The following is a 60,948-nucleotide window of genomic DNA, read 5'->3' as shown; positions in this document are numbered from 1 at the left end:
TAGTACACTGTTTAGGCAGTTGCTCTGGGACCCTCACTATTCATTTATGTCATTAATATAAAGAAAATGACCTACCCTAGGGTTTGTGGGGTTTTTTTTTTTGACACTTTCAAAATATAATGTAACCTGTAAGAGAGGACAGGCAAAAATTATAGTCACCTCTTTAGAAATTCACTGGGGCCCTTGATGAAGTAAGAATAATTTTGCTGAAAAATAAAACAAAATTTGTAGATGTATTCATAGAAACAATTTTGTTGTATCTAACATGAATGAACAATTTAATGAGAATTTCTAGTGATGAGGAAAAATTTCAGAAGTAGCCAGGCTGTTCTCTTGAGCCCCAGAATGATAGGTTCTTGAAGTTGAGAAATAGGGACAGAAAGACAAGCACTATAGTTCAGAGGGGTCATGCATTCAGCCTGTGTGCCAGGGCTTCTGCCTCTTCTGATTTTTTTCTAAGTTAGATAGCTGACTTCAATGATTTGCCAGAAAGACTATTTCTCCAACCATTCTTCATTTGAGTTACCTTCCTAAAGCACAATATGAATCAGTTTACTTCCCTTCTCAAAAACTTGCAAATGCCCCTTTGTCGATAGATTTCTTTTTTTTTTTTTAAGATTTATTTATTTTTTTACACAAGCACTGGGTACAGTCAGAAGCGCGGGAGGGTGAGAGAATTCACCAGAGCCAAAGCGGGAAACAGAACAGGCAGACTGATGAAATACACTGCTGAGGGGAGCAGCGGGCGGCAGGAGAGGTCTGCACGCCATGTAGGACCCTCACCGGCAGCCAGGATTAAACCGGCGCTGCAGAGGCTGCGGGCAGCTTCTCAGCCCAGCGCTCAACCGCTGTGCCACCAGGGAGGCCCTGTCTATAGATTTTTTTAAGCCTAAACCCTTCAATATACTTTGGTCATAAACAGCTTTATCAGGTTTATAATAACAATGTTAACACCTAATGGGATACCACTGCCACAGCGACCAAGAGCCTCAGATACACTGCTCTGCCACTACCCAGCTATGAGATCTAGGGCAGTTATGTAGCCTTTAAGCTCTGGTGTCCTTTGTAAAATGGCAATAGTAACAGTACCTCATTCACCTGGCTCTTGTAAAGGGTTAATGACAGCAAGTGAGTTACAGTTCCCACGACTCCACCTAATGTCATTCTAGCATATGGTCTGTTTTTTATATCGCCTATTCATTGATAGAATGTTGCCTGCATTTTTTCAGCTACACATTTCTTTTCCACACCCAGATCTTCCACTATATTCCATTTCAGAACATTGCTCTGAACTCCGCATCTGGCTTGATGCCACCTCCTCTAAACGTGTATCCACTGGCCTTTCCCCCATCTCATCATATTCCTCTCCATCGTCCTCATGTAGCTCTACAACCTTTCATTCCACCTCACATTACCACTGGTACTTCACATATTCCAGTCTCTTTTCTCCTGCATTATGTATTATCTGAGGTTAACTTTTATTTAACTTTTCTTCCATTCCTAGGAGCCACTGGATACATTTATACATGATAAATACTCCATTTGATTATAGTTATTAAAATCGACTTGTTTTATATTTCAATCCTTTTAATTTAGTCACTTTTTCCTTTGATTAATTTTATAATACAGTGTGCAAACTCTAGATGTTAATTTTTATCTCAAAATAATTTTTCCCTAAATACCTGTAGCATAATATAAAAATCCCACTGACAATTTTGTTTCTATTACATTACATTACAGAAAAATTAATCCTTGATACTTAGGAATTCTTAGCTGGGATTCTTAATGTAAATTGTTTTAACTGTAAGAATGATGTTAAAATATTATAAAAACCTTGGGAAAGAGAGCAAAAAGGCAATACTTATTCCTTCATATGAAAAATGAGTCTTTTTTCCAAGGCTTAGAAACATGTGATCTGAATCAGCAGCAGCATTTAAGACCAAAAACTTGTTAGAAATGCAGAATCTTGGGTCCATCTCAGACCAACTCAATCAGAGGATGATTGATTTGTACATTAAAAAGCACTGCCCGGAGGTACTACTGAAAATCCAACACAGCATGTTTTAGAAAGCATCTACATTCTCTGAACAAATATTTATTGAGCACCTGTTAGAAGCCAAGTATTGTGTTTTCATGTGCAAGATTTCCTCCAGGGAGGAAGAAGGAGGAGGGGGCTGTTGCCTCCTTTTAACTTTGTTTTTTTCCTTTCAAAATCACATAGTGATTGGGAAAACTTGCTGATTTCAGAGGTGCAAAACATCTCATTCTGAAGTGCTTCCACTTCTCTTGTTTTTGAGTTCTCAAACAGTGACGTCTCTCAGACTAGAGTTTTCATAGTGTGCTCACGCCTTCCATTAAAGAGATGAAAAAAATAAGGGGAAAAGAAACACTGAAATTTACATTCCACAGTTCAGAGTAAAGAACACATTTTGTTCACCTTAGGCAGGTTCCAAAATGTTTTGTGCTTGGGAATTAAAAAAAAAATCAAGTTCAAGAGAAGTCCAGAAAGGTGACATTTCAAAAGTAAACCATGAAATATTTCTTCACAGTGATTTTTCTAGCGGAAAAAAAAAAATAATGTTGTTGACTCAAGCGGCTAGGTGGCATATTCCCAATTTCTTGCAGGGTACTTGAAGCACAGAACACTATATTGAAGTGCCCTTTAAGCATCAGAAGATACATGATAAATGGTGTATATTTTATTAATCAAGGGATATTCTTGGGGAGGGGGAGGGTAATATGCAGCTCAAAAGGCTGAAAATCAGTCTTAAGTGAATATTAAGATTGGCCTGGAAGAGAACATTTTAATAAGCTGTCAAGAAAGCAATAACAGCAAGAGTTATAGATACTGAAATATGGGTGAGGTGCAGGCATAGTTGTTGAGAGTTACCTGGGAGATGGGGAGAGGCTGTTGCTGATTAAACGCCAGCTGACCTCCAGATCTGCACAGGAGCCTTCAGCAAGCTGCTGTTTACTTTCCCCACCAGCTGGAGTTACGAAGGGATTGGCGCCTCAAGCCCTCCAGGGGCCACTGTTTAGCTTGGTTTGTCTGTTGGCCAGGCCGTTCCTGTGATTATCGGTGTGCAAAGGTTTCGTCTCATCAGAGACCCTATAGTTTACCACCATGGAAAAGTACCATGAAGAGGTAGGCAACATTGGGCCTCCCCTGGTGGCGCAGCGGTTGAGCGCTGGGCTGCGAAGCTGCCCACAGTCTCTGTAGCTCCGTTTCGATCCCCAGCCGGGGAGGGTCCCGCATGGCAGACCTCTCCTGCAGCGTCTGGTGCTCCCCTCAGCAGTGTATTTCGTCAGCCTGCTCTGTTCCCTGCTCTGGCTCTGGTGAATTCTCTCACCCTCCCGCGCTTCTGACTGTACCCAGTGCTTGTATAAATAAATAAATATATCTTAAAAAAAAAAAAAGGCAACTTTGCAGAAAATAGGGGAGTGGGTATGTGTGCTGACAAGCCTAGTGGTTTGAGGGTCTCCGGCTAAAATAGGATTTCCAATTAGCGCCATCACATGAACTGTTGTGTAAATGCTCCAGAACTTGCTTTTCACTTATGATAGAGGGGTCATGCCAGCAATCCCCCTGCTTGGAGTGGGGGGGGTGTACTGTGAAGAGCAAATGGGACAAAGAATCTGGAAGGACATTCTAAACAATATGGCAATACAAATTTACAGTATCACAGTATCATGATTTCCTCTTCCAAAAAATGAGAATAGTATCACAGAACTGCCGAGAGTTGGTATGTAGGTAAACTGTAATCACGTAAGGACTGAAATGCAAACCAGCCTTGATGTTGTCATCCCAATATGAGCTATAGTTATGAGATATAGAGCCTTTCTTTTTATTTATTTATGCATACAAGAACTGGGGTGTAGACTAGAGGTGCGGGTTGGGGGGGGTGTGTGTATGTGAGAGGGTTCACCAGAGACAGCGTGGGGCGCAGAACAGGTGGATCTACCGAACTACAGGGCTAAGGGGAGCAGCGGGCAAGGCAGGAGAGGTCTGCCGCGCCATGTGGGTAGCCCCCTGGCGAGGATGGGGGGATCGAACTCGTGCTGCAGTGACGGGTGATAGCTTCATAGCACTGAGTCTAAAAACCCCTGAGCCACCGCGGAGGCCCGATATAGTGCCTTTCTCTGTCTCTTTCTCTCTGATATTCCTACTGCCTTGGCAGTTTGAAAATGTAACTCATTCTCTCTCGCCTCCCTTCCCCGCCTTTCCCCTCCCCTCCTTCCCTCCCTCTCTCCGAAGGGAAAGAAGGAAGGGAAGGAACTTCTGCGGTCACGCTTAACTCCGGGGAGCCGACCGCCCGACAAGGCAAAGGGTAAAGGCCGAGTCAGGTCCAGCGCCCAAGCCGCAAGTCCCCCCGCCCACAGCGCGGCGGCCGCGGAGCCCAGCGGCGGGCGAGGGCGGGGGTCGCTACGGGGCAGCCCGACGGGCGCCGGCCAATCCGCGCGCGCCCCGCCGGCGGCCAATCAGCGGCCGCCTCTCCCGGCAAATCTGCCCGGCAGTGCGGGGCGGGGCCGCCGGAGTCGGGCGCCGCTGGTTACTCCTCCGAGCGCCTCCAGGTAGCCGCGGGGCGGCCGGTCCGTGCGGGCGCCGGGGAGGGCGGCCGGCAGGCCCGGCGTAGGTGCAGCCAGGTGACACACACGGGAGCACCCATGCGGCTGGCGGGGATGCGGGCGGGCGCTCACGTGTGCGCAGACCCACCGGCTCGTCTCGGCGCTGGGTGGGCACCTGTCGTGAGTGGCTCCGGGCGTGGCTGCTCGTCGGACGTTCAGTTTCTGTAAGATTTACCTAAGGGGCCTACCTTCCCCCGCTCCCGAGGGGCTCGTAGGAAGTTTAACGGAGCCAGGGCTGAGCAGATTAAAGGAGCGGAACAGCAACTGGGCCAGAGGGGGTGGGGTGTGGGGGTGCTGGTGGGTAGGGAGCCAGCTTTTGCCCCGTCTCCCTGGCAGGAAAGGCGTTTGGCAAGACTGGCGTGACAAAGGTGGCCCTGAGGTGTCTGGAGAGCCGGGACAATGATGATCACTGAGTGAGTGGCACTGGGCTGAACCCGGGCCATCTGTTGACTGACAGAAAGGGATGCTAGCAGTTAGAAAGGTGAGGAGGAAACTCAGGATGGGGACCATCTGCTCTCCCAACCCCAGCGGGACAAAGGCATCATCGGAGGTCTGCAATGCCGACTGGATGGCCTCGCTCCCCCCTCACCTCCACAACGTTCCCCTTTCTCATCTGGCAATCCCAGGTATTCTTCTCTTCCTGCTTGTTCCCACTGTGCTGAATTCTGCCATTTTAGTGTTGGTCGTGGGTTGTGTTGCTTTTCTGTTATTGTGTTGAGAAAAATAATTGTTGGTGGCCGTAACTAAACCGCTTTTTATTTCCAAACCAGAAACTTAACACTGAAGCAGCTGCAGTAAAGAGATTTAAGCACACTGCATCACTGGCAAAAAAAAAAAAAAAAAAAAAAAGGAAGGGGGGGGGACTCTAGAGAATAGAAGTGCAGTTTTTTGTTTGTTTGTGTCTTTTTGTTTGTTTTCATTTTAGTCTTATTCTGTCTGCCCCCTTAGTGTTGGGGAGGGCATGCACATGAGGGGTGCATTTACTTGAATCATTTGGAAAAGGAAAGATGAAGCATAATGAAAAAAGTCATTAACAATTTTGGATCTGGATCAAAATTTTAACTATTTCTGTCCTCCTTTATCTCATTGTTCATACTGGAGAAAGAAACAAATAACCAGATTAGCATTAGAGAATAGGTTCAAAATCAAGACTGAATATAAAGATACATTTTTGTTGTTGGAAAGCCAGAAATAGAGAATGCAAGTTCTTGTCACAGGCAGTCATTAGGTGTGATAAGGTGGTGGTGTTGGAAGATTTGTCTATATATACACAGGTGTCTGTCTAACTGATCTAGAACGGCAGCCTTGAAAAGCAGGTCAGGTCTAACCACAGAGTCTTTGCTAAGAGTTTTATACTTTATCGTCACTCTATTATTTGTTCAGTGTGTCCTTTTCTTCCATTCAAAAGCTGATTTAAAGCAAGTTTTCTAGGGAAGGATTTTAAACTGCAGTGATCTTGGCCTAGGGTTCTGGACATAGTCCTCGATGCTGGTTGTTGGAAGGCACTCCTATGACAGGGATGGACCACTCACTGCCAATCCTCTCTCTCACCTGAAGGCATAACAATTTATTTTCACCCCGTGAGCACCAGACAAACCCCCAACCATCCCTGGGAGCAGTCTGCCTTTTTGGTGGCCTACAAAGATGACCTTATGCAACCCCAGATCTCTGCTTTCTCTGCATGAAGAAGAACAGTGCTGGCTTCAGATACAGTTTTTTTCCTTGCTTGCCTCCTCTATTGGACTTCTTCCAGGTTCATTGTCCTCATGGACTCTTTCTGCTTTTGAGCAAGGAGAGGACTGCTAAGTCCCTTTATAGTTGTGATCACTTGTGTTTTATCAGCCATTTTTTACAGCTCCTTGGGAAATGCCAGATGGTCATGTTTCAGAACAGGTCTTTTCCATGTTTAATTGATGCCTGTGGAGTCATCTCCAAAATAATGCACGGGCCTCCTTTAACATTAGTCATTTGTCTTCAGGCTTTCCAATGGAATTGTTTTGTTGTGTCATATGGCAAGTAGTATATGTTTGTAAGCAGAATGGCATCTTAGGCAGGTTCTAAATGACTCTATCATTTAGAGGTAGGTTGGGGCTTCCTCCTTCCTACTTTACTTTGAATATCTCAAACCACAGCAGCAGCTTTGCTCCTGACTTGCCTGTGCACTGTGACTCCAGGGCTCTAGGAAGCAGCTGGTCATTTGTTCTACAATCTATAGGGTATCTCACAATAGGAGCAAACAGCCAAGTGTGCTGCTGTAACTGGAAATTGTATGATTAGCCACTGTGGGGGACACAGGAATTTGTTCACACTGCTTTGTGGAGTCTAGTCCTTCTAAGCAAAAACATAAGCCTTGATTCCGCAAAAGAATTCACCACTGCAAATGCCCCTTTCCCAGAAGTAGAAGGGACATGTGCATATGTATATATAATCTGGAGACAGGAAAATCTCATACTAAGTGCTAGCCATTCAAGGACCCTCCCTTCCACCCAACCCACCACCCCTGCTAGTTGTCTTTCCTGTACCTAAAGCTAGTACTCCCCAGCTAAAAGATCTACCAAGCCTTGCTGAGAAATTCTGAAATACAAAAGGCATTCAAGAAGTAGAGACCACCATCTTCCTCCCCCTCTCTATCACCTTCTTCATGGCAATATTCTTGCCTGAGCATTACCATGCATCATTAGCATATGTTGCATCAAATCCTTACCTCCATGATACATCTTCATTTTGGAAATAAGGAAATTATTGGCCCGAGAGGTTATGTCATTTTCTCGAGATCACACAAATAATAAATAGAAGAACTAATATTTAAGCCCCTGTGTAACTGGTTCCAAAGCCCACGCATTATCCCTTGGAAGTGCAGAGCAGTGTTGATGGGGGTGGTGAAGGTAGTCTCTAACTGAAAGTCAGTTTTCACAGATCATCCTCTGTACCAGCAAATGAAAGAATTTTTAAACTAGGTGGTCTTTATTGATTATATATCACTGTGAGGAGCTATATACATATATGTGTTTGTATATATATTTATTTGTGTGTATGTGTATGTATATGTATCCTTGCTTATAATTATGTAATCATCTGTGTTTAGAATTAGAACCTGGTAAGTTTTAAGTTCAAAATTCGCTTAGAACTCTGTGTGTGTGTGTGTGTGTGTGTGTGTGTGTGTGTCTGCGAGCATGTGTGCACAAGTACTTTTTGCATATGCTAATCTAGAGTATCTATAAGATTGGGTAAGACCTGTCAGGATGGGGATCTTGCAGCAATGCCATGGGAAAAGGCAAGGGTTCTTGCAATAATAGCAGAACTGAAATGGAGTAAAACTATGTCACATTTGAGCACATGTGCTACATTTGCCTAATCGTGATAGCAGGGAACATGTGTGAATGAATGCTCACCTCTCAGAAAAGCCTTGATTTATTATTCTCCTTCCACAACTGTTAAGAACACCTGTAAAAGACCAGTGTCACCCAAACACATTGAAATATCTTGGAGAAGAACCACACAACAGTTTTCATTGCCAACTGTACAGAATTATTAGAAACCCTTAAGCTAAAAAATCTGGAAATTACAAAATTCAGATTTTTTAATTAAAGCTTTGAGCTCTACAAACACCTTCACTGATGAAAAAGCATATTCTTTATGGACAAATGTACTGATTGGGGAAACATTTTTTAATAATTGTACAACTTTTGAATGAATTCTTTTTCTGTATACTTTGGTGCTATTATTTTTTTTTAAACCATGCTCGTTCCTTTTTTTTTTTTTATTATTAAAGGGAAACTATTTGGTCTATTGGAAAGTACGTTGAATTTGATATTGTTGATTCTGGCTGTGAGATACTGAAGAAGTATCTAAATTTCTTGGGACTTAGTTTCCTCATTTGTAATTAAGATGCTGAATTAAATCAATATAGAGGCCTTTTCAGATTAAAAATTCCGTGATTAATTTGAGGGTTTGTTGGTTTACTTTTGTTTTTGCCTGTTCTTTGTCCAAATGTATGAAGAGATGAGAATGAGTCGTTTTAGATATAAAAGCCATTTCTTTATGTCTCTTGAAAATTATTTTTGTCATTTGTGAACAGGGACTCACAATTGCCAGAATGAAGCAAAGTTCACTTACTCTAGCATCCTAAAAGGGAGTAGATTAGTCTTCTAAATGAACAAACCCTGAGTACATCTTAAGAAACCTCTTTGCTGAGTCCTGTGGGAGCTCCAACCATCAGCTGTGTGGTGTGTATGTTTACCTTCACCAACCATAATTTTCAGAAAAACTAGTTGAGGTAAATACTGAAACAGAGATATAAAGAAAGTGTCGTCGAAGCATACAGATTGGAAAGATTAATTCCAGTTTTTAAGATTAGTGACTACTTTGTTGAAAAATGACATTTAACCTGGAATTTGAAGAATGGTATAAATTTCAAAGGGTGTGAGTTGGGGTCAGGATTGGAAATGAGATTTTCCAGGTGGAATAAATGAATCAATGGAGCTAAGGGACTAAAGGATATATTTGGAAAATGCCTCAAAGAATCCCTCAATTTTACTTTGTTGTGTTTATCATAGCACTTCTCAATACATTGTTGTTTTTAGTTGTATGTCCCATGGTCTGTGAACAATTTGCTTACAGATAATGACTTATTTCCCTTTATTATCCAAGATCCTAGTACAGAGTAGCAGCTTTACCTTTGGTGACTGTTGAGTGAATAATTGAACACATGGAAATGAAGAGTGAAAATGCCAGAAAAGTGACTTGCAGCCACTATCATTTCCAATTGTGATCAGTGCTAAACTGATAGATTGGGTAGGTTCACCTTTTGTAAATAACTGTATGAAGCAATTCATTCTCCAATCAAATATTGTCATTTTTATATTATACTCTTGTAGTTCTAGCTAAGGCTCATCACTGAGCCACATTAGAAATGAAAATTCTAACACCGAGTAGAATAAAGCATCAGAAGCAATACTCTGGTATAACTTCTGACGTAGGAACAGTTCATTTTCCCTGCATTCTTTCTGCCTTCCTTCTTTCCCTGTCAAATTCCAGCTTCTCGTGTTTCCTGTCTGGTTATGCCTCAGCCTGGTCTCATTTCGTGTTCCCCTCTTAACCTGTCTCCAGTGACCCGGCTTGCACCCTGATCTCTCCTGCCTGTCTCACTTTCTCCAGTTCCCAGATGATTCTCTGTTCTCAACTTGCTTCAGATTACTCCCTTTTCATCCTCACCTTTCTGGAATCCTGTCCTTTGCTTATATAGTGCTGCCTTTCACCACTGGAGATTTGTAGAGCTCTTCTCCTGTGACCCACACTCACTTCCCACTTGTATGACGTGGAGGCAAACTCAAGTCTGGTGTACCTAAAAGAGATTGATGGGGTGACCACCCAGGAAAGGTACAAAGTACATTGTAGAGCAAGATGACTAGGTTGGTTCACTTCAGGAGCCATGAGTTCACTCTAGAGCAGTTCCATCTTCCTCTGGAAGTTGGGGCTGTGTAAAACCAAGAATCAAGTGAATCTACTAGGCAGATCCAGTAAAGAAAAAAAAAATCATCTGGGACCAAAATGGTCTCTTAAGTGGCAACAGTGTTTTTCAGTGGTTGTTTTTCATTTTTTCTCTGGGTAGTCATGGTATAGAATAAAAAGAACCTATGACTTTGGTGTCCTCATAAGTAGGTTCATCAATCACAGAAAGCCCTTAATCACAGAAAAGCCACAAAGAATTCAGGACCCATACATGTCTGTAATGAAGCAAAATCATGGATTGGTTATAAGTTTTAGTGCTGGAGTCACATTGTTTGGATTTGAACCCCAACTCTACCCTTAAGATTCTGTGACTTTGGGCAATTTACTTAATTTCTCTGTGCATGCCTCAGTGTCTTCTGTAAACAAAGATAATAATGGCACTACCTCATTTGGTCAGTGCAAGAATTAAATCAAGTCATATAACATGCTTAGGACAGTTTATGTCACAAAATAAGCACTATATAATCATCATAAGAGTTGTTATTATGATGATGTGTCTTTTTTTATATTAATCACAACCTCCAATTATTGAAAGGCTGTGCCTGGAATTGACCACACAAAAAAGGTGTAAGATACAGTCCATACCATCAGGATATTTGCAATCTCGTTAAAGAGCTGACCTCTAGTTAAGGAGCTGACCTTCTAATTAAGACACGTGGCTCAGTGTTCTCTGTCTGATCAGAGCAGGATAACTTGCATGGCTGCCCCTAAGGGGGCTTGAGAGTTTAGGGAAGGGTACCTGGAGGTTTGCCCAGAAAGTGAGTACCACGGGAGCTTAAATGCAACATGAGGACAGTAGATCAAAAAAGCCAGGAAATTCTCTTCAGTCATTTACTCTGTCCTCCCTCACCAAGTTCAGCTGTCAAACTTTATCATCCAAAACCTTTGGGAAAAAAATAAACTTGGGGGCCTCCCCGGTGGCGCAGCGGTTGAGCGCTGGGTTGCGAAGCTGCCTGCAGCCTCTGCAGCTCCGGTTCAATCCCCGGCCGCTGGGCGAGGGTCCCACATGGCGCACAGACCTCTCTTACCACCCACTGCTCCCCTCAGCAGTGTACTTTGGTCCTTCTGCCTGTTCTGCTCCCTGCTCTGGCTCTGGTGAATTCTCTCACCCTCCCGCACTTATGACTGTACCCAGTGCTTGTATAAATAAGTAAATCTCTTAAAAAAAAAATCAACTTGTTCTGACAGGACCATATTGTTAACTTTGTTTCTATTCTTCTCATTTCCCATCACTTGTCTTCCTAACCCCCGTCCCAGTTGAAGAGTAGAAATAGCACAGAATGCTTCACTTTGAACAAATCTTTTTTTTCTTTTTTTAAAAAGATTTATTTATTTATTAATTTATACAAGCACTGGGTACAGTCAGAAGCTCGGGAGGGTGAGAGAATTCACCAGAGCAAGAGGGGAGAGCAGAGCAGGCAGACTGACGAAGTACACTGCTGAGGGGAGCAGTGGGAGGCAGGAAAGGTCTGTGCGCCATGTGGGACCCTCACCCGTCGGCCGGGGATCGAACCGGCGCTGCAGAGGTTGCAGGCAGCTTCACAACCCAGCGCTCAACTGCTGCACGACCTGGGAGGCCCTGAACAAATCTTTATGCATGCTTTATAACTCCTTCCCCAACCATCAGAATAGCTTCATGATCCCTCTAAACATATACTTCACCCCCCACACACACACATGCACACAAACATATACATATCACCCAATGCACACACCTGCACACACACTGAGCTATGACCTTAGCCTTGCTCTCAAGAGAGTCTCAATTCTAATGCCTGTTACTATTTACCCTTTACAAAGATCCTCAAACATACCCGCTGACATTTCAAGTCCTAGGAGTTTGCTGCTTTTACCTGCATGCTGCAGTTTTAGATGTGCTTCTGAAGTCAGGGGACTTGTTTTTCTAGAGCATGTGATCTGACCTAACCTCTACTCCATACTCCAGGTTGACCCATGCCTCTCCCCAGTCTATAATAGCTTACAAGTATAGACACACTAGAGGTAATAATATTAGTGAGATGCTTTTGCTTCCTGTGCCTTTGGGAAAAGCACAAACCATTTTTCAAATGCTGACTAACCCTAATTAGAGTTTCAAATCAGACCTGCAGAGGAGGTATTATTTATAGACATTATAATAAGTGGGTGTGTTTGTGTGTGTGAAAAGAATTCAAACACACGTCGAAAACCAAATGTAAGTGGAGAACTGTGTCTAAATCTGTTTGCGTATTTACATGAGGAGTCCTTCCACTTTCTCACATCTATAATATTGATGAACACCCATGAGAACCAAACTATACCTGTGAGCATAACAATGGTAGATTTCTGGGTCGTTCCAAGATAAAGTGGATCTACCCATGAGGCCTGCACTGCCTGAAGAGGATGTCTGGGTGGTGTTATCTATGAAACATAGGCAGTCTTTCTTGGATTCATTGTCTACCAAAGAGTTGAAATTTCCTAAGAGAGTAACAAGGTTGATTTTTGTGTTTTTTTTTTAATTTTAATTTTCAATTATTCTAGAACTATTGGCTATAAAGTACTCTTTGTTCTCAGAGAATAGTCAGCTTTTTTGCCCTCTGCACAGCTCTGACAATATCAAAATAAAGAGGGAAAATAGCAAGCATGTATGCCCTATAATGCTAGCATCTTTGGAGTACAACAGCAATCTGCAGTAGTGGCAAACTGAAAAACTCTTAGATTATCAGACTGAAATGAATATTTTATGAACATATATGACTTAAAGTCTTATATGTTGAAAGCAATATTTTTAATGTATAATTTAAACAAGATGAAAAAAAGCCAAACAGATAAAGAAAACAACATCCCTCCCTTCCCTGAATTTAATTTTTGGTCATGATCCAGGTAGGAGGTGCCCATATGGATCTTTAAGAGAATTAAATGAGCACACTGTGTCAATTTGACTAAAAAAATTATTGGTGCTTGTTTGTTCCTTTTGCTTATTTTGTCTCTCATTGCCTATATTTTTAAATGCATTGATTTAAAGGAAAAAATATGTTTTCAGAGAATATTTATTGAGTGCCTTTTGTGCCAGGTATACTGTGTTAGATGAGGTGAATGTAGATGTGAGTAAGAGTCTTCTCCTCTGCACTTCATGAAGTTATGATCTGAGAATAAATCCAAAATTCAGACACCAAGAGAAGAACTCATAGGTATTATAACACTCAGAAAACCAATAGCCATTTCCACTACTGGTGGGAAGAAGAAAACATGGAAGACCGGACTTGCGAGACTCTTGGGTTGAATCAGAAGGAGCAAATAGCAAATACCCAGGAGTGACAGGCAGAGGGAAGCAAGCACAAGTACAAGGCGCTGCAGGTGAGGGTGACCTATTGAAACCCAAGCAGTTTAGGTTTCATTTAAAGAAAGGAATGGAATGGAGACTGGGAAAGTAGGCTAATGAACCTTGTGTGTCATTCCAAGGTTAAATTTTAGAAATTATCCTGAGGGCAAAAATAGTCATTGATAGACTTAGTCAGGAATGGATGAAAAACCTGCCAATAACTGCTGTGGATGAAGAGAAATGATGATGCAATTATTAGAATGCTGAGGGGTAAAAGAAGAGACTTCTCGTTTCCTTCATATAATATGATGCTCTTCCATATGGCATTCCCTTTGCTAGGCTCTGATGACTCAGTGATGATCAATACAAAGAGTGTCCCTGCCTTCAAAAAGCTGACAGTTTAGTAGGAGAAATGGACTTCTAATCAAGCAGTTGTAACAGTTTGCTATATTGAATGATTGGGGAAGTAGAGGTTACTGCCAGAAGAAATATGCTTGTATCAGGCACATCTTAAGACTAGAGAGTCTGGATGAAAGGGAGGCCTCCTGGAGCAAGTGATAGATAAACTGCAGTCTGAAGGAAATAGGAATAAGCTCCCAGGATAAGAAGGAAAAAGAGCATTCTAGGAGTAGAAATAATATGGGTGAAGACCTTGAAGAAGGGGTCACTGAAGTTGTACCAGAGGTTGCCAGGAGAAGAGGGGTAAAGAGTAAAGTGGCAAGATTCTGAGCAGTCTAATAAGCCTTGTTAACATGATTTAGTTTTACTTTAACAGGAGTGGGAAGGGTTTGAAGCAGGTGAATGACAAGGTCAACTTTCTGTTTTTGAAAGATCATTTTGGTGTAGTCACAAAATGTATTGAGACTGCAATACAGTGCAGTTGGGATTGCACTTTAGCCAGGAGACCGCTGAATGGCTGTTGAAGTCATCCAGTGGTATGTGAGGCTGACCATAAAGTAACAGTGAGAGAGCAGACAAAGGGAAAACAGGCACAGAAGTTTTTAGGAGGAAATATCAATAGGACTTAACAATTAATTGGAGGGTGAAAGAGAAGGCATGAGTGACTTGGGTAACTGGGAAGAGGGTGATGGCATTCCCAGAAATAGGGATACAGGACAAGAAATAGGGATACAGGAATAGGGGTGGTAGAGGGAAGCAGATATGCTTCATTTACAGCATGCAGAGTTTGAGGTACACATGGGACATTTCAGAACTAGCAGAAGGGTAAGGCAGCACCTAATGGGAGGGCTAAATTTGACATTTAGCCAGAGCTAAATCTGACATTTCACAGTTTATCCCACCACTCCCCTTACCCACAGCTACTATTGTATCTGACATACAGTGACTTGACTTTGAAGTTGGTATCTTTATTTTTTAATAATTTGCAAAGATTTCATCTAAAATTTTACTTCTTTCATGAAATCTGTCCAGAAGTTCTAGTCTCAGGTAAGCGAGCCTCTCAAGCTCATCTAGTGTTCTACTAGTTCTGCATGAATTTTGTCATTTCTTATTTAACTATTTTCCCTACTCATTTTGAGAATAAGGGGCAGGGGCCAGCTATGTGCACTATACACCACAATCCCACTGTGAAACAGAAACTTTTGGTCACTTCACTACCTCATCAAATACCATTTACTTCACAGACTGACACCCAGAGTTACACCAAGAGATAAAGCAGGAGATAAAGCAGGAGAATTTTGTAGGAGAATATTTAATGTAATATAGCTTTCCTCCTATCCTAATCTTTTCCCTGTTTTTCTCTAAACTTTCATATTACTCTTCCTTTTGTTGTAAAAGCTGAGACATTGTTAGAGATAATATGATTATCTCTGAGCTGAGAAGGCTCATAGGGATGATCAAGTGCCCCTTGTGAGGTGTTATTTTACCAAAGATAATGTCATCTCTTCAGAGACAACAGGGCGATATTTACCTAATAGAGGAACAATTTCTTATTCATAAGTTGTTGATACAGTATCTTATTTGGGTGTGTGTATTGAAATCTATTGGACATTTGAAAAAGAGAAAGCCTTTCAAAAGAAAATAGATACCCATCCATATGTAGAGGATTTTCAACTCCCTCCCATACAGGAATTTCAAGCCTTTTAATACACATGGGTCATAGGTAGTTGGGCTTACTTAGAGACAATCTGTGGCAACAGAATTCCTAGGATGCCCTGCAGAGTTCTGTGGAAGTGTGGCAACTCTGGTGACCCACGAGGACACCTCTAGACCAAGAGTAGAGACTGACTGTTGGGACAGGCCTTTAACCAGAGAGCTCTACTTGTATTTGCTTTTCCATAAAAATACTTTGACATCATTCTAAATTTGAAAAGCGCTCTGAAAACTTCTGATTTACTCCAATCTCAGCCAGTTGAGGGTAGACTCAGACCAACTCTTGGATCCCAGGCCAATGTCTATCCTCACACAGTGGGATGCCCCTTGGTTTCTCAGCGTATAGAAAATTATGTCGATCAACATCCTCCACTTCAAAGTGATATGCTGCATATAGCTATTTTGTTGCATTGTGGGTAATGACAAATTCAGTAGGCATCTGATTAAAAATTAAATTGGCCACATGGCCCTCTCAGATTTTGCCGACGGTTTAATAGTTATTATTAACACTCACTTATGTACCCTCGAAAATAATTAAGTTAGGGAAGTGAAGTTTATCCCTTTGGAAGTTGGCAAAACATAACGTTTGGGAAACTGCTAATTATCTACTTATCTTGAACCTTGGACTTGTGTCACTATGTTATATATCATTAAGATGCCTCCACATTTGTACACTTGTCAGAAGGAAGTTAAACCTGCATTTTCCCCAAGGACCTAATTCAGGTTTGTGAAATGGGAGATCCCAAGGTGATATTATTAAAAGATAATTTCCACAGGTGTAAAGGACAGAGTTCCTTTTAAATTGTTCAGTGAGATCTTTTATTACAGCTGCTCCTTTAATCATCCTTTCTGGTTTATTTTTGTCCTCTGTGTTTTCTGACACATTCCATTTTATTGACCCATATAACTCAAGCTAGGAGAACAGAGGCAGATAAATGGAGTTGGGGATATACGGGTGTTGAGGGTAAAAAGGTACAGAGTGAACTCTGCTTAAAGAAGATGGATTGACTAAAGAGGAGTTCAGAAAAGATCAGGAGACCTAGGCTTATCTGCCCCAGGCATCTCTAAACAACTGCTCATTTCAGTCTTCATGCTTGCACATGTTCTATATACGTATGCTCAGTATCTTCCATATGCCGGAAGCTTACTCAGTGTGGATACTAGGCATAGATTAGACATGACATGATCTCACACTTAAATATTCACGGTCAGGTGTCAGTGACAGATAAGGAGATAATTACCAAGTTCATGTCATGGAGATGTCCCAAGTTCATCGTGTATGAACAAAATGATGTAGATGCATGAGACAGAGCAATTAAATCTGATCAGATGAACTCACAAATGATTATGGCCTGAGTCACATTTCAGTATTTAAAATGGAAAGGTAAGGACCTCCCCAGTGGTTCAGCGGTTGAGCGTAGTGTTGTGAAGCTGTCTGCAGCCTCTGCAGCGTGGGTTCAATTCCCGGCCAGCCAGAGAGATACCCGCATGGTGCGGCAGACCTCTCCTGTCTCGCCCACTGCTCCCCTCAGCAGTGCTTTCCATCCATCTGCCTGCTCTGCTCCCTGCTCTGTCTCTGGTGAATCCTCTCACCCTCCCGTACCTCTGGCCTGTACCCCAGCTCTTATATAAATAAATAAATATTTTTTAAAAAATTAAAAATAAATAAAATGGAAAGGTAAGTAGCAAAGACATTGTGCCCATGAACTAGATTTTTTTTTTATTATAAACAGGTCATTTGCTATATTCAATAACCACAAGGCCCACTTGTCATATGTAACAGTTAGATGAGTATATATATATATATAAAATATATATAAAATATATATAAAAATATATTTGTATATATTTTAAGATTTATTTTATGCATACAAGAGCTGGGGTACAGGCCAGAGGTGCGGGAGGGTGAGAAGATTCACCAGAGACAGAGCAGGGAGCAGAACAGGCAGACGGACTGAAAGCACTGCCGAGGGGAGCAGCGGGCAAGATAGGAGAGGTCTGTCGTGCCATGTGGGTATCTCCCTGGCCAGCCGGGAATCGAACCCGTGCTGCATAGGCACCACTGGGGAGGCCTAAGTTAGTATATTGTTGGCTCAAACATGTGTGTTCATAGCTCAGCTCACAGAAATGTTTTAATATGCAAAACTATAATCTGTTCATGTCAAATTTGCTGCAATATTCATAGATGTCAAATACCAAAATTATAATATGAGTTGTTTTCCTACAAAAGCTTCTAAACATCATCAGTATTTGAGGCTACATGTTTACTCTTGTGTCTGTAATTATTATCTTAAACCTTATCTCTGCCTTTAATTTTTGTACACATGGAAGGCAGCGTAGAGTAGTTCAGAGTGTAGGTTCTGTTTTAGCATACCTAAGACCAATCCTAATTATTAGTTATGTGACCTTGAAGAAAAAGTTTAATCTTTCTGTCCTTTAGTTTTCTTAACTGTAAAGTGATAATCATCATAGTATCTATTTAATAAGTGTAAGGTTAAAGGAAGCATAGTCTCCAAAACTGCCCTCACTCTGACACCAATTACAGGTTTGGGGGTTCTATAGATCACCTATAGGTTCTATAATTTGCTAGAAGGATATGCAGAACATATAAAGTGTTATAGTTACAATTACTGTTTATTCCAGCTAATTGCTACAGATTAAATCAGACAAATGAAGAAGTATATAGGACAGTCTAGGAATGTTTCAAAGAGGAACCTCTCGCAGTTCTTTCCCTGTGAAGACATGGACAGTACTACTTCCCTGCTTTTGATGTGTGAACAACATGTACGAAGTATTGCTAACACAGAAAGCTCACCAGAGCCTTCATGTCCAGATTCTTTACTGAGTCTATACAAGTCTGCGTCCAGTATCCAGCCCCTGTAGAGGGAAGCATATATATGTATATACCGCGTCATCAAAGTGATCACTGTAAGTCTCATCCTTAGACTTTTTGAGGTGGTCCTAAAGTCCCAGGTAAGCAAAGAAACTCTGATTAGCCAGGATTTTATAAGGATTTAAGAGGTTGTTTCCCAGGGGCCAAGGATAAGCACAGACCTATCTCTGGGCAAGGGTAAATTCATTACTATACAGCAAAGTTATTTAAGAATTAGGTAAGATAGTATGTGCTGTGTGTTGAGAATATTGCCTAACACAAAACCAGTATAAATTTCGGATATAGAGCCATTATAATGACAGTTCTTTCTGAGTGCCTAACAGTACCTAGCATCATACTATGTACTACAGGTGATCCTTAAAAAGTTAGCAAGGTGTCGATCATTATCTTTTTGAAGAAGTACTAAGGTTCAAATAAAGCCAATGAAAGCAGAATGAGGTGAGTTCCACAGTGAAGAGACAAGTTAACTATTGCAAGAGCCTAGGAACAGGAGAGCTTACCTCCCTCTGGGGCTGAGAAACAGCTACACTGAGAAGAGCACCTGGGCATTGGGCTGTGCGGGATGAGAATGTCTACTTGGGGGGTAAAGGCAGTCCAATCAGAGGGAACCAATTGGATATAATTAGGGATGGGAAAGCAGGGGCACCTTCAGGAAACAAAGGCTGCCATGACTTACTGTAGAAATGACAGGAGAAAGAAATGGAGGCGGACTGGAAAGATAGACAAATCAGATTGAAAGCGATTTTCAATGAGGTGCTGAGCGCTTTGTACTTCATCTCTAGACTACAGGAAGCCAGTGATAATGTAGAGGCCAAAGAACAGCCTTAAAGAAAATGTGCTATCCTGTTTTCTGTATTTCAGCTCTCTGTATTTCAGCCGCTCTTGCCCTCCAGTGCCCACACTTCACTTGGTCAATTATAATTCATCCTGTAAGAAGCAGCTTAGATACCAGTGCTAGACACAACTTCATCCAGGCCATATCATGTGCCATTGGTTGCTTACCTGTCTTTCTGCTGTATACAGCTGTGTTTTGTCATCTCTGTATACTCAGTTTCTGGTTCAGAATAAATACATATATATCCTATAGAAAAAAGGGAGGGAGCCAGTGAGAGAGCTATGGAATCTTTAAAACTCCACACAAAATTTAAGCATAAAATAGACATATTTCAAGTTAATTTAAGAAGAAACTAAATTACAGAGAAAGTGGCAGTGCCTAGGGTAGAACAGAATCTTATAACTGCATTTCAGAGTTCTTCTCAAGAAGTCCCAAGGCTTCAAAAGCACAATAATAATAATTGACAGAAAAAACAACTTCTGTTTGATTCTATATACCTTATAATCTTCACAGCCTAATTATATAAGTGTCATTATTTCGACCTCCATTTTGCAGATGAAGAAATTGAGATACAGAGAAGCTAACTAAATGGCAACCAAAGTCCTTATTACAACACTAGACTTTTGAAAACTCGGGCTTTTCAAATTCACTTAATTACATTTGAATAAAAGACATTTATAGAGTCGGAGATTGACCCCATTGTTGGGCTATGACTGCAATTCCTTTTGTTGGTTGTACTGAAGAGTAGTTTTCCTTTCATCCCAGCGCTTGTTTCCGTGCCAGGATCTGCTTCCTGAGCACCCATGAGCATGGTTCTGTTTGAAGGACTGCCTGCTAACCTGTTCAGGCTGAACAAGTCACATTTTCTTTTTTCAAGACCAGACATCTAGGAAATTTTTTATTGACTCAGAACAAAAGCAGCCTAGTAGTTTAAGTGTTCTGTGTAGTAATCACCCAGCAAGGTTCCAACAGAAGAAAAAATCTTTCTGCTTCCACATGGAAAGATCCTCAGAGGCTTTCAGCAGGTGTGTAAGCTTGTGAGAATACTCATCTTCCAGAATGGGTTGTGTTTTCATTCACTTTCCCCGCTGTGTGTAGTGTACACATTCCTTTAGCCTATCATTTTGTGTAATTTAGACTGCTACTTGTTGGATTTTCCCTCCTCCTTTTTTTCCTTTTCATCTGTCGGAACACCTGGCTTAGTCTTTCATTTATGGGAAAGGAAAAACCTTTCTGTTCTTGAGGAGATTTATAATAGCTGACAAGCTTCCATGGAGCTTGGCTCTTGTGCATTATGTCAGATGAATCTTAAAATAACTCTTCAGCCACCCAAAGTGACTATGAAAGGGTTTTTTTTTTTTCCCAAAGTCCCCAAGATAAATTTCATAAAAAACTAGCCTTTGGAATGAAGCACGAAGCAAGAAGTGAGCCACTGGCTACTGGATTCAGTCAATGTGCAGATCGAATGCTGGTGAATAGCAGGGTGACAGTGAGAACCTGAATCTGTGTGAAGGGAAAGAATTTCTCCAGAAATTTGATGAAATTCTCAAATGAACCAAAAACAAATACATACCACTGTCAGGCTTTGGACTGATTTCCTTTATTGAAAATATGTGTTAAATCTGTAGTACTTTTTGTGCTGTGTAGTCAGTACACAAGAAATATTTCTTATTCCTTTGCAGTGATTAATAATCCTTGTTAAAATGGCTCATACATTCTTAAAATAGGGTCATAAATTATCTGTTAATAAGTTGGAATCATTTGATTCTTAAGATAGAAGAGACCCTAAGGCTTATTTCATCTACCTTCTTCAATTTGAAAATGGAGAAACAGAGCGCCAGTATGAATTATAAGCTAAAGTTCTTGCAAGTAATCAGAGCAGAACCAGCACTGGGATTGAAGGCTCTGAGCTATGGAACTGCGAAGGAAGTGTTTTCACTGAGAGAAGGTTAGAGTGCCCTCATGTGTCCAAAATAGAAATTCTTCATGTGTTTACAAAATTTAAAATCATTTTAATCTTTCCATCAATTTTCCTGCACTAGAATGAGGTTCAGGCGTTTGCTCTGAACGCAAACCCTGTGATCATGATGTTACCAGAAGTAAATATGTAGTGCATTTGACTTCATCATTCAGTAAGGACATGGAAATAATCTCTCTAGAGTAGCTCTCTGTGGTTTCAAGTCTGACCTGGGTTTCTGTCCAAGTCAGCCACTTGGAACTTTTGTAACCCTGAACTAATTGCAAAAAGAGTGTGAATCTCAGTTTTCTCATCTTAAAATGCATGTAATCACTACCCTATAGGATTCGTAGAAATCAAATGAGATCATGTAAGTAAAGTGTCCAACTTGGCATTGGGTATGTAATAAGTATTCAATAAACTGAGTTGTTATTAGTTATTTTCAGGTTTGAGTCCTCAGTGGGTACCACTATGGAGTTCACTGTGAAGGAGCTGAGGTTTAAAGGCTGGAAAGGCTGATTGTCTTTGGGATACTTTTAGCTCTTGGATGAGATTTACGCAAGCTCTTGGGGCAGAGGAAAAGGAGAGATAATTTATAAAGTAATACGTACTGAATATTTGATTCCTTCAAATTGTGCTGTGTAGTCAGTATGAAAGAAATATTTCTTGTTTCTTTGCAGTGATTAATAAATCCTTCCTTCATCTGGGCAAATTTCAGTGAAACTAGGGCAAACGGCATTCCCAGGGATAGACTCTATTTCAGGAGTAATACTTGGTCTCTAGCACTAAGGTTCCAGAAGTCAAGGATAAAGTCTTTACTAGATAATGTTTGAAAATTAGATTCTATTTATGGGGTTTGATCCATTTCTTTTAGAAGTCTGTATTTTTTGAGAGGTAACTGTATTAAAATCAATAAAGAATAGAGGTGGAAAAAGTAGCTGAATGAATGCTCCTTTTGATTTTAGTTTTAACCATTTTATGAAACGAGCTATCTCAGCTTCAGTGTTCAGCAGTTGTCCTAAATCAAGTCTTTTTGCCCCAAAGAACTTGAAATAACTGCTTCCTCCCCACCCCCAACAGCCAACCTTTTTATATTTGAAGGAAGGAGATATTATGTACAATACAAGGAGGCTTGACCTTTAAATGTCAGTGGAAATGTAGAGTTTGGTGATTCTGTCTGTACCTTCCCCTGGTTTATTGAGGAATTGACCAAAATAGTCCAATAGTGTGTACATGGGAAAAGGGATGGGGGTGGGGGTGTCAAATGGAGCACAGCACCATTGCTTCTACCTTCCTGTTTTCACATTACCAGGGAAAGGGAAAGGAAAGATTCGTCAGGACCCTGTGATCTAAATACTTCTTCCACAACCATGGGAGCCTTATGTAAATTATCACTCTGGAAGAACAGGAAAAGGCTGCCTTAAGTTTAGAGCCTCACCCCTGGGCCCTGGTCCTTTCTGGGAATTTGTTACCTTTAAATAAGAAAACAGCAGAGCACAAGGCCAAATCATTTATTATTTAATGAAGTCCATCATCTGTGGTTATGAAGTAACAGAGTTGTAGTCTCTGAGTCCCAGCAGAGATAGGGCATGCTCAGCAGAATTGTGCTCAGCAGCAATACACCTGCTGCAGAATGCTGCATTCTCCATCATGCCTTGCTGGGATATACAGGGTGAGCCTTGAACTGAACTCAGTTTTTTTTTTTTTGAGGTATAATTGATATAAAGCATTGTAATGATTTCAGGTATACAACATGATGGTTCAGTCTCTATATATTTGAGATAATCACCACATCCTGTGAAATGATCATGTCAAGTTAACCCCTGTCACTATACATAGTTATGATTTTTTTTTCTTGAGGTGGGAACTTTTAAAATCTTTTAAGAGCTTAGTAACTTTCTATTTAACAATACAGTTTTATTAACTATAGTTACCATGCTGTACTTTACATTCCCATGATTGATTGATTTATAACTGAAAATTGTACATATTAACTCCCTTCACTTACTACCTTTAGTTCCTCCACCGTCTCCTCTGGCAACCACCAATCTGTTCTCTGTATCTTTGTTTTTTGTTTTGTTTTGTTTTAAAGATTTATTTATTTATGCAAAAAGAGCTGGGGTACAGGCCAGAGATGCAGAGGGTGAGAGGATTCACCAGAGACAGGAACAGAACAGGCAGACTGACTGAAATACACTGCTGAAGGGAGCAACAGGCGAGGCAGGAGAGATCTGCTGTGTCTTGCGGCTTGCTCCCTGGCTGGCCAGGAATCGAACTCGTGCTGCAGAGGCTGTGGATTGCTTCATAGTGTGGCGCTTAACCCCTTGCACCACCAGGGAGGCCCTGTTCTCTATATATTTTAACTTGTTTTGTTTTGTTGTATTTTGTTTCATTAGATTCTACTTTTAAGTGAGATCATCTAGTAACTGTCTTTTTCTGTTCACTTAGTATAATGCCCTCAAGGATGATCCATGTTATCAAAAAATGGCATAATTTCCCTCTTTTTTATGACTGAATAATAATCCATTATATATGGGAATATTTTCTTTATCCATTAATCCAACAGTGGAGATTTGGGCTATTTTCATGTCTTGACTGTTGTAAATAATGCTGTAATGAACATGGGGTACAAATATCTTTTCAGCATGTTGTTTTTATTTCCTTCAGATATATCCCCAGAAGTGGAATTGCTAGATCATAAGATATAGTTCAGTATTTTAATTTTTTTAAGAGCCTCCTTACTATTTTCAATTGTGGCTGCACCAGTAAACATTCTCTCCAACACTGTACTAGAGTTGCATTGTCCAAACATTAGTTCTATTGATTTTTTTCATAATAGTCATTTAAAAGGTGTGAGGTGATCCCTCATTGTGGTTTTGATATGCATTTACCTGATGATTAGTGAGGCTGAGCATCTTCTCATACCTCTTGACTTTATGTATGTCTTCTTTGGAAAAATGTCTATTCAGATCTTCTGCCCATTTTTAAATCAGATTGTTTTTGTTGTTGCTATTAAATTGTATGTCCTTTAGATACAGTGGATATTAACCCCTTAATCAGATACATGATTTATAAATACTTTCTCCCACTCAGTAGGTTCCCTTTTCTTATGTACATGGATTTAGTTCTGTATCTCAATCCTGTTCCATTGAGCTATATGTCTGTTTTTAATGCCAATGTCATGCTGTTTTGATTACTATAGCTTTGTAATATAGTTTGGAATCAATATGGTGCCTCGAGGTTTGTTTTCATTATCAAGACTGCTTTGACTATTCAGCTTTTATGTGTGTATGTGTGTGTGCATGCATGTGTGGGGTTTCATACAAATTTTAGGATTGTTTGTTCTATTTTTGTGAAAAATGACATTGAAATTTTGATAGGGATTGAATTGAAACTGGAGGTCACTGTGGGCTTTATGGACATTTTAACAATATGAATCTTCCAATCTATGAGCATGAAATATCTCCATTTATAGTTTTCAGTTACATATATCTTTCATTCCTTGGTTAAATTTATTCCTAGGTATATTTTTTCTTTGATACAATTGTAAATGAGTCTGTTAACTTAATTTCTCTTTCTGATAATTTGTTATTAGTGTATAGAAATGAAACAAATCAAACAAACAATTTACTGAATTCATTATTTCCAACAATTTTTTGGTGGAGTCTTCAGGATTTCTGTATGTAATAATTTGTCATCTACACCTAGTGACAGTTTACTTTCCTTTCCAATTTGGATGACTTTTAATTCTCTTTTCTTTCTTAATTGCCCTGACAAGGGCTTTTAGTACTACATTAAATAAAAGTGGCAAAAGTAGATGGCCTTGTCTTGTTTCCGACCTCAGAGGGAAAGCTTTAACATTTCATTCTTAAGTATGGTGTTAACTGTGGGTTTATTATATTTTATGGGTTTTGTTATAGTCCCTCAACACCCACTTTGTTGAGTTTTTCTCATAAATGGGTGTTAAATTTTGTCAGATGCTTTTTCTGCATCTATTTAGACCATATGACTTTTATCCTTTACTTTGTTGAGGTGGTATATCACATTGAGTTACAAATGTTGGACCATCCTTAAATCCTTGGAATAAATCCCATTTTGTCATGGTATAACCATTTTAATATGTTGTTGAATTCCATTTTCTATCACTTTGTTCAGGATATTTACATTTACGTTCATCAGGGATATCAGGGATATATTGGGGTTTGGGTATCTAGGTAATACTGGCCTCATAAAATGAGTTCGGGTGGGTTCCTCTTCTATATTTTGCTTTTGTGTTTGTTTTTTAAGGTTTCTACATTTTCTCCCCATGGCCAACCCTTTTGACCCTTTTCTTTCCTCTTCCCTCTCAACCTTAAAAGATGCAGGATAATAATCAAAGTGACTCTGATATAGGCACTAGGTAAGGGGAGGTAAGGAGGGATAGTCCAGCAGAAGAGAGCCCCTGGTATGATAGAACCTGAAAACAGAGTTGAACAGAAGCATGTGTTTGCTTCAGACATTTTAGTATTATGGCACCTCTTCAAACTGTAACCTTAAAAATAGTTATGCATTATTTAAAGAGAAAGAAATAAATGAACTATACTACATTTTTGAACAATCCCCCTTTGGTTTGTCATCTCTCTAAAGTCTCTCTCCTCAGCTCTGCCGCTACCTAGGTGGGGTCTTTCTTTCCATGTCCAATTCTCAGTGTTTTCAGCCTTCACTCCTAACCTCTCAACTTCTCTTCCTAGCAGAGCAGCTGAGTTCTTTCCAAGCATCTGTCTCTGAACTGGCATACCCCCACCCACTGCTTAATAGTGATTCAAGTATGTCAGAAAGCTATTAATGTCAAAGATGAATATTTCAGTTGTGCTTAGCAAACAAAAGCTACTATAGTTACCAGGATTTTCTCTCCTTAGACATAGTTCAGACTTAAAATGATTTTTCCCCCCTTATCACATGTTCATATTCAAGATAAAGCATTTACTATGTGCATTAAAGAATGCTTTTTTTTTTCATAACACGTCACCATTTTATAAGAAGCCACTGTTGAAAACCTCTATCAACTGGCACCAAATTCTTTAACATGCCTTGAAAATTGGCTCCTTTAGCCACTGCCCTGCTGACCTGTCTCTTAAGATGGCTATTCCTGGAAGCCCCCAATACTGGCAGAACTGGCTGTCATGAGTTACGAAGATGCTGGAGAGGGAGAAGAGTTGATTTTGGCATGGATAAGAAGTCATAGCCAAACAATCAGGGATCTAGAGTTCATTTGGACCATTGCCCTCTGAAGTGCCAGAGAGGCGTCCCTGCCTGTATTCCCTGCCACTGAATCTGGGTCTGACTTTAGTTCTTAGGGAGTGTATTGTTACTAAATGTTTCTTCTTCCAGAAATTTGGTCTTGCTGATAAGTTCCATACTCATATTGAGACATGTTTTTAGTCACTTCTTAAGTATTGATCTCTCCAAACCTTAGAAATATTCCATTTTAGATCAAGTCTTATCTTTATTGGGAATGTTTTACCTGCGTTAGTTTTAGTACATTTCAAAATTTTAGACTTTCACAAAAGTCACAGGTTTATGAAATGGAAGCCATTTAGTGAGACCGTGTGTTTGAGGGCCTAAATATAAAGTTTACATTTAAGTACTATTCTTGAAAGTTTTCTTAATAAAAAATTTTATGAAGTCTTCAAGGGTATATAAATAAAAGCATAAGATTTTATTTTCTCAGCAAAATTCAACTTTAAAATAGTTCAACAAATGACCAAGTGGCATCTCTGAACCTGACAGCGTCAGGACGAACTATTGTTCAGCTGGGCATCTCGCTATCTCATCCCAGTTCCTTCTGGGATCTGTTTCTCTTCTCTTCTTTCTTAGGAGATAAGGAAATGACTCTTTTCCTTTGATTTAAACACATCTTTTCTCTTTCTGTATAAAGCATGACATTCATGCTTAGTATCTTTGGCATAATAACTGTATAGCTGTATGTTTGTACAGCATCTCTCTCTCTTTACTGGTTGCACTGATCATTGTTTCTGCCTAGATACCTGGAAGCTAGCATTATGTGAAATACCTACCTTTGTTAGATTGTAGGCACAGTTTTTGGCCTTTGTGCTTGGGCATCCTTAATATCCTTTTGTTACTTTTTTTGGATGGAGAGCGTCTTTGCTGCTAAAATGTTATTAATTTGTCTGGAACAATGTTACGGTGTGTGTATTTTACATTAATTTAGAAAAATAAATTTGACATTCAGTGCCATTTTGTGCTTCATCAACTCCAGTGGATAACTAGCAAGACAGCTATACCCATTTTCTTATAAGTTTCCTGCATTACTCTGGCTTCACAGGGTGTAGGCTAATACTCAGGAAAAGATTATGTAAATTACAAATCAAATTACCTAAAGTTCAAGCTGAGATAAAATAGATAAGCCCTAATTGAACACTATTCCCAATTGAAAATTGTGCATATTCAGTACATGTTCTAAAGTCAAGCTTGCAATGGACCAAACCATCTTTGTTGTGATAGAGATAATATAATGAAGTCCTGATCAAAATTTGAGGTTTCCATATTTAGATGACTTTTCAAATATTGTCTTTAAAAGAATTTTTGCAGAATGATTATTAACTCTATTAGAGTTAATATGTTGGGCCTCCCCGGTGGTGCAGCAGTTGAGCGCTGGATGGCGAAGCTGCCAGCAGCCTCTGCAGCGCCAGTTCAATCCCCGGCCACCAGGTGAGGGTCCCACATGGCGCGCAGACCTCTCCTGCCACCTGCTGCTCCCCTCAGCAGTGTACTTCGTCAGTCTGCCTGTTCTGCTCTCCGCTCTGGCGCTGGTGAATTCTCTCACCCTCCCACACTTCTGACTATACCCCAGTGCTTGTGTAAATAAATAAATAAATCTTAGGAAAAAAAAAAGAAGAAATTCTCTATGTTGATATTAATAAAAATACATCCATGAAGTAGTAGATTTTTTTAATTCTTCAAACATGCTCTTCCAAAAATATAATGGGTTTTTTTCCCCCTGAGTAAGAGTTTTATCTGGATTTCATTTTAGAAAAGCCAGCTTTAGTGTCAGCATCCACACATAGGCATACACATAAATACAGTGGTAACTGAGAGAACATTAGTTCCAAACATCTATACTTACTATGAAGTCTTGCTCTCTAAAATTTGCTATAACAACTATAAGATTTTTCTTATTCACTACCTCTTGAAAAAATGTCATTTTAGTGAATTCATATGTGTGGGCTGACAAAAGCACTTAAGTTGCAGGTTCACCCAGGTGAAAGGATGTTTCCACAACTGCATTTCCCAGTAGGTTCAACTTTCAACTCAACACACTAATGATTGCAAATATTGTCTAAAAAAGTGAGAAGTCTCGATGAATAAAATAGATGAATCCCAGAGGCCTAAAAAAACCCACAGGCAAAGAAAAATCATGATTAAGTATGTTGAAAATGGTGACTAATACAAACTTGGCCGGGCTCATGTCCCTAAGAACTATGCATTAGTGTTTTTCCAATGTCTAGGAAAATACACAAATACTTCTGAAAGTAATATTGGGGTTTAAAGTATTCCATAATACTTTATATTATGGAAAGATTCCTTGTGAATGCATACATGGATATTTGAATGTTTTAGTGATATTTATGAATACTGACAGGGTTTTGTGATGGTTTAAGAAAAAGCATTGTTGTTTTTTCCACTTGAAATAATGGATTATAGGTTTTCACTCTCCAAGAATCTGCTATCTGACATGCTTTTAGCAATAGATTGGATTTGGTTTTTTATCTTTTTTATTTTTAAATAGCGCTCACTTGAGGATATCTAATTCTAGAATGTCAAAAATGAAAAGTTCAAGAATATTCTTGGAACTGTCTTATACTTCCAAATTGTATAGTCACTATTTATTAATTCCTAAGTTACTGAGATATCGAAGCAGTCTAGAGATAATTTATATTTTTAGTTTCAGTGCCAACCTAAACTGTAAAATACTGTGATCCAAACATCCTTTTGATGTTAATTCTAGTGTAATCTAAAATAAGTCACTTAAACTGTTAAACTCATTTTTCCTATCTCCTCTAAATACTAGCTGCCACAGCTGACCCCTTAATTTAAATATTTAATGAGGCTTCACAACATTATTTATAAACCAGTACTATTTCTCAGTTATTACTCAGATACATGACACAAATGCCTTAATAACAAAATAATAATAATAGTATATTTGAACTCATTTTGTTAACCAAGGACTCTTCTAAGTTTACAACTGAATTAATCATTTAATCTTTACACATACCACTGATTCTGACATTGTGTTATCCCCGTTTTACAAATGAGGAAACTGAGGCACAACATTTCAGTCACATAGTTACCAAGCAATACATCTAGCTTGAAATTTAGACCCAAATTTAGACTGCGTGGTACCAGACCCCATATTCAACCTCTGGCAGTTTTCACCATGGTTTATTCACAGCTATGGCACTTTACCAAATTAGGTCTCAGGATTCACTTTTTCTAAATGTCTACTTGCTAAATCTTATAAACTGCCAGTCTGTGTTCTTTGTGGCTGAATAGGAGAGGAATGACTGCGCCTGGAGATGCCTAGTGGAGATATTTCTAAAAATAACTGGAAAGAGGGAATTGAGTTGGTTTCCAACTGAAATGAGGAAATTGAGTTGAGTGTTCTGGGGGTTGGGGTGGAAACAGAACCTTCCAGTAGTGGGTCACCTTATGGATGGGTTCAGTGAGAAGCTGTTGCTGGAGGCAGTGAGATCTATGCCATTAATGATAAAGCGAGGTACAAGGTGAGAAATCCAACCTAGATAAGTCAGGTGTCCATTTGGCTACCAGGGAGCTCAGTCTAGAGCAATATTCAACCTTTTGTCCTTTACTTACCTCACTAGGGAGTCTTTTTGGCCATTTCTAGCTTGTGCAATCCCCTACCCCCATAATAAAATTTTAATACCACTAATATAATGTGTATCTGTTTAAGTACTCTGTGTGTGTGTGTGTATGTGTGTGTGTGTACACACAGAGAGAAAGAGAGAGCTTTATATAAAGAAGAGTAAAATGTTTTTCATCCCCCCAAGGGCCACTTTTTCTTGCCTTGAGAGTGACAGCCTAGAAACACTGTTACTGACACGTTGAATGGTGTGAGTAAACACAGGGTAGCAGGGTGGGCTTCAGCAAACCAACTTGGAGCTCACCCAAAGCAGAGCAATACCTAAGGGGAGTGGGGGAAAGAGGTTTTCTTAAGTGGATGAGGTCAGAATTTCTTTGCCTGTGGTCTTGTATGTTCATATTCCCTCAAGGAGTATAGTCACCATGTAAGGTGAAATGCCATTCTGGTTAATGAAATGTATCATTTGGGGTGTGAGGTTCAACTTCTTTTTTGTTTTATTTAAAGACCAAGTTCCTAAGAAGCTTGCTTTAAAGTATTTCTAATTGAGTTCAGAAAAATGGCCACTACTTCAATTTGCAAGAAATGGGTAATAAAAGTGTTTTAACTAAAAACTGCTGTGTGCTCATTTGAGATTCCCTAGTCCCCAAATAGCAAATCTCTGAAAGAATCAAGCAGCAATGGGTGTTCCAGATAAAGAACAAACTAGTTGCCCCTAGTCCTCACCAGGCCAACACATTGTCTTGCACTTGATCTCATGGGTTATCTTGTACTCTAGTGCTGTCTCAAAGGAAATAAACTATAAACATCTCATTAACCTTTTCCCATTCAAATTTCTTTCCTTATGATTTTGCTACCTCAGTAACTTTATTTTGAACTGTATAATCCACTATACATCTAGAGTCCTAATTAACTTTAAATATTCTCACCTAATTATTTACTAGAAGGTGTGATAAGGAAGGCAAGTCCTCCGCATATTTTTATTCTCCACAAATAAGCTATGTCTATTCAACTGGTCAAAAGGCAGGAGGCATTCCTGGAACAAAAAGAATGAAGAAAGGTATCCACCAGATTATTATTTAAAGGTCTGAAAATGTTCTCTCTTCAACCTGAGGAGGTCATCCGCCAGAGTCATAAAACTTGTTAGGAGAGAATAATTTTACTTGAATGTCAAGCTTGGGTACCCTATAGAATTCCCTCAGAGCTTTTCAAATTTTCCATTCTCAATTGCCACTGTACAGGGATTCTGACTCATAGGGTGGGATCTTGGTCACTGGTGTTTTTCAATAGCTTGGATGGTGGGCATCCAAGGTTAAAGGTCACCATTTTGGATTACAAAGTTTTCACATACATTGTCTAGAGTTTTGTATATAAAAGAAGGCAAAGATGAAAACTTTGTGGTGTCTACTGACTGTATAAGGAAACAGGAAGTGACAAGAATGTCATTGTTAAAATGAAAAGATTACAGAAAAATTAATTTCTAAAATTTGGAGGAAAAAATCTCTCACCTTTGTAGGACTAACACACAAAGGAATGGAAGGCTCCAGAAAATAGTTGACTTAGTGAACTTTCATTTGGAGTCATTGATTTGGAGCTCTTAAGGATCAAGAATAGCAATAAAAGGATGGGAAGAGCCTCAGATGGAAAAGGGAGTGTAGGTCACAGGAAACAAAAGCAGCAGGACTGGCCTGTGCTTTCAAGAACTTGACAGTGAGGAAGAAAGAGAGGGCAGTCACTTGAAGGGGTAAGACATGTAAGGGAAAGTGTTCTTAAGATAAAAAGAAGCACTTAAATCTAGTTTTGTTCTTAAGATAAAAGGAAGCGCTTGAATCTATTTTAGACAGAGATAAAGGAGCCTCAGAGGATGAGTGAAGATGCATAGGCACTGCTGGGTAACCCCAACAAAAATATGCCCATGGCAGAAATCACAGAAAGATGAGGTTCTGACCTGTTATCTCCTTTACTGTAGCAGAACTTAAGGAGCTCCCGTGCACAATTGTCTTAGAGAATGAGGTATCATCTAGGGCAGGGGGAGGCAGCCCTTATTATAGACAGTCTTCATATATAAATGTCAGACTTTAATGCTTATACCTGAAACCCCTCTAAGGTTATAAATCAGTGTTACTTCAATTAAAAAAAATGTTTTAAAGTAAGATAACTTCCATTGGATATAGAAGAGGAAATTTTGATAATGAATTTGGGGTCTGTAATAAATTTGGGGATTTCATTTTATAAGTACTACTTGCAGATTGCATAATGTGTAAATATTCTGTTTGTAAGAGAGGGGAGAACATCTTTATCCTGCTTTTTGAAAAGAAATACTTAAATGCACTAGTAGCTGAATGTTCCTTCACTCACGCTATATGAATCAAAAGCTTCCTGAGAAAAAAATGTAAGTATAAAGGCAAAACTATTGATGGTGGTTAGCTGGTTGACTTTCACTGCTCTAGACCTAGGTAGGACAAAGGTTATAAAACATTCAACACACAGTCTGCTCCACTGTCCTGCCCTTCCCTATCAAGCAGGGGGAGGGAGTGATACTGGGCACAGGATGTCATAAAGGAAAAGAGGAAATGGAAAAGGAAGCAAAGAGATCAATAGAGACTCTGTGTTCCCAGGGAATATGCAAGCCCTCCCTCTTCTGGGGGATGTGCTGGGCACCATGTGTGTCCCTCTGTATTCAGAAATGGTCCCCTGGGTCCCATTGCTATCGTTTTGCTACACAGTTCCCAGACATAGAGTAAAGCACTGGAGGTTGTTAGCACATCTCCCTCTGGAGATAAAACTGGGCTCAGCACCAACAAGAGAATACCAGAGGGAATTTGTCTCTCCTTTATGCTTGGATAATGGCTGTTCCCTGATACCCAGGGAAAAATTAAGTTCAATACATGCCTTGTGTTATATTGCACACTCAATCCTGAACAGCTGGGCTGCTAATACAATTTAAAAATAAAAGATAACTGGCTGATCACCATCTATATGTTAAGTATGCAAAATTAATCTCTCAATGAGGAGTATAAAGATTTCCTGTTTCTCTATAGCCTAAGGAAGGAGAGCATTAGGCGGATGTCCAGTGAGTCTCATTAACAGAGACAACCAATACGGAAAATCCAGGGGGACTTGTCCCATATTTCTATTAGTAATGGCAATTATTTCCACCTGAAAAATACTAGTAATTTTCTCACTTGCAAAATTCACTTTGCCTAAGGAGCAATAAGTATGCTTTTTCTTAATAGTGATATCCTCCCTGTGCTAGAAACTACCTAAAAATAAAGCAGCATTTGACACACTTTTTTGCTTTATTTGTGAAAGATAAAATAGAAGAGCCATCCCCGAATATTTTTTCAAGAAAATGGAAATAACACAAAACATCAGACTTAAATAAAATTCCATATACTTTATGTGACATACCTACTTTAAGATTAGTAAAATGGATTAGTGGTGACAGACAACTGATGTTGCAACAGGAACTTTAGTTCCTGCGGAAATGGGATAAGGGACACAGCAGTCATGGGGCTGGTTTGCAAGGCAAGACTCTGGTACTTGAGCAGAAGTTCTTGCACCATTCATTAAAAGCATGCAGGCTAGTAAAAGCTGATCATCAACAATGGTATGAGGAATAAAGTCCGGAAGGTGAGATAGGAATGGGGAACAAAGTTTTACAAGGGACAGGGAAGGGGGCATTGTGACCATGTGTCAAGAGCCATTTGCGTCAGCAAAGTATTTGATGTTATCACAGGCAGAATTATCCCAAGACCACCATGGAGATAGTCATGTAATCAGGTCTGCAGCGGCCTTGGCATCCCTGGGCCTGCCTTGTGATACAGCTATACTCCTCCATAGGTAGTCAAGGAATTCTCTGCTGTGATTTATAGATAGTAAGTAGGTCACAGTTCCCCATGAGTGGCCAGCTAGTAGCCAGCTCATAGGAATCCACAAACTAATGAATGTAAGAATTTTAATTCTGGTTTAGTAGTGGTTTAAAGGGTTCATAATCTCAAAAAGGTATTTTCCTCCTAGATTTTGCTTACAAAGCACAGCTGAGGGTCCTCAACCTCAGAGTCATTCACAGAGCTAATCAAATAATTGCTGACATTAGGTAGAAACTAGTAACAAAATGAAAGGTATATGTTAAAGATGGTTTTTACCATTAGTTTCCAGTGACATATTGCCTCAGTATAGTCAGAAATATGCATATTGTGGGTCACCTAAACCTTAATAATAGTAATGTCATCTCAGCATCGAGAGAACACCTACCCACTTGTGCTTTTTTTTTTTTTTTTAAGATTTATTTATTTATTTATACAAGCATTGGGTCCAGTCAAAAGCATGGGAGGGTAAGAGAATTCACCAGAGCCAGAGCAGGGAACAGAACAGGCAAACTTGACAAAGTACACTGCTGAGGGGAGCAGCGGGTGCGGCAGGAGAGGTCTGTCGCACCATGTGGGACCCTCACCGGCGGCTGGGGATCGAACCGGCGCTGTGGAGGCTGCAGGCAGCTTGGTAGCCCAGAGCTCAACCGCTGTGCCATCAGGGGAGGCCCCCTCTTGCGCTTTAAGACAGGAATGGGACATGCATTTGATCATTTAGTAGCAGGTTTACTCTTTAAGAGATGAGGGTCATATAACTAATCTGTGCTGAGTTCTTCAAAGTGTGTATTGGATCTGTCATGTCATCATTCCTACTCACTCAGACTTTCACTGTAGTAATAGAGTGTACACAAAGCATAATAAGGGACAATTTGGTGTTTTTTTTTAATTCTACCCTTCCTAGAATTTGAATATCTGTCACAGCATTATAGAAATAGACACAAGGTTTTCATAACTTCTCTTTCAATGACTGCAAGAATAAAGTGGCCATGCCACCATAAAAAAACTCTTCTATGAGGAACACTTAAGCAACTGAATTCTTCAGCAAGCAGCTTTGTTTATCCAAATGTGAGAGTTCATTTCCTCAGAATAGCATCCTGAAATGAAATTACTAGATCAAATGGTATGAATATTTTAAAACTCCTCTTTCTAAATATATTGCTAAATAGCTTTCTAAAGAGGCATTTATTAATTGACCTTACACCAACAATATATGAGAATTATAATTTTACCCCAGGCTTAATAAAAGTGCTAATAAGACCACATAACTTTTGTGTTTATTTCATTCCCAAAAAGCTTGACAATTTTTTCCAGTATTCATTTACAATTTTCTGTGTGTATTTGGTTCTTAATTTTGTTTTGTTTTGTATTCCTGTCAATTGACATTTTTTTCCCAACTCCCATCTCAGCTGCTCTCCTCACCTTTTTTATTTTGTATAGGATCCCATGATTCATTCAGCTACTGGGTAGATGAGAAGTCTCCAGTGGGACCTGACCAAACCCCAGCTATCAAACGCCTGGCCAGGATCTCCTTGGTAAAGAAGCTAATGAAGAAATGGTCTGTGACTCAGAACCTAACGTTCCGGGAACAGCTAGAAGCTGGAATTCGCTACTTTGATCTCCGTGTGTCTTCCAAACCAGGGGATGGCGACCAGGAAATCTACTTCATTCACGGGCTCTTTGGCATAAAAGTCTGGGATGGGTTGATGGAGATTGACTTGTTTCTTACACAGCACCCTCAAGAGATTGTCTTCCTGGATTTTAACCACTTCTACGCTATGGATGAGGCCCACCACAAATGCCTGGTTCTCCGGATCCAGGAGGCCTTTGGAAACAAGCTGTGCTCAGCCTGTAGTGTGGAGAGTATGACACTTCAAAGCCTGTGGGAGAACAAGTGCCAGGTAGGGGAAAACAGATGCACTTCCATGGGCAAGAACTTAACTCTTCTGCTTTTTCAGTATTGCCAGCTGCAGGGCAGCTCTCTCCAGGGTTCTGAGGCTGAAAAACATAGATTGTTTGGAATATTAAACATACGCTTACTGGTTCCTGGGCCCTTGGCTAGCTTCCAGGGCTCCCCTGGGCAGCAGTGAACTAGAATTAACATCTCTAAATATTTACAACTTGCCTGGGGATCTGTTTGGCGTGAAGCTGATCCTGAATTACTTGATCAGAACCAGCCCAAGGCCAAGTTGTGAAATTGTACCACTTGGCTTTACCATTTTCCTCCCATATAGTCTGGTTTCAACCTCCTAGTTCCCCCTCAGGGGTAGTCTATTCAATGCTGTCTTCAATTCAGTGAATACCTCACCAAGGTATTGACTGGCAAGTGAAACATTAGCTGACCAAGGCAGGTGAAGTGCTTCATCTCAGGAGGGTTAACATTTTAGAAGGTCATATTCACAGAGTCTGGGTCAAAGGGGAAGAGAGTTTAGGATGGAAGAACCAGTGAGAAGATCCAGGGTTTTAATGGGGTCCTAGGAAGGAGTCTGGAACACAGGGAGCAAAGGAAGTGAGGAGATTGTGTGGGAAAGTGCTCAAATTTTGAATCTGTTAGAAGGTATTGCACACAGCATGAAAATAGAACATGAGGTTTCAAGGCAGACTCCCAACTTCTGTTTAAGTGGAAACACCAGGCTATTTTGTACATCTCTACATACACTAAATGTCTTTCCACAGAGACTAACGAGGTTAACCCTTAGTAGCTATTAAAATTTATGTAAGCCATATTTCCTCATTAAAAACTTCAAAGTGATCTTTTACCAAATATTTATCACACCTCTCCCCCCAAAATCTAAGTTTATATCTGTTTAGACTCAGAGCCATAGATACTAACAGGTTTAACCTGGGGAGATTTCTTTCCTCCCATACAGTCTTTCTCTTGCAATATTAAATAATAGCATAACAATAGCAGCAGTAACAACTAACATTTACGTAGTCTTTATTCCATGCCAGCAGGTGGATCACCACATTTAATCCTCTCAACAACATAATAACTTTGTAATTATGCTCATTTTAAGGATGCGGGAACTGAGGCATGGAGAGATTAAGCAACTTGCCCAAGAATGTTGTTCACGAGTGGCAAGAAAGTGGCAGGATTCTGTCCCCTGCTGTTGGACTCTCCAGAGTTCCGCGGGCTTCTGCTGCTATCCCTGGCTATTCACATTATTTTGTTGACTTTCACAATTAGTGTCTAGAAGATGCTGGTAAAACACTTTCTCTGTATTCTTGAGTCCCAAATATAGAGGCTCTCAAAGAATAAGCAGAATGGGAAAAAGGGCCAGAGAGCCATAAGAGGGCTTTTGAATATTGTCATTCAGGTAAGGTTAAATTTAAGTACAACTAAGTTTGTAGCATGTGTGTTATAGTGTTGTAATTTTGTACACAAACTGTGTTCTGCAGAACTAAGACTATCATAGGTAGAGTGTGGGAAGAGGGGAGCAAAGCAGAGAGGGACCCAATGAGCTATGGTGGAGGATCGTGGGTGCCTAGATGATGGGGTAACATACCATACATCTTAAGAGGGGTAACTATTTATACCTCTAAATCATATACAGTGTTGTAAACCAGCAATGAAAAATAAATATAATAAAAATTGCATACTAACTTGCTTAGAAATCTGCAAGAGTAACACATGTCTTGGAATAATGATCTCGAGGTGATTTTCCAGCAGCACAGTGATGCTCTATGAATGTCTAAGTATGAGCTACTTCATCTTCCAACCACAAATACTCCTAAACTTATCAAGGAGACTGTGATGAAATGTCTGATAAAGGGGGCAAGTCACCCATTTGAATTCTGCCAGTTCCCTGTGCCCTTTCCTTTCCCAATGTTTTCCTGGTTGTATCTCTTAAAAATTAAACCAAGACATCTCAGTCTTCATCATCTCCCTTCTGCTGGGGCAGTGCCTTACCGGTAAACTTCAAATGTTCATTATGTAGTGAGCTTCCTTGTATGCAACCCCCTGAATATTTTTCACCACAATTTAATAGCAAGAAGGCAAATTTCATTTATTCAACATGCAGTTACCTCACAGCTCACATCTATATTAATGTACATAGTGGCTGTGGGTTTTAGGCCATTTAATCTGCAATTCACCAGTATTTAGTATCTTTATGAGAAAATATGATGACTACATAATACTAGTAAAATACAAAATAAATCAGTATACAGTTGCAAGATAAAACTCTCTTAGATGTACTACATATACAAAGAAAGGGGGTTTCTAATCAACCAAGTGAAAAATATGTAGTATAAATCTATGTCCCAGGGGTCTCAGTGAAGAACTAATCAGAATAAGAGTAGGTCGATGAAGAAATAATTCTTAAAGGAAATGAGATTTTAAACCTGAATTTCAGGAGAAGAATTGAGCATGAATTGCTAAGCTGGAAGGAAGAGTATCTCAGAAAAATACAGAAGAGTAAGGTAGCCCTGGGAAGAATTACTGCCCCCAGAAGTCTTTAGAGTACGAGTGGGTTTGCTCAGCCGACTACCAGCAGAAATTTCCCTTATAAACTCCAGGATCAGATTGCTCAAGTGGCTCTTTAGGAAAGGCATGCAATGTCCCTTTTGTATAATTTGTACTTCCTGCACATTTTCCAAGGGAAAGCGAAGTACAGCTCTGTCCTCTCGTCCCCTGATCCCCTAACACGCTTCTCAGCTACCAGACGGTACAGGAAATGGTCTGGTGGACCCTGTTGAAGGATCACACAGCCCTGCCTCTCCCACAGTCTCCATTCCACAGGCAGCTTGCAGTCCCCGACCTTCCAGATACACCGCCAGCAGGAAATCCTTCCCAATCTCCCAGGCAATCTGCTTACTGTGCGCCTGTGATTAACCTCATTAACACTCGTGTTTAGCACAGACCTCATTAGCAGTCAGTCAGACATTACTCAAAACCATTAAAAACAAGAGTAATGATCAGCCCACCCAGTGCATCCAGCCTGGTGCTTCCTAGCTCAGGGTTCCAGGGCGGTAGAGACCTTAGTCATGAGCTAATGCACACTGGAAACAAGACCACATTCAGAGCCCCCCTCCTCCAATGCCTGGAGATTATGCTGTTGGGCTAGCTCTCCCAGGATTGCAGTCTGGGGAGTGTAAACACATATGCTGGACCTTCCTTCAAGAGAGATTACTGGTGCCTGGAGGAGAAAATATATGGTGCTACTAAAAACCTAACCTGTAGGACTCTGAATTGGGACAATCAAAATAGCAATTCTCTGTCCCTCTGCTGCCTCTCATTAACTAATTAATGCTGTGGATGTGGCTTGCTAATTATTTTCCAAATCACCATCAGCCTGAGAGGTCCTCCTAGAGGCACATCGCCTCCTCCAGGGACGCCCTCCCTCCCTTTTGGGCCAGGCAGTTTCATTCAGTCAGTGGACACCATCCAAAATCGGCCTGCTCCCAAAGGAGTTCAATGTGTCGATCTCAAATCCTACATCTCAGGATTAATCTCGTGAACAGTGCTTTAATCTTTGCTTATTGATTTTTGTAAACACTAATCTTGAACTTCCACTTATGTTTATATTTGCCTTTCTTCCAGGTAAAACCAAGGAGTTACAATTCAGCCTTTTCCTGAATTTCTCTTCTTCTGTTTTGAACATTTCAGGTTCTTGTTTTCTATCACTGTCCCTTCTACAAGCAATACCCCTTCCTGTGGCCAGGGAAGAAGATTCCAGCCCCCTGGGCAAACACCACAAGTGTGCGCAAACTGATCCTCTTCTTGGAGACCACTCTGAGTGAGCGGGCCCCCCAAGGCTCCTTCCATGTCTCTCAAGCGATTCTGACTCCAAGAGCAAAGACCATTGCCCGGGGCCTAGTTGGTGGCCTCAAGAACACCCTGGTTCATAGGTAAGAATTTGCCTCCATCCTGTGGGGAAGGTTTGTTTTAAAAAGCAGAACAAGCAAACAACAACAAAAATTTACTGTGACGCCTTTCTGAATAAATAGCAGTAAACCTATGTAATTTGAAGATTTTGAGAAACAGCAAAACAAAAAAAACCTTATATTTGAAAAAGCTGTGTGTTGCAAATGGAGTGAATTACTTATAGCCAAAGAATCTCTCAATACTTGTTAAAATGTATTTATTGTCCTATAAGTGCTTTCTACATTTTGATCCAAAGACAAAGCGCTTTAAACCAAAACCAGTTTATTAAGTTCTGGCCCCAGCCATGTGGTATTCCTGTGCCTGACCTCACAGCCAGTCCAAGTACTCACTAATTTAAGAGACATTAAAGGAGACTGCTGTGCTGGGTGCTAGGGATTCAGAGATGGCCCTTTAAGGATTTGGGATGGCTTTCACCTTTCCATTGTAACAGAGCCCTGACAGCAATAAAAGATGCCACTACCATGTCATATTTTCAGTACTTCTTCAGAGCAAAACAGAGTCTGACCATCCCATTGAGCAGGGAAAGCTTCAGGAATTTGTATCAGGTGATGATTCTTTATCCTGAGCACCAGCAAATGATAGTTGTTAAGAAAGAGGATGGCTTATACCTATGTAAATGGATGCATGCAAGTCTGTGTATATGACTATGTGTGTAAACATGATGTCCATAAAGGGTATGTTACACATACAATTAGATAACAGGGCATGCCTTCCAATCCAACTGAGAAAGCACATGTGTTTGGATAATAAGAGATGTTTATAAGAAATCCCTTTGGTTTCTAAACTCAGGTGGTAAGCACCAGAGTTCAGATAGTGAAAGATTCATTTAAAAAAAAAAAGTGACCCTTTCTGGTTGGTTCTGATTTTGGATAGCCTGACTTGAGGTGATGGGAGTTCGGATGGTAGTTTGAATGGCAAAGAACACCTAAACTTTTCTTTCTTCATGAGAGTTTCTGATGAGATTGGCCATGAACAAACCCCAAAACCCCTTTCTGTGTGACTGTAGGGGCAGGACAGGACACAGTGCAGGTTTTCTGATCCCATGCAGACCGGGTAAAGGAGGAGTCAGAGTCCTCAGTAGTTTTGCAGGTTTTTTATTTGGGGTTCACCAGGCATATGGCAGGCAGGGGTGCTGGCTGGGGGGCTGGGAGGCTGGCAGGCCTCCCAGCCCCCAGCAAGTCTTCACTCTATTTGGGCTCTCTGGCCTTCTCTGCTTCTGCTTCGGCTTCTCCTTCAGGTTCTGCTGCTGCTGGCTGGGGCTGCTGGCATCACCCCGTGACGCCGCCCTTAAAAGCACAGTCTTAGCCCAGGTGAATCCCATCTACCTATGCCCACACCCTATTCCAGGTGCCCGCCATCAGGCATGCATTCAGGACAAGGATCCATCATCTATCCTGATGGCGGAAGGGCAGAAAAGCCTGATATTTTCTTTACCCTACAGTGACTTTACAAACCGTGACTGAATTAGTGGTGCTGAACTTGTAAAAGACAAATTCATGCACCATTGAAAGATCCAGAACCCTGATCTTTTTCTCTTTTTTTAAAATAATGTATTTTTCTCTGTGCACCCCATTTTCTCCGTACCTTTGGTAAATCTGTAGGATAACATTATTTATTTATCCATTCAATAGTCATTGAGCACCTAGAAGGAGCTTGGAGGTACGAGAGATACGAGATGAATAATGTAATCTCTGCCCTCAGGGAACTTTCAGTCTTGCAGGAAAACATAAATACACATGTAAATTTATATAAAGCCAATGAAAACTCATTCTTATAGACATCTGTGCAAAGTTATACTAATAAGGGGTAGGAGATATTTAAAAACAAGGTACACTGTATTCTGAATATAAAGTACCTTCTTGAAGATGATTCTATTTGATTTTATTTATTTATTTATTTATTTTTAAAGATTTATTTATTTATTTATACAAGCACTGGGTACAGTCAGAAGCGCAGGAGGGTGAGAGAATTCACCAGAGCCAGAGCAGGGAGCAGAGCAGACAGAAGGACCAAAGTACACTGCTGAGGGGAGCAGCGGGCGGCAGGAGAGGTCTGCGCGCCATGCGGGACCCTCCTCCGGTGGGCAGGGAGCAGCCGGGGATCGAACCGGCGCCGCAGAGGCTGCAAGCAGCTTCGAAACCCAGCGCTCAACCACTGTGCTCAACCGCTGCGCCACCGGGGAGGCCCGATTTTATTTGATTTTAAAGTAACCTTATGAGAGGGCACATTGGCCGTAACATGTTATTCTCCCCAATTAAGATGGCATTCAGTGAGGCTTTGTGACCCAGGCCCAAATAGCTGGTAAGAGTCAATAATATGACTCGATTCTGGACTTCTTGTTGTTGGACTATTTCCCTTTCCAGTGTTCCACGTGGTATTTTATTATGGGAGTTACTTAAAAAGGTTACTAAGACCACTTTCCTGAGGGCTGTGAAATGTGGTTTTCTCACCAGTTAAATGTGGTTAATAGTACCACACAAGATTATAGAGTCTTATCATGAAATGGTCTAACACAGTTCCTGGCACAAAGCAGGCATGCCATCCCCATCTGTAGGAAACCCAGAAAATCAGTGGACCAGCCTTGCTCTCAGGTGGCCTCAATGTCAAAGGAAAATTTCTAACCTTCTGCCCTGCAGACAAAGGGACTTTGTACCTTCTGGGACTCAGGTCAGCTAATATCTGGCTCAACCTTCTAAACATCTTGGTAAATGTCAGGAGTTAAGAAAACAAAGTGACTCCTCTTTATACTAGGTTCTACATTTCCCTTTCTCTGTAATCCTGCTTATGTGATCCTTGCCTTGGGGAAGGTTGACACATGCAACCCGAGCTGACACAGGATTCTTTGTCACCTGAGACTGCAGGTGCATGCCGTTTCCTCATTTCTGCACTCAGGTTCCAAGCAGATCCCCTGAGTTTCTGTTCTGGATAGAGTCAGGTGAAGTTGTCACCAAACCTTCAATTTCTTAATTCCCCAAATGACCAGATGGTGGCGCCTGCACTTTACTCAGAAATACCAACCTGCTCTTTGAAACAAATCTGAGCACTATCCTGCTCAGTATTACCATGTGGACCATGGTGTATTCCTGGTTTCCGTCTCCAAGGGAAGACTTTGTTTTCAGTCTTTCATTCTTAAGACACAATATTTTGTCACTTAAGCAGTGGGATATAACCTTTTTAGGAAAATTTCTTACCCCAGTGCCCAAATATCTGTAGTTTACAGTCTACCATTTACGATTCCTTCTCTAATGCCAGACATTTCCATTGTACTTACTATATCCCAGGTATGGTTCTAAGCACTTTATATCTATTATTTTATGCAATTCCAAAAAAAAAATCTACATGACATACTATTACATGGGGATATATACTATTATCCCCATTGTCTAGAGAGAGAGACTGGAGCATTTAATAAGTTATATATAATTAAATTAAAAGTATCGACTTTTCAGAAGCCCCAGAGAAAATTGGAAGTACCCCTGTGATGGTGAGCTATTAAGTGGCTATGAATATAAAAGTACTGTTTGATTTATGGGATGTATTTCCGCCCAAGGCTAACTGGAAAATCCACTTATTGTAGAGACCTGGGACTGCTAATAGTTGTCAAAATAAGAGAAAAAGAAGGACAAAATGGTCCTGAGGTTTTGATAGTGTTGTCTAGGAGAAGACCGAGAAGTCAGGTTTATGCTAAAGAAAGGGAGGGTGGCTTCCAAGTAGAAACGGAAAGTTGGCAATCAAAGAGAGTGTTTCCAAAGAAGAGGAAGGATCCCCTTAAAATAATAAACTTTGCTTATTTTCAATTTTGACCTAGAGCAAAAAAGATTTTCAGTCCCTTAACAAAAATATAAGTCCAATTGTATCTTCCTTAAACTCTATAAAGTATTTAGTGAGCTATTTTTACCATGGTGTAAGATTGTGAGTACTCTTCATTGCTCCCACTTCCATAGCCATGGGATTTTACACTGACTACGAATCAAAAGTATCACATTAAATTGTCATCATTTGTTTATGTCACTAAGCTGATCTGTTTCAGGCAAAACATTTGTCTATCACCTAAAAAGTCACTAAGCTGATCTGTTTCAGGCAAAACATTTGTCTATCACCTAAAAAGTCTATAATTTATAACGTAACACCAACAGACTATATTTGTGAGAAAAGTGGGTGAGCTTTGGTCTATTAAGAAACCATATATACTTCTGGAATGAGTGTATATCTGTATGGAAAGAGTGAACTTTGACCCATACTTCACACCATTTATAAAAATTAACTTGGATGGAGCTTAAATCTAAACATAAAAACTAAAACCATAAAGTTTTCAGAAGAAAACAGAAAAAAATCATTATAAATTGGGAGTAGGCAAGTTTCTTAAGCAGGTCACATAAATCATTTAAAAATTGATAAATTGGGCCCCATCAAAGCTAAGGAATTCAATTCACCAAAATAGCCCATGGAGAAAATTAGTAGGCAAGTTACAGCCTGGGACAAAACATTCAAAAATTATATTAATCAGAAACTAATATCCAGAATATATAAATAACTTCTATAATTCAAAAATTAAAAGAAAAAGAATAGGTAAAAGAATTGGCCAGCTATCCCAAAGAAGATATTCAAATAGCCAATATGCATATGACCAACTCTCCAATGAGATTTAGTTTGAAATTAAAAAATTAAATTAAAAAAATCTTAGAATGCCTAAAATTGAAAAGGACAGCCCCAGATTTAGGGAACAGTGTGAAGCAACCAGTCATACTTTGTTGGTGAGGATGTACAGTGGAATAATCTCTTTAAGAAAAGGTCCGCATGTTTTTTTATAAAACTAAATGTAAACCTATCCCATAATAATGCATTTCAGTCCTTAGTAAGTATCCGAGAGAAATGAAAATACATGTCCATGAAGAAAGACTTGCATAAGATTATCCACAGCACTTTTATTCATGATAGCCAATCTGGAAACAACCCATTTATCATCAACAGGAAAAATGAATAAACAAGCTGCAGTATGGTCTGCACAACAGAATACTACACAGTGACAATAAAAACTACTGATGCTTGCAACATGTATAAACACACAGAATACCTGTTGGATGACTTACACAAAGTTGTAAAACAGGCAGATTTAATCTGTGGCAGAAAACAATCAATATAATTTTTCCCTCTGGGAGGATGGGGCAACACTGTTGGGGAAGGGGCATGCAGAAGCTTTCTAGGGTATTGGTAATGCTCTCTACCTTGATATGGGTAAAAGTTATATGTAAAATTTTGTCTAAACTAGTTTCATACATTTTATTGAATGTAAGCTTTGTGTCTAAGGAAGAATAATCTGAAACCATCTATTGAGCCCTCATTAGTGGTATGCATGCTCAAGTATTTAAGAAATGTGCATAAATGTTTTCAGTTGAAATTTGTTAATATATCGGATGGACTGATGGATGGATAGAGTGATGGAGTGATGGATAGATATGTGGTAAGCAAATATACAGTAAAATGTTAATGGTAGAATTTGGGTGGTAAATACACATATTATAAATTTTTTTCAACATTGCAATATACTGGAAATTTTTTAAATTAAAAAAGTTAAAGAACCAACCAATAATTAAACCCTTGATTAATTTTTCCATGTTTTATTGATATCATATCTTCCATTCCAACACATAAATCCTGAAAATACAATTCTTTGATGGAATAGAGATCATTTCATCCCTGAAAGAGATTGACACTTCAATGAACAAACTTCTGAGAGCTTTTGCTTTTATTGACACACTTTTGTTACATTAGTGGAAAGGTTTTGTTTGTTTTTCCGGAGTCCTTCTAAACTGTACTCTCTGTCCCCTCTGTTTAGGAATCTTCCTGCCATCCTGGACTGGGTGAAAACTCAGAAGCCTGGTGCCATGGGTGTCAACATCATTACATCTGATTTTGTTGACCTAGTGGACTTTGCCACAACCGTCATCGAGTTGAATGATCTCCTGCAGGAGAATAGAGCTTTGGCTAAATGCTGATTTAATTTCTTATTTCACTTAACGTTGAATTTGTTGATCCAGGGTAGAGTTCCGAAGGGTTTCCTGTTAGGATGGCCCCTGGGCGGTGATGGTGTAATAAGAAGAGGAGGGAATTTTTTTTCCCCTTCTCATAGGGCCATTGGATAAAATTATAGGCCTTTTAATTGCATTTTTTTTCCAAATGAGACTTTTAAATAACCTAAGTCCAAGGGAAGAAAACATGTTTCATGTGATCAAGGTCAGAATATACCCAATGGCTCTTGATGCTGAATGTAATATGGAAGTGGGGTCTCCAAGTCCCATTGGGGTATTGAATATCCCCTGATTAACCCAGTTCTCTGTTGGCATCCCTGTTTGAGCCCATGAGAAGGCTGAACCAGAAAGGCATTCCTGAGCAAAAGAAGGATTCATTGCTGGTGTAGACAGCCTTTATGGGGTGGTTCATATACCAGCCTGGAGCTCTGAAGAGAGGATTGACCAAGGTCTGGTTCTCTCTAGGATGTTGAATGTCACCACTTCTTCCCTGAGAGATTTATTTATCACTAAAGTATTTCAACCTCAAGCTGTTCTTACGCAGCTTGTGCCGGTAACTGTTCACTTTCATTCTTTAGATAAACAGTGCATACTGTCCTCAGTGTCAGAAATGTGTTTCCCAGTTAGAAAACACTAATTCCTCCCTATTTCTTTTGGCCCTTTCTTGTAACTGAAAGGAACAAAGATAGAACTTTTTGGTGTGGGCCCAATAAGAGATAGACATGCATGTTTGTTGCATGCCAGATTTCTTTGACTTAATTCTGTAGCTTTCCCCAAAATGACTGCTAGGTAAGCACATGCATCATTTTGGCAAAGTCCTCTCCGAAGTGGGATCTTCAAGCCAGATTTTGGAATGACATGCCATTTTTGTCTGCCTTGGACTCAGACCTGGGCTGATGGAAGGCATCAAGTCCATGACACCATGAAGGCAGACACAGAATGCATGGGAAAGTGCAATGGATTAAGAGTAAGCTCCAAGTGGGTTTGGAGCCATTCTGTAATTCTTTGAAAACAAGACTACCTCGGGGACGTTTAAGATGACTTGTGTGTCATCAGGAATACCCAGTGTTGGAACATTTCCAGTTCGTGTCTTGATTGTTCTGCTTTCAGCAGGTTGTTCTGAGCCTACTAATCACCACTGCATGAGGGCTTTGAAACTCAATAGGAGCTTTTTTTTTTTTATTGATAAGAGGTGCTTAGCTATAAAAAGCCCTCTTGTTTTATTTATTTATTTATTCATTTATTTATTTATGGATTAATTCTCCTCAGTGCTTCTTACCTCAAGAGCACTCACAAAGGAGCTTCCTGAACCTTTCTCACCCAAGTCAGATGCTGCCACGGTCTTCCTCCCAACTGGACCATGTATCTCAGGACTGTGAGTGACCTCTGGCTCTGCTGTAGATGTCCTGGCTCTCTCCCTCGTGCCAGGGACTCATTCATGTGTGGGTGCAGTCCAGATCTGAGACGCTACTACCAAGCCATGCGCTGGGACAGAAGATGAAATGGGTCACGAAAAGACTCTCAGTTCTTAAGGAAGACCCTCCAGAAAATGTTTGAATTAGAAAGAAAACTAGACTTAGAAGTGTGTGCACTTCACTGGTCCTCAGAACTGTCAGAATCCCAAAGAAGTGTCAACTTCTGAATTCTTAAGGAGGAAAGATAATCATGGGATTTCTGATGGTTGTGTGTACTTACAAGACCATTGGACCACCTCCCTGCAGCTTTGCTTTCCTCTTCTTACACATCATAGATAAATTTTGCACGTCGCCCACAGTGGCAGGTGTCATTGGTGAGCTGCTAAGAGCATGTGCACACCCCCAACTCTTGGTCTTCCAGCCTTGACTTCTGTAATGAAAGCCCCGACCTTTGGCTTCCACAGCTTGAAGTCACAGGACAAACATCTCAAAGAAAAACTGGTTCAACTTTCCCTTTCTTGAACTTGAACTCCTCCCCAAAGTGGTTTCTGGGATTTGATTATTAACTTTAAGGCTTTCCCTGGAAAGGAGTGAGAAAGTGAATGCCCTCACTTTCTCAATTTTCTTTCAGTCCTGATATTAAACTCCAGTGACAAACTCTGAACCCCCTGGGTTCAGGGTTTTGTTTGTATTGTGATTGGTTCACTTGGGTCTTGTTTTTAATTCTTCATCACTTGCCAGGGACCAGATCATTTCTCTTCTTTACACTACTTGTTGCTTGGCAGAGATTTAAAGAGGCCAGAGAGCGTTATTCTGTTGTCTTACTTGAGCCTCAGCTTCGTCCAGGTGCTTGGTGCTGAGATGCCAGGTGTGCTGACAGGATGCCGGTGACACCCAAGGGCTGCTGACACTCAGAAATGTTTACTTGATTTTCTCCTTCAGTTTTAAAATATGAAGTTACACTTCTTTTGGGTTGGAACATTAAGTGCACAACAGCGTTGACAGGAGAAATGCCACAAAGCTTGCCGCACAGCACAGAACAGGGAGCCATGGAGGCATGCTGGGAGTCCTGCCCCAGGCAACAAGTGCGAACCATGCCCGCTCCTTCCTGTTGCTTTGGGTCACTGGGCTGGCTGGCACTTTGAAATTCAGCACAGTTGTTCTGGAAGGCCATGGGAAGATTATTTACAATTCACTCTTGAATTAGCAGAACCTCTGCTCCAAGAAAGAGTTGCTTGACCTATTGTAAAGAATATGTGCGTTCTGCTCCTTGACCTCAGGCCAGGTGAGAGAACTGTGTGATGGGACAGAGGGGAAATAGACTTATTCTGAAACTGCCAACAATAAAAATGGCGGCCCAGCCACATCACTATTCTCGCAAGTTCTAGGGACATTTCAGATCAAACAAGGTTATCAGACTTGCTCAGAATTAACTTTGAGATCACCTAATAATCTATTTGATTGAGCCAAAGAGGACCTCAGTTTCATAGGAGACTGAGTTTTTTCATGAACTCTTTGCACCATTTGCCACTAGCCACATTTCCCTGGCTTTGTGGCAAAGGGAACCCTCCAAGGTTTCCCTGAGATTAGAGTGTTGTTTAAAGGCTTGCACTTGGAGCTTGTTAGAGATACCACTGTGGTTTTATGAGTACAGAAGATAATCTTAGGATTGGAGAGAGAGGTCAAGATGGAATTGGTTGAAGGGAATGATAAATTATTAGAATAAAATTTTTAATTAATGACAGATCTAAAAGGATCATGCAAAAATTATATATATATATGTATGCTGTATCAAACTGTATAGTAATTAAGTTTAGTTTTTTTCCTTAGTGCTGAGCTCAGGTCCCTGAATTCTTGAGAACAGTAAAGTCAGAGTCCAAACCCAGGATCTTATATAAATTCAAAGAAAAGCACAAGATCTAAGCCCAAGTAATGATTGATGTTAAGAATCCTACTTCTTTCGTGAATTCATATTCAATTCATGAAGTGTACATTTCTGTTCAAGAAGACAATGTAGTGGAACATTCTGGAATTAAATACAGTTTTGTAGACTTGTCAGGATTTTGTAAATCTTACCAAGAAAGTGCTCCCCAAAGAGACATTATTATAGACCAGCTAGAAGGCTTGGCACTAAACTAAAGGCAGAGAAACAAGGAATTAAGACTGAAATAAAACAGCCTCTTTTCTGGGAAGGAGAAGGAGCTACACAAATCCAGGCCATCTTACAGATTTAGTTCATGCCGCAGTTGAAGTTTTTGTGATATTCTTGATTGCTTGACTGCAGACTTTTCCTGTTAAGTTCTGGAAAATAGAACCAACTGATTAATGAATGGGGCACAACCCTGAGACTCCCTCCTCTTGGCTGTGAGAGTGGTCCTGTGCTCTGTCTGCCTTGATCCTTTCATCTGGAGTAAAGATGCTGCCTGCTGCTTTAGTGCTGAGTATTTCTGCAAACCTTGCTCAACTAGCTCCCCAAATTACCAGGTTGCTTATTTGAGGTTAAATGTCTTCTCCCCCAGGTTCACGGCTGTGGTGGTTCTTTCTTGTGTGGCACGTGTGGTGAAATTCTACTTGTGCTCATTTCTTAAATGTGGTGTAGGATGACAAGACGAGTGTGACAGAGGTGCCTTTAGTGGTCAATATAATGAGGCAAGTTATGCAGAAAGAAACCTGCTGATAAGTGTGTGTTCCTAAGAGGTGAGCCTTTCCAGTATGGGCTGAATAGTCAGGTTATGCCAAGAGGAAACAGGTAGAAACTGATAATATCAAATTCCACACTGACAGGAAGTTTTTTTTGTGTGGCATAGTACATGGCTGTCCTAGTCTCACTGACTCTCCAGCAGCTGCCTTGTGGTCACCAGCATGGTTCTACGACTCGCCAGTGTTGCCGTGGAACACACGGGAGAAAACTGATTGGATGATAAGGGATTTAGCTGGAAACTTTTCCCTTAACTCCAAATGATGTCGAACAGCTCTTTACTGCCCCAAGAGACCCACTATCTCTTTATCCTCCGTGTTCTCCAGATTCCCGCTAGAAATTGTGACACCAGTGCTGCTAAATCTCTGAATTGGCCCTAACCTTTGAGAACTGCACACAATGCTATTAACATTGAACTGCACACAATGATATAACACAGTCTCAAGACACTGTAGAAATATTCTAAGATCATCTTTTGACCTACAGTGGATATCATATTCTAGTCTTTTCTCTGATGAACTTAATTTTAGGACTTTTCAAACTAATTTCAAAGGCACATAATTTGAAAAAAAAATACTCTGTTTCTGGAAATTGAATTCAATCCCATAGTCTATTGATGTTTCAATAGAAACATCAATAGTCAAGAGATATTTTCTATCTCAACCTGTCTCATCTCCTCCATAGAGTCACACTTCTCTTATCTTCTGGCCACCCACTATCAACTGCTGGTTGCTGTTAGTCACAGGATACTGGCAAAACTTACTGTAAAAGGCACACACATTCAGTGATGTTCAGGCACATTCTTATCACAGTGCTATTTGCTCCTTACTCTTCTCAAATGCATTATTCTGCCCCCTCTCTCACCCAGTCACTGGAACTATGCCTAAGCTTGGGGCCAGTTCTTCATTCAAATAGCAGGGTCTTGTTCCCAAGCTTTGAGCCCAATGGAAGCACAGCACTTTGAAAAGTCAAATAGGCCTTTATTAGCTCTGTGTATTTGCAGGTTTACAATTGTTGATAGTTTATAGCACTAATAACACTCAGTCATGAATGCATATACCTATATGATAAATCTTAAAACATATTCTAGGCACAGTGGTCCCTTGCTATTATACTAATTTACAACCTAATATTAATACATATTACATGCAAATTGTGATGCATTATTTGTATTGTGTATATGCCAACTGTAATACTTGACCTCACTGATCAGCAATTTGAAAATACTGAGTTTGTCATAGTGAAAATAAGTCTTGGTCAACTCAGATGATACATGAATCTGATAAATGCTCTGTTAGATATTATATTTTGTCTTCTGTGCTTGTTTTATATTACAGTGCATGCTGTTTGCTAAATTAGAATTTAAAATAACAAATTTTAAGGTTAGAAAATTTTGCATATATGATACTTGATACTCTGAAATGTATTTTGTGACTTAATTATCTTGTTCATGTACATTTCACTTGATATTTTCCATCCCTAAAAAAATAATTGTGCAGATATCTCTCTCTTTCTTTCTTGTTACCTGGATTAAACTGCTTAATTCAACTTAAAACATTGTAAAGCCAGATTACCTCATTTTAACTGTGAAAAAAGTTCAATAGATATGACATTGATGTCTTTTCTTGTATTTACTTGGAACTACCTAAGTGGAATTAAACCTAATAATAAATATAAGGATTAAACCTAATAATAAATACAAGATGTTGCAAGCACTTTCCTTTGTATGCACATTTTATTATTGCCCTACTTCTAATTTTGCTTTAAAAAGTTATAGATTTAGCATCAACGTAATGCCTGGTTAGAAGGTATTGCATGAAGTCTCTCTCAGTTGTGCCTGGCACATGTTGGAATCAGCTAAACATGCCTGCAATCTCCAAGATAAGCCACGCATGAAATGTGCACACAGCCTGTTGTGCTTTTCCAGGTTTCTTCCTCAGCGTATCAGCTGTTTCTACTACACTTAAACCAGGTCCAACCAACATTCAGAATTCACCAACCTTTGTCGCTGCCCCACATTACTGTAGTTGTCAAATGTCCAGAAATAGAACAATGCACAGATTATATGTTTGTAAGCACAGAGTAAATAAGACTGTGCCTGCAGTTTCTGTTGGCAATGAAGATTCCAATATTTTCCTCATTCTTAATTCTTTTTTAACAGAATATTTGAGACCACGTAATTTCAGTGAATTTCTCTTCTTGCCCTATTCCCCACAAAAAGTAGTGGGTTGAGGAGAAAGTCCTTTGTATGAATCTAGTAGCAGAGATCAAATTAATCCTAAGTAACCATTCATCTCATGGAGTTGAACATTACAACAGGTAATTAGGAATAATTATATTTCTGTTTAAGCTACAATAGCAATTAAATAATATAATCAATAATCAGAATTTTCTACCTATACTTTTAGGCCTTGTTTAATGAAACTACCATACTGTCCTCTTGGCTTTGGTAAGTACCATTTTCAATCATTCCTCCTGGCTTCAAGTTAAATATCCTGTTAAGTGAGAAGAACTTAAAAGTTCTTATAACAAGAAAAAATTGCAGCTGTGTGGCAATGAATTTAACTAGACTTACTGTGGTCATCATTTCATGATATATACAGATATTTAATTATATTGTATACCTGAAACTAATATGATGTCATAGACCAATATCTAGAGCTGGGTCCAAACACAAGCAAATCAGGTATAACCTGCACTGTAATTGCAAAGACACCAACCTGCTTCAATACCTGAATATTCAATCCATGTTCAGAGGGCCTCTGTAATACTGTGGCTGTGTCTCTATGGCAATTGACAATGTGATTCTATGACAGTGGGCTGTTACATTATGTATGACCTCCTTAATATCTAATCACATATTAATTTATCATTATAACTGAGTTACAATTATTTAGCACATTTCAGAAATGCACAGACCTGGGATTCTATCCCAAGTCTGTCGCACCCTGGCTGTGTAAACTTAGGTAACTGATATCTCTAAATATATCAGTATAAAGGTAATCACACCTATTATGTGGTCTTGGAGAAGAACAAATAAGAAAAATTATGGAAGTTCCTGTCTGGTATCTGGCACATAGAAAATACTAACCCATAGCTATTAGTTTTGTTCGTAGGGGCAGGGGCTTTGTACCTACCTCTTCCACATGGCCCCTAGCAGAATCCCTTCAATATGATTAACTGCTAACCATTGTGTAGACTGGTGAATGATTTTGCAGGAACTAATTAATTAACCAGTAAAGTAGCTAAGTTCAGATTGTGAAAGAAAAATTTGCCAAATCACTGGACCAAATCTGTATTGCTCCAACGTAGGATTTGTGCCACTGGTGGTCTGCCAGGTGATAGGGTGGAAGAGGGCCACATTTGTAAATAGGATTAATATCATTAATCACTTAATCTGATTAGGTGACAGGAAAGTCTCAGCTTAGTGAGGAAACCTCTAACCCTTGCGTATCTACCAAAAACAACAGGTAGTAGTATCCACTCACATTTAGTTCCTTTTGTTTTGCACTTACTTTGTGGCTATCTTCTTTTTGTAGTGAGTGATTCTGGACTCTCCAATAGTGTAATAAAATCTTCTTTCAACCTAAGTTCATTTTAAAATTTTAAAGAGTCTACCATGAACCATAGGTACCTCAGTGGTAAGTGAAATATAGTAAAATACATTTGAAGAGGTGTGAACCTGTACCACTGAGTCATATACCACTGAATGCTGTATACCAATGTTATTTCAGTATAAAAAATAAAGAGTTCACCATGAAGACACCACAGGAATGAAAGAAGTTTGTGGTCCTATGTAGGTTTTTAAAAATACAGTTGATTCTACCATGTGCTTTGGCCAAGAACTAGATTTGGCTGTGCTTTCTTTTAACTTCCTTAACTAACTACATGTATAAGTAATAGATTGAAGATTGCCATTTTTTTCCATACGGGAACTTTCAAGACCCCACTCCAGTCTTCATTCACTATCCATATTGTTTGTGGGATAGTTTAAGCCAGAAGAGAAGAGAACTGGAGTCACTCAGCACCATAGACAACCAGGGTGGGCTCAGCAACATGAAATGCAGAGAGCAAGCCCCATTTCTTGAAACTTGAAAATGATTCCTTTTCTGTGAATCCCTGAGGCTAAATTGCCTGAATGTCCTGGATTTTGTTGTATTTCCCACCTCCCAAAGGAATTCTTCTTGATCAGCAGTATGCCTCTTTGTTTACTCCTGTGTAAATCTGCTTACTATGACTGAAGGAGTGTTTTTATTTATTTATTTTTTTAAGATTTTATTTATTTATACAAGCACTGGGTATAGTCAGAAGCATGGGAAGGTGAGAGAATTCACCAGAGCCAGGGCGGGGAACAGCACAGGCAGACTGACAAAGAAATACACTGCTGAGGGGAGCAGCGGGCATGGCAGGAGAGATCTGCGCGCCATGTGGGACCCTCTCCTGTGGCCGGGGATTGAACTGGCTCTGCAGAGGCTGCGGGCAGCTTTGCAGCCCAGCGCTCAACCGCTGAGCCACCAGGGGAGGCCCAGGAGTGATTTTATTTCTAAAACCTAAAGCCTTTCCTTCTCAGAGATGATGGGAGGTTGCAAGGGAGGAGGGGCCAAAGCCCATGTACCTCATATCTCACCCAGGATGGCCTGAACAAGTGCCAGTAAACAAAAGTGCTAGTCAGACCAGGGTGTTTTCACAGCTGGGCAGTGTTTTAGAAGAACATGGAAGGGGGACACAGAGGTGTCAGTCTCTGTCCAGTAGCATCATGTGATTGAGAGAAGCCTTAAGCAAGCAGATGGCTTTAATCTTAGAGGCGTGGTATCTAAGTAATAGGAGTTATCCTGTGGAGAAAGCACCAAGAAGCAGAGCTCTTATTGCAAAAGGAGGCCACTGAAAGCTGTTCTTTGTTTAACCTAAGAATTTCACTGCCTTTTGACCTAATGATTTTCCTGCCTTGATTCTTGCTGGGAGTTTACTCAACCTGAGGCTAGGGAGCCTCATGTCTAGGCCCTTGTGAAATATAAGGGGATTTAAAAGAAGAGGTTAGATTGCCTTTTGCAGAAGCTCCCCCCACCAACAGCCTTCTGCGTGTAGGAACTTGCCACTCATCAGAGTAAACTGTGGACCCAGTTTGCCATGGGCCCAGAACACCCTGAGATGACTCACAAAATTTTAGATGTAGTATACTTTTTCCTGGAAAAGGATGTGTAGCATTCATTCAATCCTCAAAGGAATCTATGATTCTAAAAAGTTACAAACTACTGTATTTTAGGTACCTATGAGAATAAATTGTCACTTAAACATTGGTGAATGAGCAAAAACAATTAATATAGGCTAGCAATGGAAAGGCTTGTCCTTCTTTTGAAAGAAAAACCTGGATGGCGGAGAGGAGACGCTGAGAGTAAGATCTCCCATTAAAAAAAGTTAATAGGGAGGAAAAGCGGCAGGTCCCAGTGAGAACTGGGACACGGAAGATAAACGGGTGACGCCAGCGAACTGCCCGAAGAAGAAAGTGGCCATAAAAGAGGACCAGAAGGGAGGGAAGCGCAGAACCCTGCTCCCCTCCCCCGCCCACAGAGGCGGCACTCTCCGACCGGCAGAGAGGAGGGAAACAACACACTAAAACGACCAACAAGAAGAAACGACGCAGCAAGCGGGACTGTGAGTGGAAAGGAACTATTGCAGCCACCACACCCCGTGAACGGGAGCTGTGGAGAACCCCGCAGGATCCGCCGCTGAGGTGAGCAAACGGCTCCGGGCGCCATTGAAGAGAGGCCCCGCCCCCGGGGAGGAGACCAGCACCAGCACACAGCCCCGGGCCGCAAGGTAAGCCTGCGCTGAAAGGCGGCGCGCTGGAAAAACAGGCGCGGATCGCGGTCAGGATTGCGCGGAACAGCAGCGCGCTGGAAAACCAAGTGCGGATCGGGATCGCGCGCGGAAAAGCAGTGCAGTTGAAAAGCAAACGCGGATCCAGATCGCAGCTGCCCAGGTCCCTGAGCCTGCGACCTAGGCTTGCGGGGAAACGCGCGGAGGCCCTCGCTGAGTGAGCAGGCCCAGGCACCCAGGCAGGGGAGCGGGATTCAAAAGGCGCCATTCCCGCGCCACTGATCTGGGCTACAGCCTGAGTCCTGGAACTGAGGGCTTTGGAACTGACACCCGGGGCACGAAACTAGGGGCGTGGGTTCCCCACGATGGTGGGGCACAAGGCAGACACAGCACCCCAAAGCTGTTGAGGTTTACCCTACCATTCCCGCTCTATTCCCTGTCCCACAGGGTGGAAAATCAGCTCCCCAAGGGCTCCAGGAGAGATCTCTGGCGCCACCTAGCGACTTGAAGCCAGCAGAGGCGCCTAAAGGAGCCAGTGGCCAGCTGGGGAGTTAGCCCACGCCGGGCCCCTTCCGACCAGTAGTCTGAGCCCACAGGGGGAGCGAGCACCCACAGCCGGGGCAGACCAGGCGCGCAGAAGAGTGTGCCTGAGACCGGACGCACAGGGAGTGTGTCCCACATCACCATCTTAGAACAGGGACATTTCTTCAGTAAAGACTACCTGCAGAAGGCTTCCTCAGGAGCCAGAGGTGAGCAGGGGAAGTTCGCCCACGCCAGACCCCCTCTGGCCTGCAGTCCAAGCCCAGAGGGGGAGCAGGAACCCACCGCCGGGGCAGACCAGGCGCACAGGGGAGTGTGTCCCCACATCAGCATTTTAGAACAGGGACCTTTCTCCAGTAAAGACTGCTTGAAACTGACAGATGACTCCTGGAGGAACCAGAGGAGAGCAGAGAAGCTCACCCAAGATGCCGGCCAGTCCCAACTACACAGTGTCCCAACGCATACGGCAAATTAGAAAACAGACAGTAGGGAGGAGAAGAACCACACGCAACCTAGCAACTCCCAGGGGAAAAAGCACACCACAAAAAGAAAAGCAGCCCCCAGATTGCAACGACAGTAACTTGGAAGAACTTCTGAGCCTTCCAGAAAGAGAATTTAAAATTGCCGTGATTAAAAAACTGACAGAAGTCATAAAGGAAAACAATGATAAGGGAAAAATAATCAACGATCAGAAGAATGCAATTGAGTCCCTAGAGAGGGAAAACAATGGTCAGAAGAATGAAATTGAGTCCCTAAAGAGGGAAGTAAAAGAAATGCAGGAGATCAAAGAATTAATGGAAGAACTAAAGAATTCCGGGAAAAGCAATGAAAGCAGAATAGATGAAATGGAAGAACGAATAAGTAATCTTGAAGACACAGAAATAAAAAGAACCAAAACAGAAAAGGAAAGAGAAGTACGAAGGAAAAAGAATGAAGAAAGACTTCAGGAACTATCTGACTCCATGAGGAAAGGAAATATAAGAGTTATAGGAATACCAGAAGGAGAGGAGAGAGATGTAGGAACAGAGAAAATATTCAAAGAGATAATTGAAGAGAACTTCCCAAATGTGAAGAAGGAGCTGAAAATTGATATACAAGAAGCAAGAAGAACACCAAACTTCCACGACGAAAGGAAAAATACAGCAAGACACATAATAGTAAAGCTCCCAAGAATCCAGGACAAGGAAAAAATAATGAAGCTGGCAAGAGGGAAGAAACAGATAACATTCAAAGGAAAGCCAATCAGGCTGACATCAGACTTCTCCGAAGAAACACTACGGGCAAGGAGAGAATGGAGGGACATAGTCAACAGACTCCAAGAAAACAGATGCCAACCAAGAATTCTCTATCCCGCAAAGCTCTCCTTTCTCTTTGAAGAAAGAATATGGACCTTCCCAGATAAACAGAAACTCCGGAATTTCATTGCAACTAAACCCCCACTCCAAAAAATACTACAAGGAGTCCTAAAGCCAGAACCTCAGAGGGACGAATAACAATGAAAGAAGGCCAAAAAAAAAAAAGTTATTAAAAGAGTAAATAAATAAAATCAAAGGAAAGACAAACACAATGGCAAATACAGATGCTAACATATCAATATTAACTCTAAATGTAAATGGACTAAACTCTTCAATAAAAAGACACAGAGTTGCAGCCTGGATTAAGAAACAAAACCCAACCTTTTGCTGTCTCCAGGAAACACATTTAGCTACAAAAGATAAAAATAGGCTCAAAGTTAAAGGATGGAAAACAATCCTACAAGCAAATGGACCAAAAAAGAAAGCAGGAACAGCTATACTTATATCAGATAAAACAGATTTCAAACTCAAAAAGATAAAAAGAGACCCCAATGGTCACTACATTATGATCAAGGGGACAATACTTCAAGAAGAAGTAACACTCATTAACATATACTCACCAAACGAAAGAGCACCAAAATATATCAGACAACTGTTATCCTCTCTGAAAACAGACATCAGAGAAAACACATACGTAGTGGGAGACTTCAACACACCACTATCAACAATGTATAGATCACAAGACAAAAAATAAGTAAAGAAACCAAAGCTCTAAATAAGGACCTAGAGCAATTGGGCTTAACAGACATCTATAGAACACTAAACCCCAAAAAAACGGAGTACACATTTTTCAAGCGCACACGGATCATTCTCGAGGATCGATCACATACTGGGGCACAAGACAAACATCAACAGATACACCAAGATTGAAATCATATCAACCATCTTTTCTGACCATGAAGGCATCAAACTAGAAATAAACCATAAAAAGAAGGCAAGGAACTTTCCTACCTCATGGAGATTAAAAACCACACTACTGGAAGACCACTGGACTAATGAGGAGATCAAAGAAGAAATTAAAAAATTCTTTGAATTGAACGACAAGGAGGACACCAATATCCTAAATGTATGGGATGCAGCAAAAGCAGTAATAAGAGGAAAATATATAGCAATAGAAGCTCACATCAAGAAACAAGAAAGAACTCAAAGAAACAACCTAATCTTGAAGCTCAAAGATCTAGAAAAAGAACAACAAAAAAACCCCAAAACCAGTAGAAGAAAAGAAATAATAAAAACCAAAGCAGAAATAAATGAAATTGAAACTAAAAAAACAATCCAAAAGATCAATGAAACCAAGAGCTGGTTCTTTGAAAAAATCAATAAAATAGACAAACACCTAGCCAGGCTCACAAAGGAAAAAAGGGAGAAAGCACAAATAAACAGGATCATCAATGAAAGAGGAGAAATCACAACGGACACAGCAGAAATCAAAAGAATAATCAGTAACTACTATGAACAGTTATATGGAAACAAGTTTAACAATCTAGAGGAGATGGACAAATTCCTACAACTCTACAATCACCCAAAGCTAGATAAAGAAGAAATAGAACACCTAAACAGACCAATTACAAGCAGCGAAATTGAAATGGTAATCAAAAACCTCCCCAAAAACAAAAGCCCAGGACCTGATGGATTTACAAATGAATTCTACCAAACATTCAGAGACGAATTAGTGCCTATCCTTCACAAACTCTTCCAAAAAATTGAGAAGGAAGGGACAATACCAAACACGTTCTATGAAGCCAACATTACACTAATACCAAAACCAAACAAGGACAACACAAAAAAGGAAAACTACAGGCCAATCTCCCTAATGAACACTGATGCAAAAATCCTCAATAAAATTTTAGCTATCAGAATCCAACAATGTATCCATAAGATAATTCACCACGACCAAGTAGGATTCATTCCAGGGACACAAGGATGGTTTAACATCCAAAAATCAATCAACGTTATCCAACACATCAACAAAAAGAAATATAAAAACCATATGATAATATCAATAGATGCTGAGAAAGCTTTCGACAAAGTGCAACACCCATTCATGATAAAAGCCCTTGAAATTCTTGGGATACAAGGAACATACCTCAACATCATAAAGGCCATCTATGACAAGCCAACAGCCAGTATCATTCTCAATGGTGAAAAGCTGAAAGCAATTCCATTAAGATCTGGAACAAGACAAGGATGTCCACTCTCACCACTGCTTTTCAATATAATACTGGAAGTCCTAGCCAGGGCAATAAGACAAGAGAAAGACATCCAAGGAATCCAAATAGGAAAAGAAGAAGTCAAGCTATCACTATTTGCAGATGATATGATAATATACATAGAGAACCCCAAAAAGTCCACAGAAAAACTAATTCAACTTATCAATCAGTTCAGTAAAGTGGCAGGATACAAAATCAACACGCAAAAGTCAGTAGCCTTCCTATACACAAACAATAAATCTGAAGAAGAAGAAATCAAAAAAACCATCCCTTTTTTTATTGAAACAAAAAAAATCAAATATTTGGGAATAAATCTAACAAAAGAGGTAAAGGACCTATACAAAGAAAACTATAAAACACTGTTAAAAGAAATAGAAGAAGACACAAAGAAATGGAAAGACATCCCCTGCTCATGGATTGGAAGAATAAACATTATTAAAATGGCCATCCTTCCAAAAGCAATATACAGATTCAATGCTATTCCAATCAAAATTTCAATGTCATTCTTCAAAGAAATAGAACAATTATTGATGAAATTCATATGGAATCACAAAAAACCCCGAATAGCCAAAGCTCTCCTGAAAAAAAAAAGAAGGGAATGGAGGCATCACACTCCCAGACTTCAAACTCTACTACAAAGCCATAATCATCAAAACTGCATGGTATTGGAACAAGAACAGACATACAGACCAATGGAATCGAATAGAAAATCCAGAAATAAACCCACAGATTTATGGTCAACTAATCTTTGACAAAGGAGCAAAAACTATGCATTGGAGCAAAGAAAGTTTGTTCAATAAATGGTGCTGGGAAAACTGGGTCGCTACATGCAAAAGAATGAAGCTTGACCACTACCTCACACCATACACAAAAATCAACTCAAAATGGATTAAAGAACTAGACATAAGACCTGAAACCATAAAATATATAGAAGGAAATATAGGCGAAACACTACGTGATTTGCACATCAAAGACATCTTTACAGACACATCACCCAAAGCAGTGATAGTGAAGG

At 40.3% G+C, this 60,948-nt stretch overlaps 1 protein-coding gene across 6 annotated transcripts; it reads left to right on the top strand.

The window, feature by feature from the left end:
- Window positions 1–3,123: 3,123 nt before the first annotated feature.
- Window positions 3,124–51,719, top strand: PLCXD2 (phosphatidylinositol specific phospholipase C X domain containing 2). Of its 6 annotated transcripts, none has more exons than XM_037525585.2 (5): window positions 3,124–3,145; window positions 4,963–5,252; window positions 35,423–35,883; window positions 39,591–39,832; window positions 45,706–51,719. In XM_037525585.2, the coding sequence occupies exons 2-5, from the start codon at window positions 5,090–5,092 to the stop codon at window positions 45,863–45,865; spliced, it is 1,026 nt and encodes a 341-aa protein (XP_037381482.1). In that variant the 5' UTR covers window positions 3,124–3,145; window positions 4,963–5,089; the 3' UTR covers window positions 45,866–51,719. The 6 variants fall into 6 exon arrangements, with proteins under 6 accessions (XP_037381482.1, XP_037381479.1, XP_054556584.1 ...); XM_037525582.2 differs by lacking the exon at window positions 3,124–3,145 and adding an exon at window positions 4,546–4,572; XM_054700609.1 differs by lacking the exon at window positions 3,124–3,145 and adding an exon at window positions 4,554–4,572 and having other exon boundaries at window positions 4,968–5,252.
- Window positions 51,720–60,948: the final 9,229 nt, after the last annotated feature.

The sequence above is a fragment of the Talpa occidentalis genome, unplaced genomic scaffold (genome assembly GCF_014898055.3).
Source record: "Talpa occidentalis isolate TD23 unplaced genomic scaffold, MPIMG_talOcc4v2.1 talOcc4.4, whole genome shotgun sequence".
Lineage (NCBI taxonomy): Eukaryota > Metazoa > Chordata > Mammalia > Eulipotyphla > Talpidae > Talpa > Talpa occidentalis.
Note: the sequence above shows the minus strand (reverse complement) of the source record. Positions and strands in the feature narration are given on the sequence as shown.

Excerpts from the sequence above, each read along its gene's own strand:
- PLCXD2 (XM_037525585.2), top strand. The coding sequence starts at position 5,090 with ATGCTAGCAGTTAGAAAGGTGAGGAGGAAACTCAGGATGGGGACCATC. Across the intron at positions 5,253-35,422 it reads TTCTCATCTGGCAATCCCAG|GATCCCATGATTCATTCAGC; the intron begins GTATTCTTCTCT and ends TATTTTGTATAG. Across the intron at positions 35,884-39,590 it reads TGTGGGAGAACAAGTGCCAG|GTTCTTGTTTTCTATCACTG; the intron begins GTAGGGGAAAAC and ends TGAACATTTCAG.